Genomic DNA, 72,089 nt, shown 5'->3' with positions numbered 1-72,089 from the left:
CATTCACATATTACAGCTTTCCTTACTCAAATACCCTTGTAACGTTCCCTTCGTTCCGATTCGTTAACCGTTGGATCGACTTGAAAATTTTACTGGAGGTTCCTAGTACATAAGTCTACATTTTGACCGTTGGGATTCGCTAGAAAATGTCCAGAACCCAATATGTACTACCTTTCCCATAACCAGCAATGCACAAGCATTTTTCTGCACATTTAGAAAATTCTGCTGCACAAATTTGACAGCTTTTTGCTGCACAATTTGGCAGATTTCGAAATCCATCTTACCCACATCCAATTTTTCTCAAATTGGATCCTACAAGTCCTAAATCATGTATAAATCATATTTAAACCAAAAGCAAGCTTCAAACCAAGGCAATTCAAAATCTAGGTATCTAAAACCCCTCAATCTGGTGGATTTTCAAGGTTTGAGAAGTGAAAATGAGAATGGGGTAATTTTGGAGTAAACTCTCATCTCAAACAAGTCTATAACATTAATTTAAACTTGCTCAAACTGGTTTTACGGCGAAAACTCCACCGATTCAAAATTTGACCTCTCAACACCCAATTTACCCTAGAAATGGCTCTTGCTTTCACCTTTGTCACTCATTTTTTCTCATTTGCTCTGTCCAAGCTTACCTACAAGTCCTAATTGACATTATAAACTAGAATCAACTCACTTTAGACTCCAATTTACACTAACTCCAAGTTTAGCTTCTCTAACCCTCAAAATCTCACACTTTTCTACCTACAACATTGTCATTCTCACATTTAACCCTAAGTTAACTTTCCCCTTCATCTCTACCAGTTTTCTATCAGCAATTTCAGCACACAAACATCACAAAGCATCATCATAAAACCCTAAAACAGAATGGGTAAATTTGGCTCACATCAAACATGTCAAGTTTAGCATGCTTTCAACAAATTCCTTCACAAATAACTACCATAAGGCATAAACCTAGTAGAACTACCTATCATATCTCCCAAAAACCCAATACCCACGAAATTCTTGTGAGAAAAAGTCTACCCAAACCTGAAATTCGAAGTCCCACAACGTAGAGTTGCGCTTCACGACTCCGAAAATGGCTTCCTTTTGCAATTTGGAGTAGAAATGGTGAGCAAAGTTTGGAGCTATAATGGAGGCTTCAATGGAGAGGAAGAAGAAGAGAAAAGCAGCGTGGGAGTGAGGAGAAGAGCTTCTGAATTTTTTTTGCTGAGTGAAGAGAGAGAGAACGTGGCTTTTTATTTTAAAAAGACTTCCTCTTTCCTTTTCCTAAAAGCTATGCCACATGTCTCCTTTTGAGTGGAGCAAAAAGGGTCCCACTTTTTCTCTTGATGTAACTCATACTCAGCCATAAGAAGAGAAAATTTTTGACCTTTTGAATGCTAAAATTCTGCCTCGGTTTGCGTGTCGCTTCTCTGGTTCCAGTCCCTCGCGTTTCTCTGCACCTGTCGGGGCCTGTTTTCGAAAGTAAGCAGTATATATATCAAAACGCTCAGAATGAAACCCTGAGCGTGGTTCAGAGGTTGGTTTTTGTTAAACTTTTTTGTTGCACGCAAAACGATAATTTTAGACTAATTAATTGAGAATTAACCTATACTGTCCAGTTATGGATTACTCTTCGTTAATTAGCCAAACCCGCGTATCTTTCCCCAATGTACATACTTCTACCAGGAGTATATATATATATATATATATATATATATATATATATATATATATATATATATATATATATATACGCTGAATAATACTTATATATATAATTATTCAAAATGTATCATTTACAAAATTCCAGGTAGAAATTTCCAGGATGTCACATTCACAACATGCGAGATGAACTACTCGTTACTAGAAAGGACATATTGTGCTTTGGCATGGGTAGCTCACCGTTTGAGGTAGTATATGTTGAATTACACTACTTGGTTGGTGTCCAAAATGGATCCTACCAAGTACATCTTCGGAAAGCCCACTTTTACTAGGAGAATAGCTCGGTGGCAGGTTCTATTGTCAGAATTTGATATTGTCTACGTCACTCAGAAGGTAATAAAAGGGAGCGCCTTAGCAGACTATCTAGCTCAACAACCCATAAACGATTATCAGCCTATGCATCCAAAATTCCCTGACGATGATATTATGGCCATTTTTTAGGAGGAGGTTGAAGATGAAGATAGAGATAAGTAGGTTGTGTGGTTTGATGGTGTATCTAATGCGCTAGGTCATGGAATTAGGGCAGTGTTGGTATTGTCAAACAAACAATGTTTGTCTTTCACGGCTGGGTTTTGTTTCGACTGTACAAACAATATGGAAGAGTACGAGGCATGCGCCCTAGGGATCCAAGCGGCGATCGACTTTAGGGTCAAGTTACTCAAAGTATATAGGGACTCGGCGTTGGTAATTCATCAGTTGAATGGTGAATGGGAGACCAGAGACCACAAGTTGGTGTCTTACTAGGCTTACGTCAGGGAATTGATGGAACTCTTTGATGCCATATCATTTCATCACATTCCTAGAGAGGAAAACCAGATGGTCGACGCCCTTTCCACTCTATCGTCCATGTTCCAAGTAAGCCCTCACGGAGATTTGTCGTGCATCGACATCAGATGTCATGTTGAGCCTGCACACTGCTATTTGGTAGAAGAAGAGGAGGAGGGTAAACTTTGGTACTTCGATATCAAATGATACATTAAGGACAAGGAATACCCACCTGAGGCCTCTAACAATGACAAAAGGATATTACGGAAGTTGGCAGCCAGTTTCCTCCTAAGCGGGAATGTCTTGTATAAAAGAAACCATGACATGGTGCTACTTTGATGTATGAATGCAAAAAAGGCTTAACAGATACTAGTGGAGGTGCATAAGGGATCCTTCGATACCCATGCCAATGGACACGTCATGGCCAAAAAGATTTTGAGGGCAGGATATTACTAGCTCACTATGGAGAATGATTGTTGTGTTCATGTAAGGAAATGCCATAAATGCCAGACCTTCGCTGATAATGTTAATGCTCTACCCGTACCATTAAACGTGTTGGCAACACCGTGGTCGTTCTCAATGTGGGGCACAGACGTGATTGGGGCAATCGAACCCAGGGCTTTGAATGGGCATCGCTTCATCTTAGTCGACATTGACTACTTCACCAAATGGGTGGAAGCAGCCTTATATCAAGAAGATCGTTCAGTAGATGATCGTATCATACAAGGATTGGCACGACATGCTACCCTTCGCATTGCATGGTTATCAGACTTCTGTATGCACATCTATTGGGGCAACCCCATTCTCTTTGGTGTATGGGATGGAAGTTATGCCCCCATTTGAGGTGGAGATTCCTTCTTTGAGAATCCTAGCGGAGTTGGGATTGGAAGAAGCAGAATGGGTCCAGGCACATTTTGACCAATTAAATCTTATTGAGGGAAAGAGATTGGCTGCCATGAGCCATAGGCGACTATACCAGAGTAGAGTGAAAAATGCATTTGACAAAAGAGTGCGCCCGTGTAAGTTCAATGAGGGGGACCTTGTTCTGAAGAAAGTATCGCAGGTTCAAAAGGATCACCGAGGGAAATGGGCCCCAAACTATGAAGGACCATTAGTGGTGAAGAAGGCTTTCTCAGGAGGAGCATTATTGCTCACGAATATGGATGATGAAGAGATGCCTTCCCCTGTGAATTTCAATGTTGTCAAGCGATATTATGCGTAATACTTGGGGCAATTCAAAGGCTCAATGTTTGGACCTCCTCAAGGACTCATTAGGATCTCCACGTCTTAGGCTATCCTTGGAAACAATAATCGCAATGTTAATAAATATGGATTAATGATTTGTATCTCACCCTCTAGTGTTTTGTCCATTGCACCTTTTTATTGTCGTTGAGCATGAATGTACACTCTCGTTTTTTGCTCACTCACATGACCAGCACTCCGAAGCCAATGGTCAGATTCACCCGATCAAAAGTTGCTTGTTCAACATGTTCAGTAGGGGTGCCGTAAGCGTTGAGTAAAATTGAACACAAAAATGAAAAAAAAAAATCACAACACTTGTTTAATTGTTGCATTTAAATGAATGTTTGATAATAAACATGCATGTGTCTACATCTTATCATCTAAGTATTTTGCAAAGGGGAGAATGAAGGATAATGAATGAAGAGTCATTTTGGTTTATGGTCGGTGCCACACCAAATGGAAAGGCGATATGAGCATATTATTTTAAACAATTACATGTTAATATTTTCTTTGTCAAAGGCATTGAAGTAGGTGCCAACAAGTGCTAACTCCATAATTAGATTTGCTCACAATCAAGGGAAAGAATTAGGAAGAATGAGATGGCAAAACCTCGACTACAACCACATATCCGGCTAAAGACATTAAAGAAGTGCTTCTAGGAGGCAACCAAGTATCTCTAAACTTTGCTCTTTAATTTCATGTTTATGCTTTCCGTTGCAAGTTAGGCTTGCTCTTTCTCTTGAATTATCTTTTAAATTTGCCTAGAATTTATACATAATTATAAGGCTTAGAAGGGAAATATATATATATATATATATATATATATATATATATATGACACAAAAATATAAAAAAAATAATTAACTCGTCTGGGCAAGTGTATGCTGACGAAAAAATAAAAGCAAGGGGTAAGGGGGATGAAATCAAATTTCACCCTGTTTTCCCCAAAATCACAAAAGCTTCATCACTCACCCACGAGGCTCCATCATTTGCAGCAACTTCAAGCCCTTTTGTGCATTCCTTTCATCCCATTCAAGTAAGTATCACATCTCCATCTAATTTTACTTTTTCCTTGTGATATTTGGTGTTTTGGTTGTTGCTTTCTTTGCAATGGTTATGAAATGAATTATATATGAACCAATGATCAAATGCTCAATTTGATGGCTGTACTGGATGGCTCTAGGCCTATCCTTGGTTCTTTTACGAATTTGCATGTCATGTTTGCTCTTTATCCCTCATTTTTGCATGCTTCACCATGTTCACACCAAGTGTTTGATGAAATGCCATAAGGCATAGACTATGTTCTCTTTTAAGTTTTGAAATGTTGAACATGTTTAGTCACTTAGCTAGGTATGATGTCAACTCAAATTGATAATTTACATAGGGCTATGGATTGAATTGAGAAAATCATTTGAGTTGTTGATAGGCAAGTAACTTGTTAGGTTTAAATCACCATCATTTATTGTTAAATTTGAAGCAAATAGGCAGATTAAATTTGTGTTTAATGTTGTTTTGGATTCATGCTAAGGCTATTCTAGAGTGATTTTATGCACAAATTAGCTTCTTGATTGCTAAAAATAAATGTACGGATATATATATATATATATATATATATATATATATATATATATATATATAGACACACACACACACACACACACACACATACACATATGTGTGTGTGAAAAAAAAAGAGGAGAAAAAGAGAAAAATTTCAATGACTAGCTATGAAAAATAAAATTTGGCTAAGATACTAGTGTCTTTTGCCTTTGTTTCTTGTTGTCGTATATGGCTTCAAAGAAGTTTTCTGCTAAGAGAGCTAGGAAGGCCATTGCAGGGGAAGGATCCAATGTATCCCTGCAAGCAGAAATTGAGTTTGATGGGCACCACTTCTGAAGCGAGGAGCATCAGCACTGCTTTGAGGTGATTAAGGATTGGTCTTTCCTCAAAGAAAGATGGGTCCAGCTAGCAAAGGGAGAATATGCGAAATTCCAAGCCAAAGTTGCCAGGAGGCGTTGGACACAGCTGACTCAGCCTTTGGTGAAATATGATCCGGAAGTAGTCATGGAGTTTTACGCAAACCCCTGGCTCACTGTTGAAGGGGTCATGGACAAGCGCTCCTGGGTGCGGGGCCAATGAATCCTATATGACACAGATGCCATCAACCAATTCTTGGGGCATCCATTATTCTTAAAAGAGGGACAATGATGTGAATACGCTAAAAGAAGAAGCCAATTCTCAAGTTTTGATGAAGAGGCCACAGGTCAACTACTTTGCTCCCCAGGACATGATTTTGCACGGAGCGTAGCAGGGAGGCGAGTGCGGATCATACGCACTAGCATGACCACTCTGACTCAGATCTGGATGACACTCCTTCTTAGTAACATCCTTCCCAGTGACCATAACTTTGATCTCCCGCTACCTAAAGGTCAGTTGGTATACAACATCATGACCAGATCAGTGTTCATGTGGCGCAGCTTATCTCGGATTCCATCCACTAGTTTGTAAGTATTGCACCTCTGAGACACCCAGCGGACCCAGAGAAGTTCAACAGGGCACTAGGATTTCTGACATTGATCACGGGTCTCTGCCAATTCTATGGGATACCGATCGTGCCGACAATGCTTATCTAGCCTCCCATTAACATGCCTTTCATTGAGAAATATTGCATTCCAAGGCAGGCACAACAGTTGAGGCAAGACCAGCAGCAGTAGTTGGCCGCAGATGTGTTGCAGATGCACCACAGCCACCTCCACATCAGCCACCATCTCTAAAGTCCATCTCAGCTCACATGCAGAGGATGGAGCTCCAGATGCACGCATACATGCAGCATGTGGCTGACCAGCAGACAGCCAATCATAGGGGCCAGATGCAGCTGAATGATAGCTTCTATCAGTATACACTACACCAGCATTGCCAGGACCCTAACCATTATCCGTGGCTTACTCCCGAGAAGCTCAAAGCCATTGTCGCATGGCCCGGGGATAGGCCCAATTTTCAGGAGAATGCACGTCCTACGGGAGCTCAAGGAGCTGCCCAAGAGGACGAAGATGGAGCTGAGGAGGACGAAGACATGGAAGATTTGCTTGATTTCTTCATTGGAGGAGACTGAACTCCCTGACCGTGATCTTCTAAATTTGTGAACTTGTCTTTATCTTATTTATTGTTTTTAGTATTTTGTTATGTTATTTTGTTGTGGTGATTGTTGAAAAAAAAGAGGGAAAAACTTACGTATGGATTTTTTTTTTCGCGCGCACTTTGATTTTTTATGTGTAGTCTCGGATTATAACTTTGTACAGGATTCAAACCTTTTTTCTAAAACTAACATGCTTTTAAAAGGGACAACCACCAGTACTCCTCGGAAATTTTATAGATCAAAACACAACAAAAGGTTTTTTTGAAAAAGGAAAAAGAATGTGTATCTTGAGGATGAAAATAATGAAGGACTCTCCCAAATACCAAAATGGACTTGGATGTTTTCAAATGGACTTGATAAAAGAACAATTGTTGAAACATTGATTTAATCTGAATATGGAAACATGCCCTAAGCTTTAGTGATTGTGTGGACCACAAACTTTATATTGAGTGTCCACATGGATATGTTCTACGATTGGTTTTGCATGAATTTCTAATTGTCATAATATATGATTCATGGAAGTGATCTGGGCATTCTTTCTTTCTAAGCCATTGGCCAAACAGTCGTTCCAATATACATTATTTTTTCCATTTGCAAGCCCTTTGAGCCAGACACTTGATTCTTTATTAGAACCCTAACCTAGGGTGAAAGTTTCCCACCTTACCCTAGGATAGGAGAGTAGGGGTGTTTTCAAGGGAGATATCTATCATTTTTTTGGCAAGTTATGGATTTTTGAAGGAAGTTAAATATTCATCAAAAAGAAAAAAAAAAGGAAAGAAAAAAATCAATCAAAAATGGGAAAGAGCAAAAGGCAAATGGAAAGGAAAAAATGAATTCTTTGGAATAAACAAGTATCTGAACCATGTACGAAGTTGTTACAAGGAGTAAAAAGAAAGAGAAATAACAACTTGGACAAAACATGAGGGGATAGGAAATGGTTGCCCATTTAAGTTGCTAGCCAAATCTTTATGCCCACTCTCCTATTCACACCAAAAAAAAAAGATAGACCAAAGCAATCGAAGCCAAAATTTCTTGCGAGTCTAACCTTAAAAAGACCTATTGATCCATGATGATTATGCACATTATCCTTGATTTGATGGGAAATGACTTGCAAAATCGATTTAGGACATATCTGTGATTTGAAATTGAGATGAAACACGTGCCTGTGTAAAGTTGTATACACCTTTGAATGGTTTTCCTCTATTTGATTGAATCCAGTGTTTCTTCTAATGCTTTTTTAGAAACAAAATGCAAAATTCCTTAATCTCATTTTGGGGTATGAGAAACTCTATCTTTGTGCTTTCATTCCTCATTCGTCGCATTATTTCTGAAAAATAATGTGTGTGGTTCTGATCGGTTTGGGGTTTCATTTCTTTACCAAGCATGTTCGCATTTTAGTGAAAGATTTCAAGACTTCAATGTATTTAGTCTTTCACATTTACAAAGACTTCAATGTCTTTAGTCTTTTGTATTTACCAAGACTTCAATGTCTTTGGTCCTTTACATTTACAAGACTTTAATGTCTTCAGTCTTTACATTTAAAAAACTTCAATGTCTTCAGTCTTTACATTTACAAGACTTCAATGTCTTATGTCTTTTACATTTCAAAGACTTCAATGTCTTCAGTCTTTTACGTTTCAAAGACTTCAATGTCTTCTATCTTTACATTTACAAGACTTCAATATCTTCAGTCTTTACATTTACAAGACTTCAATATCTTCAGTCTTTACATTTACAAGACTTCAATGTCTTTTGTCTTTTACATTTCAAAGACTTGAATGTCTTCTGTCTTTTACGTTTCAAAGACTTTTATGTCTCCAATCTTTTACATTTCAAAGACTTCAATGTCTTTTGTCTTTTATGTTTCAAAGACTTCAATGTCTTCAGTCTTTTACATTTCAAATGTTGGATCAAGTGGCCTCGAAATAATTAAGAAGGGGGGGGGTTGAATTAATTATTAATGTGTGTTTAATTAAAATTTATCCTTCTTAATATTACTAGATTCAATTAGGTTTTACTACTAAGTTATGAGAAAGTAAAGAACAAAAACCATAACTTAGACAACAGTGAAGCGGAAATAAAAAGTACACAGCGGAAAAGTAAAAAGTGCAGGGAAGAAGAAAGCAGACACAAGATTTATACTGGTTCGGTCACAACCCGTGCCTACGTCCAGTCCCCAAGCAACCCACGGTTCTTGAGATTTCTAATAACCTTGTAAAATCCTTTACAAGCAAAGATCCACAAAGGATGTACCCTCCTTTGTTCTCTTTGAACAACCAAGTAGATGTACCCTCTACTTGAAGCAAACCACAAAGGATGTACCCTCCCTTGTGTTCACTATTACAACCAAGAAGCTACCCGCTTCTTACATAGAATTCTCATACTGTTAGTTCTTTGAATTCAGTGTTTGGGCAAAGAATTCTCATATGGTTAGTTCTTTGAATTCATTGTTTGGGGAATCAAAAGAATTCTCAGACGGTTAGTTCTTTGAATTCTTTTGGCAAGAGGGAGAAGGAATGAATCAAAAGAATTCTCAGACGGTTAGTTCTTTGAATTCTTTTGGCAAGAGGAAGAAGGAATGAAGAAGAAGAATAGCACAAGTTTTTGACCAATGAACTTTTATTGACAAAGAAAGTATTGAACAAAAACTCTTAGAAAGATGTTGAGAATAATTGAATGAAAATCAGTTTTTTTGAATGAAAGGAATCTGAAAGTTCTCTACTAAAATTCATGCCATGGTCACATATTTATAGCCATTTGATGGCTCTTGAAAAACCAAGTTAAAAGTTGTGACTCTTGGCAATTTCTTCAAAACTAGTCACTTTAAAAGTTGTGACTCTTTTTGAAAACTAGCCACTTTAAAAGTTATGACTCTTTTAGAAAATCTTCAGAAACTAGTCACTTTAAGAATTGTGACTTTTGGTAATTTAATTTTCAAAATAAGTTACAGTATAATCGATTACACATCAACAGATGTGACTCTTCATGTTTAAATTTAAAAATCAAAATGTTTAGAAACACTGGTAATCGATTACATATATTGTGTAATCGATTACACAAGTTTGAAATTTTTTTATCACAAGTTGTGACTCTTGAAATTTCAAATCCAACATTTAAAAACATTGGTAATTGATTACATGCTCATGGTGATCGATTACTGCTTTGTAAATCAGTTTAAAAAGAATGTTGGCTACTGGTAATTGATTACTGCCTTCAGGTAATCGATTATCGGAGAGTAAAACTATTGGTAAAAGATTTTTCTTTGAAAAATTCTTTTGGACAAATTGTGCTATTCAATATTTTGAAAAACTCTTTTAATACTTATCTTAATTGAGTCTTCTCTTGATTCTTTACCTGAATCTTGATTCTTGATTGAACGACTCTTTGATTCTTGAAAATTGCTTGGCTCTTGATTCTTGACTTGAGTCTTTGGCATCATCAAAATAAACTTGGAAAGCATTGCTTCCACATCAAAGACTTCAATGTCTTCAGTCTTTTACATGTATCAAGACTTCAATGTCTTCAGTCTTTTACATTTTACCAATACTTTAACATCTTCAGTCTTTTACATTGACCAAGACTTCAATGTCTTTAGTCTTTTACATTTTTACAAGACTTCAATGTCTTCAGTCTTTTACATTTACGAAGAGCAAGATTGCTCAAATAAAATTAGTGTCCTTATCTATACTTACCTTTTCATTTTCAATAAAAGATAAGTAAAAAGGGGCAACTGTCAGACCCTAATTTCGTCTGGGGACTATCATTCACTGATATTGTGATTCTCGCTAATCGAATTAGGGTGTTCGACACCAATTACCGCACGAAGCTAGGGATCACTCAATGTTTTGATCAAGAATACAAAAGGATACCAAAGAAGGGGGCAAAAGGGTCTTTTATGGATTTTCCTAGACCCTAGCTCACCCAGGCTAGCATCTAGCTTGCCTGGGCCATGAAATGGCTTCATGGCTAAGCAATCAGCTCGCCTGGGTGAGCTCATTACTTCAGGGTTAAGGTTGAGCTCACCTGGGTGATCTTCAACCGCCCCAACATGCATTTTTCTCTATAAATAGCCATAATAGGGGGGTTTTAAGGGGTTAGAAGGTTCATCACTTGAGGAAATTGAGAGAATTGAGAGAGAAGAAGAAGAAAGAGAGAAAGAAGAAGAAGAAAGAAGAGGAAACAAAGTCAAGGCACTACCAAATTGAGACCGTGATCATTCCCTATGTCGTTTCTTGTTTTTTGTTCTTCATGTGACAGTCGGTTAGTTTTATTTTTAAGGATTGAATGTGATCTATGTACCTTAGGGGTCTCCCTTGTTATTATGTGCACACTCATCTTCTCCATCTATCATTGGTAATCTCATTTTTTTTTGTAAAGTTTAATCTTAACAGATCACTAGTGCTGTAAAGTTGTTTTTTTTTAAAAGAAATTGAAAGTTAATAAACAAAACCAAATTAAAACCAACTCATAACTGAATTCCTCTCCATCAAAAAGTAACTTAAGGTCGTTTCAAGGTCCAACGCCTTAACGACCTTTTTCATTTGTTAATAAAAATGAATCTATCAAAAGCATAAAACCAACTCAACACACAAACTTTCATACTTTTAAAGAACTACGTAGGTCTGAATTCCTCATCGCACCTAAGGATACGTAGGAGCAAGGGCACCCCCTTTGTAGACCCCAAAAATAAAAAAATATAAAAAGGGAAAATATGTAATTCTGAAGTCATATTTTGCACACTCGATTAAAGGCTACTGTCCCTTGAGAAGGGGGGGGGTGTGGGGTGCTAATACCTTCCCTATGCGTTAAAAACTCTCGAACCCTTATTTTAAAAATTCACAGACCCTTTCTTTTTGGTTTTTCTAAAGTTTTCCTAGAATAAACGTTGGTGGTGACTCCCACGCGTTTTCCTTCTTGGAAGATGCATTCTTTCTTTTCGCTTTTCGCACGCCTGTCGTAGGGTTGATTGTGACACACAACATCATCTATATGTTTTGGCTTGATCTCTGAAAGTAAAGTTGTATGCTTAAGAGAGTTCCTTGTCTGGACTTTGTCCTTAGGATCACCAATTATCTGGGACTCTAAATGATGTTTCCTCAGCAAGCATTCAGTTAGTTCTCTAACTTCTTTAGGTTGATTGTCCACTGGTGAGTTGGACACATGTTTGTTTTGACCAGACAAAGCATCAAATTTCACGATATAAATTTGTTTTGTTAATAATAGGCAATGTTTACTACTTCAACCCAGAAGAGTTTCAGACTTGAGTGATCGTTAAGCATTGTTCTTTCCATTTCTTGAAGATATCTATTTTTCCTTTCAGCAACTCCATTCTATTATGGTGTTCTTGGAGTGGGAAAATTACGGTGAATACGATTCTCTTCACGGAATTTTTGAGAAAGATCATTTTCAAACTCTCCCCCATGATCACTTCTGATTGAAGAGATTCAAATTCCTTTTTCATTTTGAATCTTTTTACAGAATTTATAAAAGGTGTCAAAAGACTGTGGATTAGGAACCTGACCCATGTTCATCTGGTGTAATCGTCAATTATGACCAGACCGTATCCACATCTAGAGAGGGATGCAGTCCTAGTTGGTCCAAACTTTCCTAAGATAGTCATCTTGATATGAAAGCTTTGGAAGTCCTCTTATGAGACTATGTTTTTGAAGCTTTGAGATTAACCTCAAGCAAGCATGATCAAGCTTCTTATGCCATACCCAGTGATGCTTTCTGACTAAGAGTAAGCATTACACCTTTTGACTTGAGAGATCACAAATTTTAATCTTATAGAGATTTCATCATCTCTTAGCAGAGAAGAGTGAAGAGTTGTTTTTGTTATAGACAATACATATATCCTTGCTAAAGGTAATATTGTCTCCACTGTCACATGATTAACTTATGCTCAACATATTATGCTTCAACCCTTTAACAAGTAAAATATTATCTATAAGAGGGTAGGGAGGAATACATACTTTACCTACACCAGTTATCAGACCTTTCTTATTCCCTCAGAAAGTGACCATCCCACCAAACATAGGGCTTAAGGATTGGAACATAGACTTTTCGCCTGTCATATGTTGTGAGCAACCATTGTCCAAGGACAATGACTGGTGTTTCTTTCCTACTATCAAGGAGATATGTAATAGGAATTTTTTGGCTTTTAGGTACCCAAATATTTTTAGGTCCTCTTTTCGGGTTAGCATGTAGGTGTCTGGTAAGCACTGGATGGACCCCTTGATGGGTTGCCCTTTTCAGGGAGGTCCTTGCACTTATGAGTTTCATGACCCACTTTTCCATAGATATAACAAACGGTGACTTCTTCACCATGTACAATCTTTTTGCCTTTGAAACCATGACCATATTTGTCTTTGAGCCTCACTTGGCATTCTTGACTAGAGTGGAGCCGTATCTATGGTTGGTGAGAGCACCATGTCCGATACCAACATGAGACCACTAAGGCCTAGGAGGCTTAGTGGTAGTGTTGGGCCTAAGACAAGAATTGTGTGAGAGTATAATTGCATAATAGGATGTCATAAGTGATGTATGCTAGAATACCACATGTGGTGGTTGTTTAGGTCATGTGTGAGAGTTAACACCCATGTTTATGGCTTCTAAAGGGATAAAGTACTCACTCCCTTGTTACCATTTTCAGAATCTGATGTCGAGCATGCCACCAGACCCCTAGTTCTTCATTGATGCCATCGAGACGTGTTGGGAGCATGATGATATGCTTCATGTGGATCGTTTAAATGGTTTTCTCTGTTGTTGTAGTGTGTTGGGGGATGCACTAGATTATAGGTCCCATATAGTTGATTTCTACGTTTGGTGGACCCAAAATAGAGTTATTGAAATAAAAAATAGAGTTATTGAAAAACTTTTGCTTCCAAGGATCATACCCCAAATTTTTTGTTTAAAACCAATATTGAATCAATCATTCATAAACAATATCCTTTTACTAAGGCACTTCAAAAATAAACTATATTTAAACTCAACAAGCTGATAAAGAATGATATAGAGAGATAAGATTCAGGAGAATATGGACAACAAGATTTATATTGGTTCACTCTCAATTTCTAGAGAAGCTACTCTAGTTATCTAATTCAACCTGAATTAGATTTCCACTAGGCATAATGAGTTCTTACAAGCAATCACAATCAATTTCAAATTCTACCCTGAAAATGAAACTAAGGCACCCAACCCTATGGTTCTTTGTGAATATAAGCCTAAGAGACACCTACCCTTAGCTTCAAACTAGAAACACCTATTCAAGCATGTTGTAAAGACTCATGCATATGCTGGAACAATATGTAAAAACATATGAAAATAGAGTCAAGGAGAGATGCAACCTTTTCATTCAAATGCAAGAACCAAAGCTTGATTGAATGGATCTCTTCTGATCTCACAAGATTTTAACAACTCACTTTAACCTTTGAAAGCTTCAAGATACAAAAACTAGAGTTTGTGAGTCATAAAAGCTCATTCTTTTTCACTTATGAAAGTGAGAACACAAGGTGGCTATTTATAGAGAAAATAGTTATAACCATTTGTAATTGATTAAATTGGTAATGTAATCGATTATCTCGAAGAAGTAATCGATTAAATTCTCACTTTAATTGATTGAAGTGTTCTTCCCAACACCTGGAAAGCTTTCAAGAATAATGTAATCAATTAGATTCTTGATTTAATCAATTTAAGTGTTCTTAATCACTTCTAGAAACACTTTCAAGAATGATGTAATAGATTACTATAACCTTATACTCGATTAAAGTAAAGACCCAAGAAAACAGACATGGTCTCAAAAGAACAGAGTAGTCGATTACGGATATTGGGTAATCGATTAAACCAGAACGAAAATCTCTCAGCAAGCTTCGAAAAAGACTTGTGTAATCAATTACAGATAGAAGGTAATGAATTAAAACATAGATTTATGCACTGAAGATGTTTCTTACCTTAGAAACAATCTTCCTACTTCTACAGGATGATGCATGATGTACACATAAACAGATTAAAACTAAAAAGCAACAATCAATACAAATGTCACTCAATAAGGAGTTGGACATGTAAAAAGACAAAACTCTTCAAAGCTTGATCTTCATGTTGCTCCCCTTATCTCTAACAATTTAGAGGAGGATACATCTATTGAGGAGGATCTGTGTATCAATGAGGAGGATCTCATCATGGATTCTTCTGATGAGTTTTCTTCTGACTATACTTCTTTTTGGGTATAGGTTTTCCCCTTATATGTATTTTTGGATGACTAGACTTAGGTTCAGACCTTTTGTATCTATTCAGTCATTATCTACTTTATATTACTTTACTTGTTACTTTGGGGTTATATATGCTACTTACTGGTTTCACAAAGAGGCTTTTGTTTTGCTACTCATTATGATGCATGAAACTTATTTATTTATTATTGGTGATCAAGGAGGTTCACCTATTTATCATTACTTGTTACTTGAGCATGTAACATTTATTTATGTTGCGGATGTTTCTATTTTACTCATGACATGAAGTTTTAACATGATAACCAATTACTATGATCTACTATGCATGTTTAAAAAAAATGAGTTCTAAGAAATTGGAATAGAAGGTTTGTATTATTTGAAAAAATTTAATCTATCTTTTCCAATCTTTTGAGTTAATAATAACAAAAACTAAAGACTATCTTTTCTTTAAGGAAATCAATGTGTTATTTTGAAAGTCTATATTTAAGGTTGTTACAAAAAATCCCTACACTTAGAATTGTGTCTAAGACATGTATCAATTGTAAGCATTCTTATTTGATGCCCAAGAACATAAGCAAGGACCAAGGCTTAAAGATTCAATGTTTAACCTTTAAGATTGATCCCTAATTCATTATTTATAATTAGTTAAAACTCCGAAAATAAAAAAATACAATTGTTTCACCTTAATAAATTTAATAGGTATTGATTTTGCAATTTACAAATACATAGATAATTAATAAAAGAAAAATAGAAAAAGATTGTTAAAAAATAAGGCTAAAATAAAGTAGTCTAGACATAAAATTCATAAATAAATCCAAAAAATGGATATTCATGTAATTTTATATTTTGAAAAATTATCAAATATTATTTTCATATTATACTCAATAAAAATCTAATTTTTAGGTTCAATTTAGTATTTTTAATAAATTTAAAACCAAAATATTCAAATTTTGACTATATTTGTAAGGAGGAGAAAATTATCTTTTACCATTAAAAAGTATTTATATCATGAAAATAATGCATTTTAATTATGTTTAATTAAAATTTTCAAATTTAAGAAATTTTTGAATAATTTTTAATTTGTATGTATTTTAGTAACTTATTTACTAATTGGAGGTAAAAAAAAAACTTATCTTTGTAACACCCTAAGTTTTGAGTACTAGGAATATACCATAAGGAGAATTCTTATTACGACCCTTCTGTTATATTTTTTTGTAAATATTTGTTATTATTATTTGTATATTATTGGTTTTGTCTTAAGCATATACTTGTGTTGTGATAGTGTGTGTTCTTGTACACGTGTGTATTTTGTGTATATTATTATTATTATTATTATTATTGTTGTTGTTGTTGTTGTTGTTTCCATCGTCGTCTTTATTATATTATATTATATTTGATGTTAGAAGAGTATTAGATTAACTTCTTATAGTTAAAAATGCTTGAGGTATAGTTGTCTGGTTGAGGTATTTTTTGTGTCGTTGGAAAGCTTGTTGAAAAAGCTACAACTCTTTTATACACCTTAGAAATCAAAATCAGCTTTTATGTTTGAGAAGATTATCTCCAAAGTTGGTCACTCGATCATGAAAAATACTCTAAGTCCCACATTGGACAAAATAACCTCATGAACCCCTTTCTTCCCTTATATATAGAGTTAGGCGCCAAAGAATTAAGTGGGCTTATAGTTAGGCGCAGAGCCCCTCAGCTAATATTTTTATATTTTGCTTTGAATTTTCAAACTCGAGGAATTTAGATGGCTTGAGATTATGTTTTAAATCGCAAGAAATTTTTTGTCATAGTAACAGTTGTCATGGGGATCATGGTGGGCGAAGCCATTGGGTCAATGCATTCTTGGAAGTGGTCATGAGATTGTCTTCCTTTTCCTTGTCGAGGAATTGTTTCATTTGAGGTTAGGGGGAGTGGGTTCTCTCTTTTTCTTTTGTTGTATGAGTGGTAACGAGTCACGGTATATTGTATGATCTTAGGTTTATGATTACAACAAGTTTATTTTCTTGAATGGGTTATGAATACCCTTAATCACTTTTTTTTGTTATTATTTGGGTGAATTTGATTGTTGTATGACTTGATGTTTCATCATTTTGATGTTCTTGCAATTGAATTTGATAATTGATGTTGGACAAATGTGTTGATTTTTTGATAGAAAATATTGAATTAGAACACCAAAACATGTACTTAAATGACAAAATTAGATTTTGTGTTATGCGTAATAGTTATAGCCCTAGATGTTATCTAGTTAAGGGATTTGATTTCAATCAAAAATGATTTATATAACTCCAGATATTGCAATTTTAGTGAGTAAAGGTTAAACTGTCAGAATTATGCAATCAGTTTGTATATTTCATAATTTTAGGTTTCTAAACGATTGAAAGGGATTTTAAGATCAACATATAAGTTGTAGATAACTATCTTATATTTCTAACGAGATAAGAACCAACTTAATATGGTTATTGCAAATCTAGACATGATTATTATACTATTGAAGGTCAAAGTAACGTAAGAAAAAAAATGAGTGTGTAATATTGATATCATAAAGAGTGGTAGTATGATGCATAATGTTTATACTTATGATTTGAGAAATGAAATGATGTAATGATATGTTGTGTAAATGAGTGAATGTGTTCATGATTTATATTGTGACTGAATGCATAATGTCCACGAGTATAAGTGAAAGTAATAATATGCCATTGTATGCGTATGTGTTCCGAAAAAAATGTTAGGAGAACCTATCCCCACGGGATAGGAATCTCCAAGGGAATTCGAAAATAAACCATGTGCATATTGTCTATGAACCATGAATCATGTTGTGCGTATGTATTTGGAAGTGAAGGACGTTTATGAACCTAACCATGGAGGTCATGAATGAGTTGACGTATGACTCTGACCTTCGGGGTGCAACGATTTAGAATCTCCTTTAAGCTCATGTTGATCAGATGTGTTAGAGTATCCGGGCAAGGCCAGAACACCCTAAGGAGCTGCTGGCAGTGCCATCTCGGTGAGAGTGATAGTGTCGGGTTGCCCATTGTGTGGCAATTCATCGACTACATGGCCTCCCGGGCTACATTCATAGTTGTCGCAACCTACCCTTCGATGGGAGGGCGACGCGAGACTCACAGGTGCATCTTCCAAGGAAGGAAAATGCGCGGAGTCGCCACCAGCATTTATTCGAGGAAAACATCGAAAAAATCAGAACGTGCGGTCTACGAACTTTAAGCGAAAGGTTCAGGAGTTTGTTTTTACGCGCGGGGAAGGTATTAGCACCCTACGCGTCCGTCACAAGGGACAAAAGCCTTTAATTAAATGTGCAATATCATGACTTCAAACTGTTTTTATTTTCCCTTTTTATGTTTTTTTGTATTTTTATGCTTTTTACGTTTTTTATCTTTTTGTGGTCAACAAGGGTGTTTCCCTTGCTCCTACGTATTTCTCAATTGCGATAAGGAACTCAGACCTACGTAGTTCTTGCAAAAGCAATAAAGTTATGTGTTGATTTTATACTTTGAATGGTCCATTTTAACTAATAAAAGCAAAGAGGACCATTTTAAGGCGTTGGACCTCAAAACGGTTTTGAGTGACTTTTGCGGACAAAGCTTGGTTTGTGAGTTGATTTTAGTCTTAGTTTCACTTTGATTATTAGTCAATTCATTTAAGGAAACTTTCAAAGAAAAACGTCCGATTGATTTTTTTATTATTTAATTCAAAGATATTTTGATTATTTTATTATTATTTTTCCAAGATATTTTGATTATTTTATTATTATTTTGCCTTTTTTATTTAATCGAGGCTACAGCGTGAACGATCAGTTGGATTTTATTTTAACAGTGATTAAACGAGATTACAACACAAATGATCGGTTGAAATTCATTTTATCATTTATTAGGCGAGATAACGGCTTAATCGATCGGCTAAAGCTCGTTAAAAATGGAAGAAAAGAAAACCGAAAGCGAACGAAATGAAGATGAAAACAAACAAAACAAGAAATGAATTGAAAGTTTCGGATTTGAAAAAACTTACTGGTAGAAGACCAAAGAACGCACGAAGAACGGACGAAGAACGGTGAAGAATGACAGAAAATTTTCACAAAATTGCTCACGGAAACGTCTCAGAAGCGTTACGGAAGTACCTCGGCATGGATTTCTCTCCTTCTCTCTCTTCTCTCACTAATTTTAAGTGAACTACAGTGCATAAAAAATGTCGAACGAAATTCCTCAGCCCCCATACTCCTATTTTTTGGTGAAAAGGGGGAGGTGGTTGCCGCCCAGCTCGCCCAGGCAAGCTGGGTTGCTTCCACCTGAAGCAATCCCCTTTTCTCTAGAAGAATCAAGAAGGGCCCTAGTGGGCCAGATTGCTATTTACACCCCCAGTTTACTAAATAACCCCATTTTTGTGTTTTTGGGCTGATTTCTTTTCGAAATGTTGCAAAACTTTACAGATTACGCAACAATACTTGCTTTCCTTCCGAAACATTGTGAAACTTCACGAATTACTCAATGATGCTTGCTTTACCCTTCCGAAATGTTGCGAAACTTTACTGATTATGCAACAAAGCTTGATTTGACTTCCAGAGTGTTGCGAAACTTCACAAAGCTTGTTTTGACTTCTGGAGTGTTGTGAAACTTTGCAGATTATGCAACAATGCTTGCTTTGACTCCCGAAGAGACCACACAAAGTTCGCAAGCCGACTGCCAGTGTCCTCAGATAAAATTAGGGTATGAAAATAGTGTTTTTGAAAATGGTACCACATGCATACGAGTCTAAGACTGTCTAATCTGCATCGCATTTCATGTGTGAATTTGTGTATGGAATGTTTGATTTGGATGAGACATGTTTGTGCTGTGCAATGAAATTATTTATAAATGTATCTTATATCTTTATGACTTTCTTAATGTTTTAAATTTTTTGTGAGATGTATCTCTCTCCCCATCTGTTTGTCTTGTTTGTGTTTAGGTTGAATGCCACCCTTAGAGGTGAGTCTCTGTAAGGTTATGATGATGATGTTACATGAGAGGTTTAGGCCTCCACTTTATATTACTATTAATTTTAGGGTTATGGATGCTTTGAAACAATGTAACATTAGGACACAAGTTTTATTCATTTATCTAAGGATTAAATTGATGAGTAGTTTTTCACCATATTTTATTTAATATGGTTTGAATGGACTTTGGAGTGTCGAGGTTTGTTTAATATGGAGTTATGTTATTTATTTATTTATTTTCTTTAAGTTTATAAATATTTGACATGTAATACTCTTGTCGTTAAATAAGTGTTTTTTTTAAGTCGATACATCTATTTAATTAAATTCTGCTATAAACATATTTAGAAAATATTACAAGTGTATGTATCTTGGGGTAAAAGGGTGTTACAACCTCAAAACAAATTTCTTAAATTTTTTAAAATTATCCAAAGGTAGAAAGTGGTTTGAATATGTTTCTATAAAATTTCTAAGTCAAAATATATTTATTTGTTTTTATTATGAATTTCAAAGATTAAAAGATTCTCTAAGTAAAAGATATTCTAGGAATCCCATGACTTATCATTTATATTTTAGATAACTATTCATGAGTGTTGAATGGAATTGAAACTAAAATAATTTAATTTACTTAAGCTTTAAAGTGGAATCTAATTAATTGTTTTCATATTCTTAATGATGTGTGCTATAGAATAAAATAAAAAGAGTATATTGAGAGAAAATATTGACAAAAAATTCAAGAGAATTTCCTAAAAATTTATCTAATCTTATAAGGTATTTTACTTTCTTTGCACATAGTGAAGGGAACAATCAAGATGAGGTGAGGGGGGGAACGATGTTGTTATGTCTTATCCCCAAGATAAAGGATTGAGTGGTGATAATGTAAAGCCCTATTGTTGAGATTTGGAAGAATGGTTGACCATTCATTTATGCATGTTATTCATGAACATCCCCATCTGATTGTGTGTCTAGGATGGGAAAGATACTTGATGTTTCTTGATGGGATACTGAGGATAGGTAGACATTGATTAGAAAAGGGACTCAGATTATCGTGAATCCTATAGGTTGTGATAGCAACAACACTATATGCTTGTTTTGATGATTGTTCATCTTCATATGATTCAATACAATCCATTCCAATGGTGTAAGCATATTGCTATTGGTCCATGTAAGGGAACAAGTTTGTTTCCTGCATGACTGTTAGCATAAATGCATCTTATTATGTGATTGTATTGGTTTTTGATAAATTTATGCAATCAAATGTGCTAATTTATTTGATATGTCCTAAATGATGAACCATAAATTAGTAACAAAATATATTTTACTATATTTTTATTTTAAAATACGTTGATCATGCATGTACTCCTATGCTTAATGCTTGATTAAGCTCATCCTAACTTATGCGCTTTTACGTGTTTGACCGCTATGATTGTGAAATTCGTGTTCATAGTGTTAGACTAAAAATTTTAACCTGTGATGTTACAAACTACAAAAAGAGACACATGTCATTAACAAAATTTGGAAAACAAAAATCAAATTATACCTCTAGCCATTGCCATGAAAGAGTTGTCTTGTTTTGGTTCTTCCAAGCTTTCACTCTCTCTCTCTCTCTCTCTCTAGATGGTGTATCAGATGAATTGGAAGAGATGAGCTCAAGGACCAAATACATGTTCTATATATAGGCATTCTACCATCAAGAATGCATTTAGTAGCCATTACCACTCATTAGTGGTCATTACCACCCATTAGTTGTCATTACCACCCATTAGTAGCCATTCAATTTGGCTTCTCAATTCCAAAACTGATGGAGCCTTTCATTTACCAAAATATTGAGACCAAAATGATTAAATTCTCCCACTTGTTCCAAACATTTTGACTCAATGCTCAATCTTCTTAAGAAATGAATATACAAATCACAGTGATAGTTCCTCTTATAACGAGTAATATCATCCATGTATTACAATATGCTCAATTTCCCAAGTAGTCTACTCAAAGTGGTAATAAAAGTTAATGAATAAACCCAATGTTTATTCTTGGCCCAAAACATAATTTTTCTCAAATAAATCAATGTGCACCTAAATATGTGAAAATGTCACAATATAAAAGTTTCAATTTTAACATGTAAGTATACAATCATAAAGTGGAACCAAGTCCCATTCTTTGTACATGATCCTTAAATTTAAATGGTGGCATGCCCTTAGTTAAAGGATCAGTGATCATCAACTCAGTGCTTATATGCTCAATGACCACTTTCTTGTCTTTTACTCTTTCTCTAATGGCTAAGTACTTAATGTCAATGTGCTTACTTCGACTTCCACTTTTGTTATTCTTAGCCATAAAGACAGCAGTTGAGTTATCGCAAAAAATTCTCAAAGGCCTTGAAATAGTGTCAACTATCTTCAGCCCAGAAATGAAACTCCTAAGTCATACACCATGTGATGTAGCCTCAAAACAAGAGATAAACTCAGCTTCCATGGTAGAAGTAGCAGTCAAAGTCTGCTTAACACTCCTCCATGAAATAGCTCCACCAGCCATCATGAAAATGTACTCAAATGTTGATTTGCGAGAGTCAACATAGCCAGCAAAGTCTGAGTCTGAATAACCAATCACATCTAAATTGTTTGTTTGTCTATACATAAGCATGTAATCTTTAGTCCCCTGAAGGTACCTCATCACTTTCTTAGTAGCTCTCCAGTGGTCAATACCTGGATTATTCAGATATCTTCCTAACATTCCAATTGCAAAAACAATGGCAGGCCTTATGCATACTTGAGCATACATGAGGCTTCCAACAACTGAAGCATAAGGAATGTTTTTCATATGTTCCCTCTCAAAGTCATTCTTTGGGCATTGGTTCAAATTAAACTTATCACCCTTCACAATAGGAGCAACACTTGATGAACAATCTTTCATCCAAAATCTCTCTAAAATTTTGTTAATATAGGTTTCCTGTGACAGACCCAAAATACCTCGAGATCTATCTCTATGAATCTTAATGTCGATGACATAAGATCCATCACCCATATCCTTCATGTCAAAATTCTTAGAGAGAAATTGTTTCACCTCATGTAGAAAACCCCGATCATTAGCTGCAAGTAAAATATCATATACATGTAAAACAAGAAAATATATTTTACTCCCACTAACCTTGTGGTATATGCATTTATCCATGGGATTTTCATCAAAACCAAATGAAGAAATTATCCCATGAAACTTAAGGTACCACTGACGGGAGGCTTGTTTTAAACCATATATAGATTTATTAAGCTTGCAAACCAAATGCTCACCACTACTAGAGGAGAAGCCTTCAGGTTGTTTCATATAAACCTCCTCCTCTAAATCACCATTAAGAAAAGTTGTTTTCACATCCATTTGTTGCAACTCAAGGTCAAAATGAGCAACTAATGCCAAGATAATACCAAGAGAATCTTTCTTAGGTACTGGAGAAAAAGTTTCTATGTAGTCGATTCCTTCTTTTTAAGTAAATCCCTTAGTAACAAGTCTTGCCTTGTATCTCTCAATGTTGCCTAATGAATCCCTTTTGGTCTTAAAGACCCATTTACATCCAATGGCCTTTACCCCATTAGGCAACTCTACAAGGTTCCAAACTCTGTTACTCTGCATGGAATTCATCTCATCCTTAATGGCATCATACCATAAATTTGACTCTTTACAACTCATGGCTTGATCAAAAGTTTCGAGATTATTTTCAGCTCCAATATTAAAGTCAGATTCTTGCAAATATACAATATAATCACTAGGAATAGTTGATTTTCTTACTCTAGTAGACCTCTTTAATGTTGCATCAACATTTTCTTGGGGATCATGTTGTTCAACTGGTTGTTTATCATTTTCATGAATTTGATGATCAACTTGATCTACTGGATTATCAATAACAATTTGTGGAATGTCAATCATGTGTTGTTCATCATCCCTTTGAACCTTGAGGGGTATGAATTACAACCAATCTTTCACTTGATGTGGAAGGTTGAAACTCTATATAATCAAGTTTAGAACCTAAGTCCCTCAATTGATCACTCCCACTGATCAAGTCATTTTCAAGAAACTTGGCATTTCTTGATTCCACAATCCTAGTAATATGATATGGACAATAAAACCTATAACCTTTAGACCTTTCAGGTCAAGTTTCTTCTCTTGTGGGTTATATATTCTAACCTTAGACGGACAACCCCAAACGTGCATATGTTTCAAACTCGGTTTCCAACCTTTAAACAACTCAAAAGGTGTCTTTGGGACAGCCTTGGTTGGAACACGATTTAATATATACACTGCCATCTATAGTGCTTCAGCCCACAAGGATTTAGGAAGATTGGAGTTGCTAAGCATACTCCGCACCATGTCCAATAATATTTGGTTCCTTCTTTCTACGACACAATTCTGATTTGGAGAACTAGGCATAGTATATTGGGCAACAATCCCATGTTCTTGAAGAAACTTTGCAAAGGGACCAGGTGCTTGTCCAGTCTCAGTATATCTGTCATAGTATTCTCCACCTCTATCTGATCTCACTATTTTTATTTGCTTTCCACACTGGTTCTCAACTTCAACCTTAAAGATTTTGAAGGCATCCAATGCTTTATTTTTGTTATGAAGCAAATAAACATTCATATATTGTGAATAATCATCTATAAAGGTGATAAAATATTTCTGACCACGTGCATCCATATCTGGACAACAAATATCAGTATGAATTATTTCTAATATGCTTGAACTCTTGTTGGCACCTTTCTTAGACATGTTGGTCTGCTTACCCTTAATGCAGTCCACACAAGTCTTAAAGTCAGCAAAATCTAGAGTATTAAGTATCCCATCTTTCACTAACCTTTTAATTCTCTCAATGGAGATATGTCCTAATCTCCGGTGCCATAACATAGAGGAATTCTCATTAATATTAACCTTTTAATACCAGTTTGAACATGCATTGAACTATAAGTGGCACAATTTTGTAAACCAAGAAGATAAAGACCATCATACAAGACACCATTCCCAACACATTCAGAATTATAAAATAACTCAAATGATGTGTCTTTAAAATTAAAGGAATATCCAAAAGGTACAAGTCTAGAAACATAAATCAAGTTTCGAGAAAAACTTGGTACATAAAAGGTCCTTCCTAATTTTAAAATAAAGCCACTACTTAAAGTTAAAATGCAAGTTCCAATGGCCTCCACAGGTGAGCCTAGCTTATTGCCTGATAAAATGCTTTGCTCACTTCCCACTGGTTTCCTTAGGTTTTGAATACCCTATAAAGAATTTGCAATATGGATAGTAGATCCAGAATCAATCCACCAGGTGTTAATATTAACACTAACCATATCAGATTCATAACATACTAATGATATTGATTTACCTTTCTTCTCAAGCCATTTTTGGAATTCAGGGCAATTCTTCTTCATGTGTCCCTTCTTCTTGCAGAAGAAACACTTTGCCACCTTCTTAATATTAGCTTAAGGTGGCATTTTACCATTCCTCTTCTGATTAGCTTGAGACTTAGTTGTTTTATTCTTCCCATAAGCAGTTGTCAACAATGCACTCTCACCCATCTCCATTACAAGCCTTTCTTCTTCCTGAGCACACATGGCCATTAATTCATTGATAGACCATTTGTCCTTATGTGTGTTGTAGGATATCTTAAACGACCCATATTCATGCGGAAGGGTGTTCAAAATGAAGTGCACCAGGAAGGACTCAGACATATCAACCTCCAGTTTCTTAAGTTGAGCTGAAATATCTCGCATTTTCATTATGTACTCATGCACACCTTTCACACTGGTGAGCTGAAGAGAGGAAAACTTCATGATTAGGGTGCTTGCTAAATTCTTATCTGAACTGATGAACTAGTCATCAATGGCCTTAAGCAAGTCTCAGACCTTTTCATGCAGGTCAACTGTTAGTTGTCTTATACGACTAACTTTTGTATAGAAAACATTTTCCAAAACTTGTATAGTTCCCCAATTTATGGTTATTTGGTAGCAATTTTGTAAATAAATCTTGTTTCATTGTTAAAGCTGCCGCTAGAATATTTCCATTAGATTTCATGATGAAATCTGTGCAATTTCAAGTTAAAAAGAGGCTAAGTCATGAAGTGCTAAAAGTGACAGTTGAGCTCAGCTCAACAATTGGGCTAAGCGCGCATCCATTGCTAAGCGCTGCTAAAGTGCACTTAGCGCGATAGAAGAATCTGGCAGAGCATCAATATCAAGGCCGAGATCAGTGCACTAAGCACAGCAGTTATCTTCAGCCAGGCTCAGCACATGACCGGCGCTAAGCTCAAATCCACTTACTCGCGCTAAGCGCAACGTCGCGGGTTCAAAGCCTATTTAAAGCCTGTCTTGTGCAGAATTAGGGTACACATTACAAAGACAACTTTTGCAGAGAATTCCAGAGCACACCACAGTGCCTATTTTGGGAAAAGAGCTCTGGAGGCAGTAAAAGGAGCAGCTTTTGCAGAGAAACCTAGGTTTTGTAATTAGAGAGAGATTAGAGAGTTGTAGAGTGATTGTGAGATGCTGAGAAGAAGAGGAGGGATCCCCTTTCTTGTGTAAGGAGCAGTTATTCTCTACTCTTAATCTCATTATCGTTAGGGTTTTTCTGTAATGGCTGGCTAAATACTCTTGTTGGGGATTTCTAAAGAACAACTGATGTGATTACTTTAATATCTAATTGATTGTGTTTATTGTGTTCAATGCTTCTTTCAGTGCTTAAATTCTATATGCTCTTGGTCTGATCACCCATTTGTGTGCATAGTTAGGTGACTTTAGCATTGGAAAATGTATTGTTGCCTTAGAACTTGATTGAAGCAGGATTGAAACTTTGTCTTAAATGAGGGATCTACAGATTAAGTTTTGGTTTAAATATGTTGTTACAATAATGTTGTTTGGTCTAAGTCTAGTCCAACAAGAGGGATCTGAGGACGAAGCTTGGATTAAATTAGTCTAAACTTTCATAAGCTGATTAAGCTGAGCCTAGTTCAACAAGAGGGATCTGAGGATGAAGCGTAGTTTAATTTAGTCTAAACCTACGAGGGCTGTCTAAATTAAGCCTAGTCCAACAAGAGGGATCTGAGGATGAAGCTTGGATTGATTCAGCCTAACTAGGGATCGAGGTTTAGTAATTTAGGCTACAACATAGAACACAAAAGCATAATTGATTAGAGAAACATCTTTATATACATCAGCTTGTTTGTTAGAAAGACCCAACACTTTTACCTACTGTTGTCAATCTTACTTACTTGCATTTTACTATTTTTAGCCTAGACTTAGTTTAATTTTGTTCTAAACCCTCAATTATCAATGCTTCTTTCAACAATGCCTTATTTCTGAATTTAACCCTGTCTAATACTAGTTCCCTGAGCTCAATACTCGGATTCATCCATTTTAATTTTAAATACTTGACGATCCGATGCTCTTTCTAGCGAATTGGATTTCCCTTGAACATATTTGTATAAAGAAAAATTGGACCAAAAAGTAACTGCAGGGGAAATCTAGCATCAACAAAACCACGTATCCCAGCCGAAATTTTGGTCTTAATGAACATCACATTGAGCCGGTTGGATCGCCCTCATCGCTCATATAGTGCAATGTCAGCTGAGCTACTAGCATCAGTGATTGCAAGTGGTTCGTCTTTCCTTATAGCATAGTCTATGTCCATCCACCCCAATTGCAGAAGCATTCTCTCCTTCCATATCTTATAGTTATCTCCTTTGAATTCGGGAACATCACATTGAATATCAGAAAAACTAACGGCTTGAGAAGTTGCAAAATTTAAAGGCTTATGTCAAATTTTGAGGCATACTAATCTTAATTGTATCTTTTACCAATGTAAACATACCATAAAATTGAATCTTGTGACATAAAAATTGCTTGTGGGCTAAATTTTTTATTCAATAAGAAACAATTAAACCTTATGATAGAATAATCAAATTAAATACTCAAATTCATGCTTTACGAGTACAACATGAAAATAATTTAATTTCTATCGCAAATATTTACTTTATGATAAAATCGACAAATTATACATACCACATGATGCCTGTGGGTAAACCATGAAAAATAATATGTGATTTTATCCCAATTAATTATACAAATATAATAAAAATTCATGTGGGATAAAATTCATTATATAAGTAGAATTAATCACAATATTATGTCTAATTCCTTATATGATCTTTAAACAACTTAATATAAAATTTTAATCAAAATATAGATGTTGTGGCTAATCCATAATTAATCAAAATTATAAAGATCACTTAGACATAAAAGTTAATTATATAAGAATAAATCATATTATGCATTTCAAGATCAAGATATAATATAATTATGAATAAGATTCTCATATATAATTTCTTAATTGAAACATAATATTATGCATTTGATTTCATATATATATGCATAGAATAAAATTTTCCAAAATATATTCATACATAAAATAAATCAAAATTCCATTAATTGTAAAGGTAAACAGAACAAGGATATAACACACGAAGAACAATTACATATCAAAAAACCTTTAATGATTTAGTGGCTTGCACATATTATAACATCTCCATAGTCATGGGTTCAACACCTAGTTAATGCAAAACATGGGATTTTTTATTTTCGAGCAAAACACTATTCATCATCTTCAACCTCTAGCGGGTCAAACCCGACCCATATGCAGACCCCTTCTCACTCATTTGGGCACCAGCCATTGCCATGAAAGAGTCGCTTTGTTTTGATTCTTCCAAGCTCTCACTCTCACTCTCTCTCTCTCTCTCTCTCTCTCTCTCTCTCTCTCTAGATGGTGTATCAAATGAATGGAAGAGATGAGCTCAAGGATCAAATACATGTTTTATATATAGGCATTTTACCATCAAGAATGCATTTAGTAGCCATTGTGAATGTATGAATACATGATTTAGATGATGCCAAAGAAGAATCAAACAAGGTTGCTTCAAAGGTTAAGCATTGCTTCAAGATTAACTCAAGATCAAGCCTTGCCTCAAAACAAAGTATTTCCAAGACATCCAAGGCTCTGGTAATTGATTACCAGGTAGTGTAATCAATTACCAGAAGACAGTTTTGAAAAAAAAAGCTTTTAAAAAGGGTTTTGAATTTGAATTTTGAACCTGAAATCGATTACCTGATGTTTGTAATCGATTACTAGCAATGGAACTCTTGAAATTCAAATTCAAAAGTCATGACCCTTCAAAATATAACTGTGTAATCGATTACCAAAAACCTGTAATCGATTACCAGTGAAAAAATTCAGAAAAAGTTTTTTGAAAAGACACATCTCTTCAAACCATTTTGAAAATGCACGAATGGCCTATATATATGTGTGTCTGATTTCAAAAAGCAAGAGAGACATATTCCAATAGAACTTCATTGTCAAATGCTCTCTCAACAAATCTTGGGCAAACACTTGCAAATCTATTGAGAGTTCATCCAGGAACTTCAAATTCTATTATCCACTCTAAAGGAAACAAATATTTCTGTTCTTTTCAGAAAGTTAATTGTAATCAAGAGATTGGTTGTCTCTTGAATTGTGAGTTTCCTGAACACAAGAGAAAGGGATTCCTTGGGTGTTCACAAGTTGTAAAAAGGATTTTTACAAAGTTAGTGAAAATCTCAAGTGGGTTGCTTGAGGACTGGACGTAGGCACAGGAAGTGGCCAAACTAGTATAAATCAAGTTTGCATTTCTCTCTTCCCTTATCTCATTTATTTTATTGCAATCAATTTTGTCTTGCATGTTTAAAGAACATTATTAAATTGATTGTTGCTTCTTCTTCTGCAATCTAAGCCTATCATTTAAAAGGGGGGTTAAAGTTTGTTAGTGGGAAAATTGTGAAACTTAATTCACCCTCTTCTTAAGTTATTAAGGCCACTTGTCCCACAGCCATTACCATTCATTAGTGGTAATTACCACCCATTAGTAGCCATTCAATTTGACTTCTCAATTCCAAAACTGATGGAGTCTTTCATTCTCTAAAATGTTGAAACCAAAATTATTACACATAGGATTAAAAATTATTCAACATTCAAGCATTCTGTACATTAAATTTCATAATAAAGGATTTGGTTACGATTGTGAGTGAAATGTGAGACCACTTTCTCAAGTGACCAAATATACATGTAAGATTATTATTACATACATCCTTGACATAAGCCATGTTCTCTCTTCTCAAGTGACTTTTATTATTTAATATGTAGATAACTTTTCTATGTACTCTAAAACTTTGATAGACAACCTCATCTACACATCATTTGATTAAAGGAATATCACAAATTTAATTTCTTGTTGTCTATGCCTTCGATACTGAGGAAGATGATAATCTTTCTAAGGACTCCTTGTAGCATAGTAGGATAGATATGCCTTAGTAATGACCACCTTAGGAAATGATGAATTCAGTATTAGCTTTACTGCTCCTTTATATATATATATATATATATATATATATATATATATATATATATATATATATATATATATATATATATATATATATATATATATATATTACTCTTTGGGTATATTATTTTTCTTCACACATGTCCACCTTTTTAGATACTCAAATGTATATTATTGAGTAATTAGATGTATTGTATGAAAGTTGATCGTGTCTTTTGGGGAAAAAAAACCTATGTGAAATAGGTTTGTTGTGCCTTTTGTTGTATGACATGGAGTTATTTTTGTAAAGAAATGATAATTGTTTACTAAGTTGAATAACATCCAGTGTAGTTATCTCTATAAAGATAATGTTGTTGGTTGGTTTGCGTGAAAACGTATGTGTTGTTATTTCCATGAGGAAAGAAGCATTGTTGATTATCAATGTTACACTTGTTTCTCTTCACAAGTTTTGATCATTTTTCACTTTTATAGATTTATAGTTCGACGTAGTGCTTAATCTGAATGGAACACATTGTCAAGCATGGTGTGAGTTCTTCACAATCTAATTGCAACTAATCTAGAATCTCAATTCTAATATTACAAAAATACATTACTTCACAAACTTGAATAGATATTTTAGAACTGAAGTAAATTAATTGATATAAAAAATATTTTTCATAATAGTAATGCCACTATAAAAAGAAGACAATGAAGAATTAAAGAAATATTCAAAAGATGCTATAATTGTGATATATAAACACCCAAGAAAGGGTCAAGGGGGTCTAACTCAGTTGGTTGAGTCAAGTGTGTGAGTTGTTATAAACCTCTTGACACTGTCATTGATTCTGATGGATAAGAAAAACACCCAAGAAGGAGGAAAGTATTTGCTTTTAAAACCTTACTTTTTAAGACGAGTCCATTTTTAATGTAATAAATATTACTTGTAGTTAGAATCTATGTAACACCCTTCGGTGTTACTTAAGATAATCCACTATTAACTCTTATTATTTGTTCATGAAAATGTGACAAATTTTTTGCAATCACCGTAAATAACATGCATTAAAAGCACAAGGCGTTATACATCAAATAACCATACATCTAGAGAAATATCAAGTCCTACATCAAACAAACATCAAACACAAAGTAATATTTTATATAAATACCACAATTTAGTGTACTAGATGAATAAGCATCTACCTTATGTCTGTAAAAAAATTATACAAGCCAAATAATTGAAAGTATATTAAAATTTGAAATTTATGAATAAGGTGTGTGAAATTGATCATTGTAAACTTGCTACAAATATAATACAACAGAAAAGAGAGGAATAGAATACATCGGTTACTCCCTAAAGCTACTCTTATCTAACAAAGCACATAAAAGACTCCCTCAATGCCCCTAAGGACAATAAGTGAAGTACATGAAACACATTAGAAGAGGGGTTGAATAATGTGATAGATAAAACTTTGTCTTTCAAAAACATTGAAAGCTTTTCTAAAACAGATATCAATGGACAATGGGTTTCGTCCAAAGGGTTTAAAATCACTTTGTGTTTAAAAACTAGTGCACAAAACTTGGATACAATAGTGTACAAGTAAACTATAGAAAGGAACTAGTTATATAGTAGCAGTGAAGAAAACACAGAAGTTTTATACTAGTTGACCCCAGCTCTTAGGCTATGTTCACATCTCCTTCAAAACTTGAAAGGTTCCACTAATCAATACTTTGATTACAACCAAGTATTCTATATGCCATTTTTGGCTACAACAAGTACTCTCTAGGCCTCTTCTAGCACTATCCTTAATCTCCCCCTAAGATTAAGAACCAAGTATTTTATGTCACGAAAACATGCATAGCTTTCACAAACAATAGATGTTTGATAGAATATGTATTCTAATAACTCAAAGAGTGTTTACACAATAAGCTTGAATACAATAAAAGTTGCTAACTTAGCATAGCTAAATTTCACTTGATTCGTTCAAGTTTCTTTCATCCAACTAAATTGACAACATTACAACACTTTGTTCATTTTGACTCAAAAGATTCTCTAGTGATTCAATAACTTCATCACTAACATCTTCAAGCTTCATATAAACTTCATAGCTTCAATCCTTTGAGAGACCCTAGCTAGCCATTGTCTAATAGCATGGGTGCTTTACATGTGGCACGTTACTGTGTAGAGACCACAAACATCTTATGTAGCATATCTTCAAAGAAGTACAACTTATCAGTGCCGCCTTTTGCTTGGAACTGACTTTTAGTGTACAATTCAAATACAACATTAATAGCACAGGACAAAAGGAATAAAAAATGTCAAGACAAGATAATTTAAAACTTCCCTTTTGTGCACAATGGTACTATGATTGACTAAACCATAGACATTACTTTCTAGTGATAATTTCTCAATTCTTGAGGATCGACTAATTGTTCCATTACCTTTGAACTATGAGTCAAGTGCCAAAGCACTTGTCTTCTTTGTACTAGACGCTGAGGTAGTATCGCCTATTGACTGATAATTCAACCATCATCCATAACCTTTCTCCTCATGCTTTCTGCTTGTATCTCATAGAGATAGATAAATTTGTAGCTTAAACATGAAAGGTTAACACATAAAATTTATACTTTTTCAACATCATAACCTTCAAGACTTAATTGTTTGGTACAATCCAATGTAACTTGGACACAACCAAACTTAACAATAAGGTGAGGTAAAGTGATCTTTTATGTGAGTTTTTGTGTCATTTTCATGCATTTTCTTGGCATAACTCACATTTGAATGATAGTTTTGTCTTGCATAAGCATATCCGCTCAATTGAGTGAAAAGAGTTGAAATTTACATTTTTATTTGAAGATTTCACTTAGTCACAATCGTGGTACATTCAACATGATTGTGGTAAGCAATATGACCATGATAATATGATGACTCCCTTTTTGAATAGCATCCACCTTTCGACAATGGTTGTGGTGAATTCACTACAGGTGTAGTCCACACCATGATGGTCGTACTCATTCCACAACATACCAGAGTTTCAGCATCACAATTTTCAATCACGCCCATGGTGGATTCTAGCACAACCGTAGTGCGCCTAATTTTAGTAATTATCCTTAGGAAGCTATAAATAGGGTGTTCGTGTCTCTAACAAGGAACTTTTGACATTTTTACAAATTAGAAAGCATTTTTAAGGGTTATGAAGCGTAAGCAACATCATGAGGACAAATCATGATCATCATTTTTCCCTCATTGGTATGTGTATGCTAATTTCATATAGGCTTTCTAGTTGTGCTTTGATCATGAGCAACTAGTCACCCTCGTTCGGAGGTTACGATGTAATTGTCCAATTGTATCCATTTCTATGTTCTTAATGAAATTCCTCAGTTTTATGTTAATTGATTATCTTCCTTATTTTTATTGTTTATTTTGGAATTGATCATTTTTATGCTCAACTGAATGTATTGTGGTAATCATATGCATATGTTTGATAGATCTAGTAGAGAATGTTTTACACCAAATTGTATAATCAAACTATTGGGCTAATCTCTAATAGATTAATTAATCCTTAGTTAATCATCCCTTGATTTGATTGTATCCTTTGACTTAAATTATTATATCTATGATCATTGGAGTATTGGTTTAAGAAAAAAAGCATCATTAGACCTTGATCATAGGCTTTTGGTTGATTTTGGAAATTGGTAATTAATTGTGAAAGGAATTTCATTAGAACTTGGTTTGGGAAAAAATTGTTACTAGTGAATCATAATCCCTAGTTGCTTTAGTTATCACATAAATCTTTTTTTGTGATAGTTAATTTATTTTCTCTTAAAATAAAAAACCACAAAAATACTTCAATCTTCTTTCAATTATCTCGACTGTTTAGTTAGATAATTTTGTACTATTTTAATAATACAACTGGTTTCTAAGGGATGATATGTGAACATAGGTCAACGATACTACTGTGTAAGGTACATTTATCCTTATGTGAGTACTATTTGTATACATCATGGAGGGTCCATTATCAATAAGGGTTAAAAATCCTCACTTATAGTCTTGTCCATCCCATTTATTGCCTCCCATGCACTACTCATCTAAATTGATTGTGATAACTCCTAACATTACCCACCTTTCAAGAAATTTGAAAAAGTGTGTAATGTATAGGCTATACGGGCTTGGTGCCTAGTATTGAAACCAAAGACATGTAAAATTTCAAACTCCTAAAAGTCACATAGTTTTGTTAATAACAAGAATTAAACTTGGATAGCCTAATTCAGTTGTTTGAGCTATGCAGATTGAACTTGCATCCAAAGAAAAAATAGGTATAAACGTTCTAACTTAGATGTGCTCAAAAAACTACTTGTAAACATAGCATTGAATGTTATATTGAAACTCTATGTCCAAAGGCTTTTATAAAACTCAAAGTCTAATGTGTTGTTAAAAAGTTTCATCCAAATGATTTTATAGAAAACTAGCAACCAACGATTTTAACACATAATTTAAGTTTTCTATTGTCCAACTTGAACAATTGTTTAAGCTCATCATTCAATATGTTTTTGTTAAGGTTTTGTAGTTAGATATTCTATCCTCGTATAACCTTAGTTGCTATTTATTTTTTTTGCTTTGAAAATGCTCTAACATTTAAATAAATTTAGCATTTAATGAAAAGTAGGATCACTACTACAAAAAAGACATTTAACATCGGTTAAAAAAGCCTTTAACAATGATTTTGAACTAATTTTGTATTGAGTGATGTTGAAAGTCAAACACTTTCAAAATTGATGTGGAAAACACATTTCTACATCGGTTGTGCCTAAAACCAATGTAGGATGTGTGTAAAATGTTTAAAAAATAAATGTTAACAAAGCCCTTTTATTTAAAAAATGTCACTGTGTTTTTGTTGATATCAGTTTTCATAATATTGATGTTTAACTAACAATGTTAAAAGAATATTTTCTAATAGTGAATATTCTAAGTATAACATTTGATCAAAAGCAAAACACATGTTGAGGCATAGTAGTAGGAAAAGCAACTCTACTCGTCAGAAGTTGGTAGTGCATTTTTGCGAAAGAAAGGACAACTACCTTCACCAGAAGAAGACATGTATGGAGAATTAACATGAAAGAGCTCCCCATTTTGGGTAACATAGACCGAAACAACTGCGGTAAAATTTTACCCATCACTGAATTCATGCAAAAAAAAAAAGTTGTGTAAATAGAATTTTACCTCTTCATTATAAGAAATGTCGTTACTACTATGGTCAACTTATCGGTAACTTCAAAAATTAGTTGGTGACAAAAAAGTTTTGACAGATTACAGATAAACAAAATTATGTCAGTAATATCATCGTCGGGAAAAAATTATCGACAAAAATTATCAGTAGATAAGTTCGTAGGTAATTGCCACAAAAATATTTGTTGATAATTCAAATTAAGTTACTGACGAACAATTTTCATGGAAATATAAATAGTCTACAAACTTATTTTTTACATTACCAATGAATAATTTCATTAATATAATAATATTTTTTAATCAATTAATGAATTTGATAATCATGCTTACGTCATACAAAATATACTAAAGATTTTTTGTAGATTAACAGTCATAAATACAAAGGCATAAACTTATACAAAGTAATATTAAATTTAAAACATCCCACAGGTTTTTATAATAATTAGAAGGCTAAAATATATTTTTTGTCCTCATAAATATGAAAATATTTAAAATTTGTTCTTGTAAAATTTTCAGTACGTTTTTTGTCTTCACAAGATTGAAATATGTCATTTTGTCTCGGAACAAGAGTCAAACATCCAAACCTACGTGCATTACTGTTTTACATTGGTTATATACACAAAAGATGTAAAAAAACATTACATTTTACATTGATCATATGGATAACCTATGTAAAAAGTCATCATCATAGGTTTAGATTTACCTGAACCTACATTCGAGACAAAAAATTACACATTTTAATTTCATGAGAACAAAAAATGTACTGAAAAATTGCAGGAAAGAATTCTGAACATTTCCATATTTATGAGAACGAAAAACATATTTTAGTCAAATTAGAATCCAAAATAAATTATTTTTTTTAGCTCAAACCATTCATAGTTTAATTAATATATCAAGTTTTAAAATGATATACATAAAAAGGATTAAATGATAAGTAATATGATATTTTTTTATACAATATAATAATTACAATAATTTGAAGAGCCTTGTTGATGTTGTTGCTAGTGGTCTTACTATTGTTTTGTTGTTGGGTTTGTTGAATAATGTTACATGCATCACGTGGTAGGAATTGTATGACAACACAAGCAAATGATTAAAATTGATGACTCAAATACTTATTGTCCTCCCTTGTTCGATGAATCTCCTCCTCACTTTGTGAAAGTCATTGTCCCAACTGGTTAATCTCTTCTAAACCACGAGTTACTACTGGTTGCTTTCCTTTTTTGTGCGAGATTCTTTTCCCCACCTCAATAACCACAAGCAAGCTCTCTAGCCTCATAGAGTCATCCCTTGTGCTCGCCACTTGTAGCTTTGCCCCAACATCAAGCCTTAAGGCACTGAAAATGGGAAAAAATTTAAGAGGGACTAAAAATAATGATGGTTAAACGTTAATAGATGAGTAAAATTTGTCAAACAATATTTTAAGGCACTAAAAATTGAAATCTATAAAAGTTGAGGGTCGGGGCTAAAAACTTATATATTTAACCCTAAAGCAAATTATAGTGAAACCAAATATTACCAATACAAAATCACACTTCCAATACAACTACATAGAGAAAGACCAAGGATTTACACATCTATAAATCAATCATGAAGTAAAAAGCAAATTTCAAAGGTCACAATGCTTTATCATACACCCAAACTAAGAGTCAAGCATAAAACATTACTCAAAACTTCAATTTTAGGCACCAGTATCAAACCACATATATTAAGTTACTAAGAAGAGCATTGATTAATTATCAATCCTGAAGACACTACATTGATTAAGAAGGCATCAAGAACTTACTAAGATGAGCAAGAAAATAAGCTAAAGCATCACACTAAGCTTAGCATAATCAATGGCAGCTGAGGCTCCAGTGAGTGCATTGATGATGACGTGCAACGGTGGTTCCTTGCGCTAACAACATTGGTTTTGTGTGTGGCTTCATGCGAGTGTGACGACAACAATCTGAGAGATAGACAAAGTCAACAACTTCAGTGATCCAAGGTTGATGACATCGATGGAGTTTGGAGGCCGATTAGAGTTCCTTCATGAATTTGAGAGACGGGGAAAGACTTTGAGTTTAAGAGCAAAGCTGAGTTGCCTCCTTTGTGTATTCACTCATCCCTTTCTTCTTTCTTTTTTCAGCTAGTAATCAAAATGATGTTGTTTCATAACATTAAAAAGGTGGCTCAGTCTGGATTGTAGTTCACTAGTCCAACTAGCAACCCGACTAGGTCACATCGAGTTTTACTAGGCTGAAAGCATAACCAACCTAAAAGATGGCTCGACCCAACTAGACCACCAATTCTCGATTGAACCAGTCGGGTCAGTTTCGTTTTTTAAACTATGATTTGAACAATTGAAAAACAATAAGGGCTAACTTTACATGTAGTTTATAATGAAAAAAATGTGATTATAGATAAAATAAAATATGGAGACTAAAATGCAAGCATTTTAATGTATACTAGTCTCTTGAATTTGGTCAATTTTTATATTTTTACAACTTTCAACATTATAGTTAGTTTTGAATTCTTTTATTCACTTTAAGATTTTAATCACTTTTAAGATGTATAATAACATTATTGCTCACATCTTATATCTTTAAAGATTTATTTAAATATAACACATTTCATTTTTGGGTTACTATGACATCGTTGCAAAGTATCCACTAGAATTTTGCTAATGATTTATCTCCTTCGGAGAACTTGGTTAACTACTTTTAATGGAATCTCTCTGTCAATTATATTTTTTTCATCTACAAGACTCGAACTCAAAACTTTACTTAAGGGACGAGTATAATTCCACTTAGACAAAGATTCATTGGTACACATTTAATTTTTTAGAAGAAAAAAATATGATTATTAAAATTTTTAAAAAAATGAATTATTTTTTTTAAAGTGTATTACCCATTATTTAATATGCTTCATGTTCACAATCGAATCACATCACATAAGGAACAACACTTATTTGTTGGCAAGTGGTTGACCACTAGGCTAAAGGGTTGCTTCAAAAAATCATTACCAGAAAATTAAAAATACTTTTAATTATATAACCATGTAATTAAATAAGTTAATTTTTTGATTAACCAGTATATTGGTCAACCGCATGGCATGTCAGTATATGGCATTGCAAAAACAATTTGTTCACAATGAATTAAAATCAAATTCAAATATAAAAAATCTATACATCAACTAATTAATTTTAATTTATTATCAATTTAAAAATTTATATACCATAACCTAATTATGTATAGCTAAAAGGAAAAATTAACCACGACAAGGCAATACGTGGATGATAATGAAAGTTTTACATCATAGTGACTGCAAATAAGAACTATATAGATATTAATTCAAATAATATTTAAATCCATTTAATTTGAAAATATCCCACTAATGTGGATGACATCTTGGACACAATTCATGCTCCACCAGGTCCATGTTGAGCTGCACCACATTCTCCATTGCGAATGATCACGTACCAGCTATCTTCTGCGAATTTTTACCTCTTTGCTAATGCATATCATTCTTGAATTGTTAGACCAACTCAAGTCTTCATAGGAATTATTTGCAGTAATATCTCCACCCACAATTTCAAACCCCTAATAAATAACCCTTGAATTGAAATATATAATATATGTTACGAATTCTGAACTTTTGATCACCCGGGAAATTAACTCACATGCTTGTTGGATGCGTGTTTAATTAATTAACATAAAGTTAAAAAATACTAATAAGGTTAATATTAAATAATAATAACAATATTAATTATAATGTAATGTCCCCACTAGTGTTGTTCCTCATTTTACCACTTGCTTATATTAATTGCTTTGGCTCATTTAAATTCTTGAACGAAGCAGAATAGGAATATATATATGTTCACACACATACAAAGAGATATATCACCATCCTTCTCCGTCTCTCTCTCTCTGACGAATGCTGATTTTGCCCCGTAGTTGGTGCTCATCCTTGCGCTTAACCCTCCTCCATTGAACACAAACACACACACACAAACACGAAACTCAGAATTTTTCTTTATTTTTATTTTCTTCTCCATTTTGCTCAACCGTGGCCGATAAGACCCTTCTCAATCCCCTCCAAAATTCAAGGAACTTGTTCACAATCCCAATCCTCCACAACACCAAATCACATCCCAAATCTTCAAAAACCAACTCTCAGAGCTTTCACTTTCACTTTTCGGTTTTGGTTAATCTTGCTCCCCAATTGTGTTGAAACATAGAATCCGCCTTGTTTTCCACCGAACTTGCTCAAAATATCTTCCTGGGGAGAGTCAGATACTGATCTCTTGAGGTACTGAGATCCATTTAAAGAATACATTCTGTATAATTAATTTGTTGCTCATATTCATTGCATTTTTGGATGGACTATTGCTTGAGAGAGCTAGAAGGAAAGCAAGCACATGACTCTCTATTCCTAGAGAAAATGAAGAATTCATTATCACAACGTACTACTACTAGTGAGAGATGTGTGTGGGTGCCAGGGCCAGTGATTGTGGGAGCAGGGCCTTCAGGGCTTGCAACAGCAGCATATCTCAAAGAGAAAGGAGTGCCAAGCCTAATCTTAGAAAGATCCAACTGCATAGCATCCTTGTGGCAACTCAAGACCTATGATAGGCTCCACCTTCACTTGCCAAAGAATTTTTGCGAACTTCCCTTGATGGGGTTTCCTTGTGACTTCCCCACATACCCTACAAAGCAGCAGTTCATAGAGTACTTGGAGAGCTATGCTGAGAGGTTTCACATTAGGCCAAGGTTTAATGAGACGGTCCAGCACGCGGAGTTTGACGCCACGCTCGGGTTTTGGAGGGTGAAGAGCTTGAACAAGAGGGAGGTGGCAACAGAGTTTGTGTGCAGGTGGCTGATTGTGGCCACTGGGGAGAATGCAGAGGCTGTGGTGCCTGGTATTGAAGGAATGGGGGAGTTTGGTGGGACCATAAAGCACACAAGTTTGTATAAGAGTGGGGAAGAGTTTAGAGGGAAGAGGGTGTTGGTTGTTGGGTGTGGGAATTCAGGGATGGAAGTCTGCTTGGATCTTTGCAACCATAATGCTACTCCTTCTCTTGTGGTCAGAGATACTGTAAGAACACTAACCCTTTCTTTCTAATTTCTTTCTACCTATGATGCCTTTTTTCTCTATTTTGGACAAAACTTTACTTCCTTCTGTTTTCCAATCAAAATTTAAATTTCATTTCATTAATCGACCCAATAAAAGTTTACATTGCATGTCAGCATACGATGAAATGAAATGAAAGTTTAATTCTATTTGGAGAATACTATAAAATATACTTAAAGAACTGTGTAAATTTTGTGTATCTTTTTCTTTTTTTTCTTTGAACAAAAATAATGTTAAGTTGTGGGTTTTGGTTAAAAGTTTGCACGTCGCTCCTGTTTTGGAATCGCTGATTTAACATGAACAAGGCTAAATGAAGCGTGGCAACAAGATACCCACTTTTGCTTTCTTTTTTTCTTTGTTGAATTTTGGAACATAGATTAATTGCTTGTTATGTAAACTCCAGATGGGAGTTTTTGTTTTTGTTTTATTTTTATTTTTTGCTGCCTCATAAAAGAATTTTGACTTTCAGATAGAGAAAATATGGCATACTGTTCAAAGTTCTTATATGAAATTCCATGTCACTAATCACTACATTAGGAAACACGGAAATTGCAAGGCTTGTTCTGTTCATTCTGAAAAAAGAAATTATATGAAAAGGCTGATATATATTGTGAGGCACATAATTTGCGAGTAAACTTCACCACCTTCATAATTTGGCTTTTCTAACAAAACTCGCAAAAACTTTGTTTCATGCTTGCATCTATAATATGGCCTTAAGTACCATTGGGTTGTTCATAAAATATGATTCAGAGTTGGCTATATAGCTTTTAAATATTATAAATATTAATCATGGTATTTTCACTTTTATTGGGATTCTCAAGCGTGCGCAGCGTGCGATAGAAGAAGCATAAGATGACCACTGATTTTCCATACCCAGTTGCTTTTTCCCTTCCTTTTTTCTTCCCATGATTTTCTTAGCAAAAGAGATACTCTTTTACCCATTACATATTTAGAGCATGGCCTGCAAACAATTAAGGCCTACCAAGGGCTAAAGTACTCCTCCCACATCAGCTTCTACCTTTTTCTCCTTTTTCTTCCACTCTTCTTATCTGAGTGAAGCTGTATCCCCTCACAAGATACTAAAACTCTGAAAATTCTGAGCTGTTATGATGGGGAAATACTGAGTTACTCTTGCCACACGGTTCATATGTCATATATCTAAATTTTATTATATAATATATATATATATATATATATATATATATAACTTTACTATCCTTATGTACCAATGCATGCATAGATTAAGGACGAATTTTGATTCCCTACATTCAAGCAATTAGGGAATCATGAATTTGGATAGTCTTATTGAGATGATAATATTAGTATTCTAAAGGTATTTTTAAGTCGAATTTACTTAGAAGTTCTATTCTAATATGATATAGGACATACAATAGAAAGGCTAGAGATAAAAAAGGTCTGAGTAATTTACACAAAAATTTGTAGTTCAAACATTGTTGATGTCATTATTCAAATAATATAATTAAGGACTCATAATGGAAAGACTATTATAATAACTTAATATTTAGTCATTTAATCTATGTATTAACTCGACATATAGACACCTCAAATCCCCAATAATACAAACACTCATTTGACATTCTTATTTTTCTTTTATTGACATATAGTGTTATCTATAATTATATTATGACTTTTTATTTTTTTCATTTCTTTTTTTCTCATTCCAACATTGGTTATCCACAAAACATTATTCTAGAAAAATTGAATATATAACACTATGTTGTGTACTTTTTCACATCACATTTCTTGTTGGAATAGTACAACTAATACACCGTATTCATGTAAGAATTTATCCATGTCATGAAGTTTTATTTTTATTTTTTTGGTGTTGAAGGTACATATCTTACCACGAGAGATGCTGGGAAAATCAACTTTTGGGTTGTCCATGTGGTTGCTCAAGTGGCTGCCCATTCGGTTTGTGGATCGGTTCCTTCTCATAGTGTCATGGCTCATGCTTGGTGACACGGCTCGGTTCGGATTGGACCGGCCGAAATTGGGTCCCCTTCAGCTCAAAAACCTGTCCGGAAAGACACCAGTGCTAGATGTGGGTACCCTTGCCAAGATCAAAAGTGGACATATAAAGGTACCTCCCCTTTTTATCAAATCAAATCAAATTCAACTTTTTCTTTTTTGGAACTCTTTAGTTTGAGTGAAACATTATTAGAAAAATAAGAATTTGGTGTAGTCTAAATTTAGTTAAATGTACGAGGTATTTTGAGTTTTAATAGTATATGAATTTTTTTCTCTTATTTTATACATTTTTTTTAATTGAGTTGGCAAATGTTAATGTTTTGGAGTCATAAAGATCTTAATTGGGTTACTTTGTAATTTGAACCTTCAAAATGACAATAACTTGTGGTGTTTTAATTTATAAATTAATGAATAAACATACAATTTGGTCATTGAAAGGAGTAGCAAGTTCTACTTTTATTCAAGTATTTTGACACTGATCGATCTTAGTAGGATAAATTTATTAGGACGTTAACACTTTTGAAGGTTCAATAAAACAAGTCATATTTAAGGACTAATTGTATATTAACTTCTTTTTTCATACATATTTATACAAATTGATCACTTAAATTATCAACTTGCTAACAAGTTTATGTAATTAATTTATGAATAGTTTTAACACTTTTGAAGGATTAATTTGCATAAATAATACTTTGGAAATCCAAAACAATACAAGTTATATTTAAGGAATAAATTATATATATATATATATATATATATATATATATATATATAGTTAACATTCTTTTTTCATTGATTGTGCATATGTTAATATAAATTGATCTATGAAGTTGCTACAACAAATTTATTTAATTAACTAGTGAATATTTTTATTACTTAAAAGACTAACTTTGTATAGACAAAAGTTTTAAGGACAGAAAAACACAAACTGTAACTTTGATAGAGACCAGGTTGTATATTAGAACGACCATTTTATTTTCTTTAGCGATAACAATCCAAATAATGACAAGAAAGTTAGTTTGCAATATATCATAAGATCATATTTCGGTGCCGTCATAACCGCAATCCGTGGTTTTTTCTTAATATTATTGTTAAGTGCCCCTTTTTTAATTACTTGTATATTTTGTTTTGCCTTTATAATTTGCTTTTCGTGAAGCACAAATTACAAATTCACTAGCACTCTTTTTTAATTTTTATGTTCAATGAAATGACCCCCTATTAATGTGTTTTCCGCCTTTCGTTTTTCATTCGCAACATTTTCGATCGTTGTGTGCTTTCAGTCAAATCACAAGGTCTTATAATATCTGAGATTTTACAAAAGCTAATGGACAAAAGAATGATCATTATTATTATTATTTTCAATCATGTTGTTGGGGGAGCGTAATTATTATTTTGCATTTAGATTGTTGTTTGTTTGAATTGAACGCCGCAGTCCACTCACACAAATTGCTGCAGGTACGGCCTGGCATCAAGCGCTTAAAACGTTATACTGTTGAATTTGTTGATGGAAGGACAGAGAATTTTGATGCCCTCATATTGGCAACTGGTTACAAAAGTAATGTGCCCTATTGGCTAAAGGTATATATCAATACGATAAATTCTTCTTCCTTTTCTTTATTTTGATTTGAATCATTAAAAACATAAAGGAATGTGATGTGTTTATTCTGAAATAAATTAGGTTTACTTTTTCCTTACAACATAAATTAGGTTTACTTTTCGTCTTGTTTTTTTTATAATTTTTTTACTAGTAGTTGTTAGAAAAGAAAATAAAAATAATGATTTTTTTCTTACAAACTAAAATTAACTTTATACACTTAGCTTTTATATAAATTTTTTCATCTAATTTCTTCAAAATATGAAGTGTATAAATAGATTTTAACTTATAGAAAAAATTCAATGCATACTAGCTACTTTTTTTAATTTTTTTTCCTCACAATAAGTACTCAAAGAGAGATTTTTCCAAACATATATCTAATAGATTTCCTAAATTATGAATTTAAGAATTTTTATCATTGAATTATGTAATATTACAACTTTTTTATTATGCAAATTAAATTTTAAATAAATAATATATTTTTAGTTATGAAAATTTATAATTAACATTAAATTGTATTTTAAATGGTAGTTGATTGTTGAAAATTAATTAGTTTTTGGGTATTTTAAAATTTGTAGATTTGATCAATTTAATGAACTTTTTTATTTTATTTTGCACAGTAAAGATAATTATATATTATATAATGAAAAAACAGTTAGCCACTTTCAATTTAATAAAATTCAACGGTTATGAATGAGGAAAACACAGGAGAATAAAGACCCTCTCTATCTGAGTTTTGAAAATGATATAAAGCAAGAAAAGAAGCTAATATAATCCGAATGGCATATGTGCAGGAAGAGGATATGTTCTCTAAGGAAGATGGGTTCCCTACGAAGCCATTTCCAAATGGATGGAAGGGTGAGAATGGGCTCTATGCAGTTGGTTTCACCAAGCGTGGACTACTTGGTGCATCAATGGATGCCAAGAGAATAGCTGAGGATATTGAAAGGTGTTGGAAAGCAAAGCATAGTACTTCTTTTTCTCTCTCACTTAATGTGCCACAATCCAATTCATGATAGGTTTGAGTTTAATTTGGTTTTGGCCCAATTAGAGATTATAGAGAAGAGATTGATTAAAGTTGATTTATACACATGAATATTTGAGATTGGGGAATTTTGTGGCGCCATCATACACGTGCACAATGCTATGCTAGCTAGTACCAAGAGTGGTGCTCCTCCAATCCATACAAGGATAAGTGGACCAAAAAAAGAAAGGAAATTGGTGGGGGGAAAATTTCCCATGTGGTGCCCTTCAGCTGAATTTTGATGCATATTCACTTGTCAACATATATGGATTTGAGAATGAGATGTTGAATTGAAATTGAAGAAGGATTCTAGCTTGGGGTGGGGTAGGGGCAATTTTTTCTACCTTAGTTCTCTATGCATTTTGTACAGTGCAATTTTTTTTTTCTAATATATGTAGGTTTGACTTTCTAGAGAACAAGGGAAGCAAAGTGACTAAGAAAAGAAGATGACAGATGAAGAAGATAGTCTTTGGTATGTGATTGTGGTTTAACCTATATTCCCATGGAATTTTTAAAATACAAAATAGAGTATGAAATTTTGATGCTTTTTTGCTGCCCCTTTGAGGCCCGAATGCTTCCGCGGTTTAGGTTTTTTCTTTTCTTTATTTTATTTTTGTAAACTTTAAAATCGAACAGAATAGTTCGGGAAGAAAATCTTTGTTGGTTTGGGATGGAGTGCTAGATCATGTTCCTTCGTTGTTACTACTTTCCATGCAATTTCGTTATGCAAATGATTTCGGTTCCAAGTGGGAGTTAGGAGTTAGGACCACCCTCTTGCATTTCCACGGACACTAATTTAAGAATGTGCATTTGAAAACTTCCAAAGTTGCAGGGAATAACAGTCGAATTGTTATTTTCATTTATTACGATTTCCGCCCTCACACCAACTTCATTAAATTAAGTGTTAACCCGTTTGAAATGAACTCACGCAAATAAAATGATTCCTATAAATGTTTGCTTTAAAATAAAAGTGGGATAATTTTGATACCAAAAAAAGAAGTGGGACTATTTATTGTTTTACCCAATTGAAATTTCTACCTCACCGGTTAAGAGAATATATTAAAGACATAGTTATAAGAAAAAAATATATAATTAATTATGAGGTAATTTTTTTAATTTAATTTAAATTTACTAACAATTTATACTATCATCTAATTATAAATTATCAAGTAAGTTAAACCGATTGTCGATTATAATAATTACTTCAAAAAGAAAAAATAATCTATAAATTGATAGAATAAATAAATTTTATATTAAATTTTAATCATAACTTATAATATATGATAAATTTATAAATTTTTATAATATTAATTTTTTAAATTCATATTAATAATAATTTTTAATTAAGCGATAATATAATTTTTTTATTATCAATACATAAAAAATCATTTTAAAAAAATTAGATTGAAAGTGATATCTAATTAATTGATACTATAATTTTTTTGGAACTTTTTTATGTTTAAATATGAATCATTTAATTATTCAAGTTATAACTTCCTTTAGCACACAGTAATTAAGCTTCAGCCATAAAGATAGCAGGTACAACGCAACACAACCCCACATGTTATGTGCAAGTTGAGAAAAAAAATGTACGGATTAATCTGTAGAGAATCAGTGTGGTGATCGACTGTTGGATATTGTTTGATTGAAAATGTTTGTAATCATAATAAGAAGAAAAAAGAAACTATTGATCCTGGCAAAGAAAAAGGCTAGCAGTATATGTTGTGTCAAACTGTCAATTCTTGCGGAATCGACGATGGATGATGGTGTCTATCCCTTTTATAGGAATTGTTGACACAACCCAAAATTGTGTTTCTGATATCAGCCAGCCACCGTTAATTTCCAGGGCCCAAGTTCGATTGTACCACAAATTTTGCATCACTGATCACTGATCATTGTCATTTCAATATGACCCACTCCTCCGAAAAAGCATTGTCATTTTTTTCCCCCAACTTTTTCTATTTCTTTCATCGTCTTCGAATTGGATTTAGGGTAACGATTCCAGAAAAGAGAGAGAGAGAGACAGAATTAAAGAATTTGTGGATTTAAAAACTTTCCTTCCCTTTTTTAGCCAGTTGTGGGGAGGAGGGATTCGAACCACCAACACCGTGGTTCGTAGCCTCATGCTCTAATCCTATGAGCTAGAGACCCCATTCCGTCATCTTCATTAGATATTTGTTCCTCGAAATATCTTAAAAAATGAAAACATTTTTTCTCGAAAGAAGATGTGAAAGCGTCACTCTTTATGGGAACAATGTATTCTGAGGTGTGAAGTGAGAGATAGGAAATTTCATAATTAGTTTGAGTTTTGAATAAGATGACCTTTAAGGAGAATATGAGAAAAGGAGGAAAAAAAAAGGAAAACCATCGATAATTAGGAAAATGCTAGATTTGTGAGGGATTTTTTCAGGTAACAAGATTTATGCGGTTGGTTATATGTAGAAGTAACAAAACTATACAATTTAAATCATTATTTATTTTATTTGTTTTATGGTTAAATATTTTTTTTTCTTTGGTAGCACACACACACACACATATTTGTTTTATGGTTAAATATTTTTTTTACTACACACACACACATACATGAATGAGGAAACAAATGATTTTGAATTAATATGAAACACACACACATGAATGAAGAAACAAATGATTTTGAATTAATATGAAATTTTACATATGTAACCTATGTGAAATGAACTTTCAATCCAACTATGAGTTTTAAGAAAATATTATTCAATTGAAAGTTAAAGAATTGTATAGCAGTTGTCAAAATTACACTCGTGTAATTTGATCAATCTTCTCTCTCTCTCTCTCTCTCTCTCTCTCTCTATATATATATATATATATATATATATATATATATATATATATATATATATATATATATATATATATATATATATATATATATAATTGAATAAACTATGTGTCTTATGGCACTCCATCATAATAAAAGCTTATCCAACATTTGAGCAACTAGAATATTCTCAAAACATGCATATAACATAAACATCTTTTCGAAGATAAACTATTTAGACTTTGAGTTAGTCAACACTAGATATGATATTAAAAAGGAAACAAAAAGACGGAAACCATGTCTTCATAGTCAAACACGCATATCCATAAGTTTCTAAAAGGAAAGGACCGCCTAGCCATCAGCTGCCACAAATATAAAGTTTGAGATCATCACAGACATGAATCACAGTGCAACAACACAAGGGTAAACTTACAAAAAACAAGCATACTAGAATAATATAAAACTTAACAATTAAAACATTATAGAATACCATCATATATAGAACATAACATGTGAAAATCATATATAAGCATAAATCTTAAAATTCACATAACAAATGTAAGGTCTCACCTTGTTGAAGTTAAAATTAAATCATTCAAAATTTTTCTTAAAGAATTTTGAATTACTTAAGGAAAATATCAGGAAAAATAGTGAGATATTTTTTGGATACGATAAGTCTATTACATATTAGTAAAACATAAAGTTCAAGGCTATAAAACTTCAAAACATTACTTTATCAAATAGCCACATGGCTACAAGGCCATAGAGAATGATATCACTTAAACATAGACAAACTTAATAGTTAATGAGCTCCTCCAGAGCAGAACAAACATCCTCTGAGACTAGCATACTCTTGCATCACTATACCACAACTCCTTGATCTTATCAACTCCTATTGTTCATCAAAAGGTATATACCATGCAACATAAAGAAAGAGGAGTGAGTTTTATGATAGCTTAAAGAGTTAGGCAAGAGAGAGGAACCACACACATAAAAATATGATATCATTATATATAATCAACCTTGCACACATACCAATATAAAGTCAAGCAACATAGATAAGAATTATACAATTAAGATTTCAATGTCATTTATACTTGTAACGACTCGTCTCGTTACTACGATATCACCACTCTAAACTGCGAGAATTTCAATTTTTAAATGAAAACTCTGTTAATTTGCTTTTGAAAAATGAACGTAATTTTTTTTTCGATATACATTCACCACACAATGCACCATTACTTAAGTGAATACATATATATATATATATATATATATATATATATATATATATATATATATATATATATATATATATATATATAGGTATAGGTATAGTAACTCAGTACACATCATTCACATAATGGAAAGCAAATTTGTTCATACATATAATTAAATTTGTGATTTAAATCCTCAATTCAACAAAAAGGAAGGATTGAGGGAGTTTTTTTCCACCGACTCCTTGAGGTGGGTTTTGAGGATTCCGCTCTGATTAAAATGTTACTCTTGGTGTGAGGGTTCGACGGCAAGCAACAGCGGCTCATGGTGGCCACCGGTGCTCATGGGTGGTGGAGAAGAAGGTGTTAGGGTTTGGGTGGGTGTTTGGAGAGGAGGAGAGTGAAAATCGTGTTTTTCACGTTGAAAAACGTATTTATAATCTGCAGATCTCGCTTAGCGAGCTCGTCTCACTAAGCAAGAGTCTACTTTTCACGCTTAGCGCAACTCCCTTTGCACTAAGTCTCGCTCAGCACACTAATTCTCCCTCAGCATAATTCCCTCTCGGGTTGGAATTGCGCTTAGACTGTGAAGAGTTGTCTTAGGAAGCTCCAGCCAAAATTTGAAGACAATCCAACGGTTAACAAGTCCAGAATCATGATTTTACTGAAATAGGTTTAGGTAAAATTTGAAATCTCATAATTTCAACTTAGCTCAACAAAACTACACATAACTCAACATCCACATCAAGAAATTCACACATGACTAATTCAAGTCATACCTCAACTCATTTAAGTCAACCATATAGTCAAATAACACGATAAATATAATTAAACATCGATTTATAATTAGCAATATTTCAGGGTGTTACAATACTCACTTACAGAAACATAAGGACAAAGTAATTTTACTTTACCATCAACAAATCACAACTCAAATATACGAATCCACAATTTCAAGCACTTATACTTATTCACCTACAACATGGATATATATGCCAAGGTATAACTTTAGGGAGAATTATTTTTTAGATTAATAGCTACTATCACCAAGATTAATACTAGTCCATGATATCAAAGGCTTACATATTGTCATCTCCTAATAATCACATTTCTGGTACAATACTCTAATTATAGTTGGGTCTCACAAGCCTCTTATCATATTACACACATGGTGTTCATCTTGCCTAAAAGATATTATGTGTACACAAGGCAAAATCCTTGTGCACATAAAGTGCTTTTCATGCATATCTAATGTTCATTGTATCTAATTGCATATACAATGTTTCCTCATGCATATATATTAAATGCTTTTCATGGATATAAGAGACTTTTTTTTACCAAACTAGGTGGTTTTGTAAAACTATACCAAACTAGGTGGTTTCAAAAACTATTTACTAAAGATGAGTGATTTTGACTTTTGACATTGATTATAACCATAACTGATGTAAAATGTTACTTTTCTACATTGATTATAATTACAGCTAATGTCATAAATCAAAATCACCTATCTATGGTAAATAGTTTTCATAATCACCTAGTTTGGTATATAGTTTTATGAAACCACTTAGTTTGGTAAAAAAAAAAGTCGATATAAGATTCTCATCGTGCACTTACAATGCTCTTCATGCATATAAAATCCTCATTGTGCACTTATAGTGCTCATCATGGACATAGAGTGCTTCCTCGTGCATATTAAATGCTCGTCGTGCACTTACAATACTCATCATGCATATAGAATGTCCATTGTGCACTTATAGTGTTCTTCATGCATATAAAATGTCCATCATGCACTTATAGTGTCCATCATACATATACTTAGACTATATGGTGCCATGAAATGGGTCTTAACTTAAGCAAACAAGACATGCATTACAGGTGACATTAACTCATGATTTTATTCAATGTAGCTTATCCCTTTACTCATGAATTATTCTCTATTTTAAGAGGGCTCACACCAAAGGTACATGTATATAAATTTGGGTGAAACATACTGATTGAACTCTATTTTAAGAGGACTCAAATAATGTGCTAAGAAAGCAAGCATATAAGGAAGCCTAAGATACTAATTAATCATGAATAGCTAAGATAAAGTAATCCACTTAGTTAAATAACTTATAATTCCAATTACACAGTTTAGTTTAAGTGAGAAAATTATCAAACAAAAAATGGAAACCTCATTCGTTGAAGCTATAAATTGAGAAGATATCTCTCAATATACTAAGAGATAAGTGAGAATTTTCCCAAAAATTTTACTACAAGCACTAAGGCTTCATTTAAAGCTCATTTCTTATAGTTCAAATAGATTTCTCGGCATCCATGTTCACTAATTTCATATTTCAAAATTCACAAGAAATTCTATAAAATTTTAAATTAGGTAATTCTAGCTCTCAGAATTGTTAGACTATTGACAAGTGTACCAATGTCGTTGCAGGTTATAGATTTTATAAAAGAAATCATCTTCACAGGGACTTGAGTTACTCAATTTCTCCAGATAAAAGTCAACAAATCAATAGTTATGTGTACAACAAATTTAATAGAAATCTCATGGGTTTAACAAAAATATCGAAAATGTAAAATTACGAAAACAAGTAAAATGAATTTAATTAATTCAAGAGAAATGTAGGATTGAATCTCATCGTTCATACCCTAAATATCCAAATAATATTAATACATATCAATCATTTTCTAACATCACTAATACACATATTAAATCACCCTGAATCGAACCCTCGCATTCGAGAACCCTTGGATTATTTATCGAATATTGATTCCTCACATATGAAATAAATATCCTAGCATTATAATCATAATCTCGTGTTATTCGCAATCAAAATGTTATGGTCTATTCCTAGCAACGTAATGTAAAGAGTAAAATCATTCAGTTAAAATTCTAAGAATACTTTACCGTCAAACTTAAAATCCAATTCCATGAAACTAGTGATCAAACAGAATCAAGCATTATCAACATAATGAATAACTATTAATGAGTAGAAAAGATTCTTATATATATAAAATATAAAAATAGATACATAAGGGTACAAAGATTACATCCAATCCTTTGAAGAAACTAGCAGATTATTATTGTTTGTGTTGTTATTCCTCTAGTTTTTGCACTACATAGCTTTGGTTTCTCCTTTTGTATGGCTTTTAAACGAAATGGTTCAAGAGGTGCCAGACCAACTCACCAAGGCGAGTGATACTTGCCCAGGTGAATTGGTTCCTTCAAGTTGAAGTAATCTCACTAGTCCAGGCGAGTTGATTGCTAGCATAGGTAAGTGGCACTCTGAAATTCTTCAAAAATGTCCCTTTTGCTCTTCATCTTGGCTTGGTTTTTGGATCCAACAAATAACCATCAAAACATGAGAAATGTATGGATGAATCTTCCATATTTAAACAAAAATATTTATAAAAATGTACAATATATAAAACAACTAGAATTAAGGGGAGTTTATAAGAAAACTATTAAAATCAAAAGATAAGTGTTAGCATTCTACTCCCATAAATAACTCAAATGTGGCACTTACCAACTCTTAGCAACCTAGAATCTTGTTTGTCCTCAAGCAAAGTATAGAGAAACAACTACAAATAACAATAATATGAGTATAAAAATGCTTCAATATTTCTACACCAAAAACTATGAACATGACTTGTAAAGAATCAACCTCCAAAGTGATCAGAACAACATTTTTCAAATACTCAATAGTGAGAAATGAAAGCACAAAGATGAAATTCACAGAACCAAATGAGATTAAGATCAATTTGCATTTTGTTTCTAAAGAACATAAGAGAAAACACCTGATTCACTCAAACAGAGGAAAATCTCTCAAAGGTGTATAATTCTTACACAGACAAGTGTTTCATCTCAATTCCAACACTGATATGTCATGAATTAATTTTGCAATTCATTTCCCATCAAATCAAAGATAAAGTACGTAATCATCATGGATCATTAGGACTTTTAGGATAGGGCCTGGCTTGAAAGAAATCTTGGTTTTGCTAGATATTCAAAAATACCTTGAGAATATGAGAGCAAACATAAAAACAAGTCAACAACTCAAATGAATCATCACTTCCAATACCAAGATCCCAACTTATAAAATTTACAATAACTCTATATAGTTTATAACATAATGTACATAATTCAGAACATCTATTTATTCACAAAAAACTTGTTTCCCATTACTTTTTCTTTTCTATACAATATTTAATTTACATGAATAACCACATTTAAAAACAAAGTATTTACATGACATTAGCCACCAAATGATAGAAATACCCAACAAAACATCTTTGCTCTCCTACCCTAAGGTAGGAAAATTTTATCCAAGGTTAGTGTTCAAACAAAACATCAAGTGTTTGAATCAAAGGGCTTGCAAATAGTAAAACAATATATATTGGGATAGCTTTTTGGCTAGTGGCTTAAAATGTACAAGAAAGAAAGAAAGAATGCCTAAATCATATTCATGCATCATATGTTATTACAATTAGAAATTCATGCAAAATCAACTATAGAACATATTGGTGAGGACACTCAATGTAAAATTTGTGGTTGCACACAGTCACTAAAGTTTAAGGCATGTTTCCATGTTGAAATCAAATTAGTGTTTTGAAAGTTGTTCTTTATCAAGTCCATGCAAAAACATTTGAATTCATTTGGTAAAAGGGAAACCCATTCATTGTTTTTCATTCTCAATGTTTCAAAAAATCACTTTGTTGTGTTCTGATCCAATTTAAAAGCAAGTTTCAAAAACATCGGCTACTAATTCTTTCCAAAACATGTTATGTCCAAGAATTTGTTTTTATTTAAGTCCCAAAAGGAGTTATATATGTTCTTCAACTACGCTAACAAAACAAAATTATCCACTAATGTGTATTACCAAAAAGAGGGAAACCTCTGTGTACACATATCAAAGTGCACACATAAACTAGTCAAAATCACAAACACATTCAAAAATAGATAACATGTAAAAACATGACACAAACACTAGGATATTTAAAATACAGTTTCACACCAAACATAGACATATTTAAAACTACAACTCAACATGCAAATTGAAACATATACATTATAAAGCATAATTTTCCATAAAGACTCAAAAGTAAAGTTCAAAAATATAATTCAAACACATAAGACATAAAATTCAGATAACACAAATTAAGACAAAGTTTAGAATCACTAGGTTGCCTACCAAGAACACTTCTTTAACATCTTTTTAGTTGGACGCCCTTGTTATGGCTTAGGCTTCTTGCAATCGGACAACAGTGGTGAACCAATGGCTTCTATGTTTTCCTTAAAAAATTTCACCAATATCTTTTCTTCTTCTTCTTCTTCTTCGAAAAGACATGAATTAGTGATAACTGGTTTTTGTGAATCACTTGCAAGAAAAACATATTTCAAATGTGGAGGTAATGCTTTCAGCTCCATCTTTGATTCTTCATTTTGCTTCTCTTCTTTTAATTCTTCAAAGAGAGATTGGTGGTAAGGAGTTTCCTGGAAAGCATCTAGATGTTGGAGACAATCTAAACTCTCATTTTGTTCACATTCACTCATCTCCTCAAATGCTTTAGTCAATGTTTTCTCTAAACCTAAACCATATTTTCTTTGAATCAACCTCTTGGAGTCAGAAATTACTTCATCAAAGACATCCACTCTAAAACACTCCCTTTTATCTTTAGGGTTCTTCATGGCTTCAAATACAATAAACTACACTTCATCATCTTGCACCCCAACAATGAGTTTTCCATCATCAACATCAATCATAACTTTAGCAGTCTTAATGAAAGGTTTGCCAAGAATCAATGGAACTTCACTATCCCCTTCCATATCCATCACTACAAAGTTGATTGGAAAGACAAATTTGTCAACTTTTACCAATACATCTTCAACAATGCCATAAGGATTCTTGATAATTTTGTCAACAAACTGCAAAGCCTTCCTTGTTGGTCTGATTTCAACTTCTATCTGCTTGATCATGGACAAGGGTATTAGGTTGATACTTGCACCTAAATCCAGAAGTGCCTTTCCCACTATAATCTCCCAATAGTCACGAGAATTATGAAACTACCAGGATCTCTAGATTTCTATGGAATGGATTTCTAAATAATTACACTACAACCTAACTCTAGCTCCACTGTTTCATCATCCATAATTCTTCTCTTCTTTGTAAGCAAATCCTTCATGAATTTATCATGTGTTGGTATTTTCTCCAATGCCTTAGGAAAAGGAATGTTAATCTGTAGCCATTTGAAAATGTCTAAGAAACGCTTGTTCTTCTTTTCCTTATCTTTCTTTGATGGAGCATGCAGATAAGGAAGATTCTGAACTGGTGGATGATTTAGTACAACTTTGGCTTTTTCAGTTGCCTATTTCTTTGATTTATGTTTCTCCTCTTCACTTATTACTTTCTCTTCAACTTCTTCATTAGTCACCACTTCATCATTTTTCTCTTTTTCTTTTTCAACTCCTTCCTTTTCATCATTATTTTCTCCAACTCCTTCATTTTTCTTTTTTTCCCCATCATCCTTCAAAGCAACCACAGTCCCCCTCCTTGTTGTAATTGGTTTACATTGTTCCTTTGGGTTTACCCGTGTGTTTGCTGAAAAAGATCCACTTCCATGCTCAGACAGTTGTTTTGTAAGCTGTCTAACCTGAACTTGAAGATTTTTAATGGAAGAATAATTGTTCTTCTGGTTTGTGATGGACACTTGCATAAACTAAGTTAGAGTATCTTCCATTTTTGACATTTTATCAGACTGAGCTTGTTGTTGTTGTGGTGGTTGACCCCTATTTGAAGGACCTGCATAAGAGTTGTTAGAAGGACTTGCAAAAGTGTTGCTTGAAGGACCTGCATAAGAAGAGTTAGTGGGACTAGAATATGCATTATTATTTTGCTGCCTCGAGTCATAAGGCTAATTTGAACCTGAGCCACCTCTATAGCCTTGGTAATTTCCTTGAAAGTTTTGTTTAGGTCTGCCTTGATTCTGCAAATAATGGGCCTCCTCTTTCTGTTGGCAATCACCAGGTGTTGAACAGTGGCCATTTTGATGGTCACTGTAGAGGCAAGCTTCATGATTGAATCAAGTTTGAGTCATGAATCAAGATTGATTCAAGGAGTTTTGATGATAATAAAGATGATGACAAAAAGCCCAAGAGAATGAGTTCAAGATTGAGTCAAGAACACTTCAAGAATCAAGAGAAATTTGGTTTCAAGATTCAAGTTTCAAGAATCAAGAATCAAGAATAATCAAGTTGAAGATTCAAGAATCAAGAAAAGACTCAATCAAGATAAGTACTAAAAAGTTTTTTCAAAACATTGAGTAGCACATGAATTTTTCACAAAACCTTTTACCAAAGAGTTTTTACTCTCTGGTAATCGATTACCAGTTTATTGTAATCGATTACTAGTGGCAAAGTTTGTTTTCAAAAGCTTTCAACTGAATTTACAACGTTCCAATTAATTTCAAAATGGTGTAATCGATTACAAGATTTTGGTAATCGATTACCAGTGTGTTTGAACATTGAAATTCAAATTCAATTGTGAAGAGTCACATCCTTTCACAAAAATGCTTTGTGTAATTGATTACAATGATTTGGTAATCGATTACCAGTGATAAGTTTTGAATAAAAATCAAAAGATGTTACTCTTCCAATGGTTTTCAAGTTTTTCTAAAGGTTATAACTCTTCTAATGGTTTTCTTGACCAGACATGAAGAGTCTATAAAAGCAAGACCTTAACTTGCATTTTAACAAAAAAAATTATTCATCACAATTATTACAATCCTTTATGTTAGTGTTTAGCTCTACTGAGCTTTAAAAGATTGGCTAAGATTTTGTTAAAACATAAGCACTTAGACAATGAAGGAAAGCTGGAGTTGCTGCACGTGATGTCCAACGTGATGTCAAGGAATAAGATCGGGCTGCACAATGCACAAGGCAAGATAAAATGTCAAATGAAGAATTGAAGTTGCAGGATCCACGATGTCAGATACAATGTCCTGACATCCTGCCCGAGAATACTGGAGTTGCTGTACAATGCAAGATAAAAGTCAAGTGCAGAAGTGAAGTTGCAGGATCCACGATGTCGGATACAATGTCCTGACATCCTGCTCGAAAATACTGGAGTTGCTGTACAATGCAAGATAAAAGTCAAGTGCAGAAGTGAAGCTGCAGGATCCACGATGTCGGACACGATGTCCTGACATCCGGCCCGAAAATACTGGACATATAAATCTGTTATATCTTTAACAGATTATTGTGCAGTTAGCAAGAGATTAGATGATCTATCTTTAGGAACGAATTAAAAGATCATTAAAGTTTGAATTTCAAAGTAGAAGAGTTCGTTCAGGGATTAAAGATTAAAGATTAAAGATTCAAACTAAAAGATCAAAAGTTATCTTTTAGTTCTTTAACTGCAGATTTTTCAGAAGAAGATAGATCTCCTCCAGCATCAAGGAGTTGCAGCCCAGAATCGTACACGGCTATATAATCATGGAGGCTGCACGAGTTCTGTACCAAGTCCGGGATTGAAGAGTTATTTTGTGAGTTTTGGGACTTGAGTCTTTTGTGAGCCACCTTGATGGTACCCTAGCATCAAGTGTTGGACCTATGTGTGTAGAGTTGATCTCTTGTGTCTAGAGTTGATCTCTAGTGTGTAGAGTTGATCTCTTTTGTTCAGAGTTGATCTCTGGTGTGTCTTTGACTTAATTGTAAACACGGGAGTGTGAGTGAGAGGGAGTGAGCAGAGGTTCTCATATCTAAGAGTGGCTCTTAGGTAGAGATCGCACGGGTAGTGGTTAGGTGAGAAGGTTGTAAACAGGGGCTGTTAGACCTTGAACTAACACTATTGAGAGTGGATTTCCTCCCTGGCTTGGTAGCCCCCAGATGTAGGTGAGGTTGCACCGAACTGGGTAAACAATTCTCTTGTGTTATTTACTGGTTTAATCTGTTCATACGGACACATATAATCTGCATGTTCTGAAGCGTGATGTCGTGACATCCGGTACGACATCTGTCCCCTGGTATCAGAATTTCAATTGGTATCAGAGCCAACACTCGAAATCACAGAGTGAGATCTAGGGAGATAAATTCTGATGAACATGGAGAAAGAAGGAGGACCAGTGAACAGACCACCAATCCTAGATGGAACCAACTATGAATACTGGAAAGCAAGGATGGTGGCCTTCCTCAAATCACTGGATAGCAGGACCTGGAAAGCTGTCATCAAAGGCTGGGAACATCCCAAGATGCTGGACACAGAAGGAAAGCCCACTGATGAATTGAAGCCAGAAGAAGACTGGACTAAAGAAGAAGACGAATTGGCACTTGGAAACTCCAAAGCCTTGAATGCTCTATTCAATGGAGTTGACAAGAATATCTTCAGACTGATCAACACATGTACAGTGGCCAAGGATGCTTGGGAGATCCTAAAAACCACTCATGAAGGAACCTCCAAAGTGAAGATGTCCAGATTGCAACTATTGGCCACAAAATTCGAAAATCTGAAGATGAAGGAGGAAGAATGCATTCATGACTTCCACATGAACATTCTTGAAATTGCCAATGCTTGCACTGCCTTGGGAGAGAAGATGACAGATGAAAAGCTGGTGAGAAAGATCCTCAGATCCTTGCCTAAGAGATTTGACATGAAAGTCACTGCAATAGAGGAGGCCCAAGACATTTGCAACATGAGAGTGGATGAACTCATTGGTTCCCTTCAAACCTTTGAGCTAGGACTCTCGGATAGGGCTGAAAAGAAGAGCAAGAATCTGGCATTCGTGTCAAATGATGAAGGAGAAGAAGGTGAGTATGACCTGGATACTGATGAAGGTCTGACTAATGCAGTTGTGCTCCTTGGAAAACAGTTCAACAAAGTGATGAACAGAATGGACAGGAGGCAGAAGCCACATGTCCAGAACATCCCTTTCGACATCAGGAAAGGCAGCAAATACCAGAAAAGGTCAGATGTAAAGCCCAGTCACAGCAAAGGAATTCAATGTCATGGGTGTGAAGGCTATGGACACATCATAGCTGAATGTCCCACTCAGCTCAAGAAGCAGAGGAAAGGACTTTCTGTATGTCGTTCTGATACAGAGAGTGAACAAGAAAGTGACTCTGACAGAGATGTGAATGCACTCACTGGGAGATTTGAATCTGCTGAAGATTCAAGTGATACAGACAGTGAAATCACTTTTGATGAGCTTGCTACATCCTATAGAGAACTATGCTTCAAAAGTGAGAAGATTCTTCAGCAGGAAGCACAACTGAAGAAGGTCATTGCAGATCTGGAGGCTGAAAAGGAGGCACATAAAGAGGAGATCTCTGAGCTCAAAGGAAAAGTCGGTTTTCTGAACTCTAAGCTGGAAAACATGACAAATTCAATAAAGATGCTGAATAAAGGCTCAGATACGCTTGATGAGGTGCTGCTGCTTGGAAAAAATGCTGGAAACCAGAGAGGACTTGGATTTAATCCTAAGTCTGCTGGCAGAACAACCATGACAGAATTTGTTCCTGCTAAAAACAGGACTGGAGCCACGATGTCACAACATCGGTCTCGACATCATGGAACGCAGCAGAAAAAGAACAAAAGAAAGAAGTGGAGGTGTCACTACTGTGGCAGGTATGGTCACATAAAGCCCTTTTGCTATCATCTACATGGCCATCCACATCATGGAACTCAAAGTAGCAACAGCAGAAAGAAGATGATGTGGGTTCCAAAACACAAGGCTGTCAGTCTTGTTGTTCATACTTCACTTAGAGCATCAGCTAAGGAAGATTGGTACCTAGATAGCGGCTGTTCCAGACACATGACAGGAGTTAAAGAATTCCTGGTGAACATTGAGCCCTGCTCCACTAGCTATGTGACATTTGGAGATGGCTCTAAAGGAAAGATCATTGGAATGGGAAGGCTAGTTCATGATGGACTTCCTAGTCTGGACAAAGTACTGCTGGTGAAGGGACTGACTGCAAACTTGATCAGCATCAGTCAGCTGTGTGATGAAGGATTCAATGTAAACTTCACAAAGTCAGAATGCTTGGTGACAAATGAGAAGAGTGAAGTTCTAATGAAGGGCAGCAGATCAAAGGACAACTGTTACCTATGGACACCTCAAGAAACAAGCTACTCCTCCACATGTCTATCCTCCAAAGAAGATGAAGTCAGAATATGGCATCAAAGATTTGGACATCTGCACTTAAGAGGCATGAAGAAAATCATTGACAAAGGTGCTGTTAGAGGCATCCCCAATCTGAAAATAGAAGAAGGCAGAATCTGTGGTGAATGTCAGATTGGAAAGCAAGTCAAGATGTCCCACCAGAAGCTTCAACATCAGACCACTTCCAGGGTGCTGGAACTACTTCACATGGATTTGATGGGGCCTATGCAGGTTGAAAGCCTTGGAGGAAAGAGGTATGCCTATGTTGTTGTGGATGATTTCTCCAGATTTACCTGGGTCAACTTTATCAGAGAGAAATCAGAAACCTTTGAAGTATTCAAGGAGTTGAGTCTAAGACTTCAAAGAGAAAAGGACTGTGTCATCAAGAGAATCAGGAGTGACCATGGCAGAGAGTTTGAAAATAGCAGGTTCACTGAATTCTGCACATCTGAAGGCATCACTCATGAGTTCTCTGCAGCCATTACACCACAACAGAATGGCATAGTTGAGAGGAAAAACAGGACTTTGCAAGAGGCTGCTAGGGTCATGCTTCATGCCAAAGAACTTCCCTATAATCTCTGGGCTGAAGCCATGAACACAGCATGCTACATCCACAACAGAGTCACACTTAAAAGAGGCACTCCAACCACACTGTATGAAATCTGGAAAGGGAGGAAGCCAACTGTCAAGCACTTCCACATCTTTGGAAGTCCATGTTACATTTTGGCAGATAGAGAGCAAAGGAGAAAGATGGATCCCAAGAGTGATGCAGGAATATTCCTGGGATACTCTACAAACAGCAGAGCATATAGAGTATTCAACTCCAGAACCAGAACTGTGATGGAATCCATCAATGTGGTTGTTGATGATCTAACTCCAGCAAGAAAGAAGGATGTCGAAGAAGATGTCAGAACATCTGGAGACAATGTAGCAGATGCAGCTAAACGTGGAGAAAATGCAGAAAACTCTGATTCTGCTACAGATGATTCAAACATCAACCAACCTGACAAGAGACCCTCCATTAGAATCCAGAAGATGCACCCCAAGGAGCTGATTATAGGAGATCCAAACAGAGGGGTCACTACAAGATCAAGGGAGGTTGAGATCGTCTCAAACTCATGTTTTGTCTCCAAAATTGAGCCCAAGAATGTGAAAGAGGCACTGACAGATGAGTTCTGGATCAATGCTATGCAAGAAGAATTGGAGCAATTCAAAAGGAATGAAGTCTGGGAGCTAGTTCCTAGGCCCGAGGGAACTAATGTGATTGGCACCAAGTGGATCTTCAAGAACAAAACCAATGAAGAAGGTGTCATAACCAGAAACAAGGCCAGACTGGTTGCTCAAGGCTACACTCAGATTGAAGGTGTAGACTTTGATGAGACTTTTGCCCCAGTTGCTAGACTTGAGTCCATCAGATTATTACTTGGTGTAGCTTGCATCCTCAAATTCAAGCTGTACCAGATGGATGTGAAGAGCGCATTTCTGAATGGATACCTGAATGAAGAAGTCTATGTGGAGCAGCCAAAGGGATTTGTAGACCCGACTCATCCAGATCATGTATACAGGCTCAAGAAGGCTCTCTATGGATTGAAGCAAGCTCCAAGAGCTTGGTATGAAAGGCTAACAGAATTCCTTACTCAGCAAGGGTATAGGAAGGGAGGAATTGACAAGACTCTCTTTGTCAAACAAGATGCTGAAAACTTGATGATTGCACAGATATATGTTGATGACATTGTGTTTGGAGGGATGTCGAATGAGATGCTTCGACATTTTGTCCAACAGATGCAATCTGAATTTGAGATGAGTCTTGTTGGAGAGCTGACTTATTTTCTGGGACTCCAAGTGAAGCAGATGGAAGACTCCATATTCCTCTCACAGAGCAAGTATGCAAAGAACATTGTCAAGAAGTTTGGGATGGAGAATGCCAGCCATAAAAGAACACCTGCACCTACTCACTTGAAGCTGTCAAAAGATGAAGCAGGGACCAGTGTTGATCAAAGCCTGTACAGAAGCATGATAGGGAGCTTACTATATTTAACAGCTAGCAGACCCGACATCACCTATGCAGTGGGTGTTTGTGCAAGATATCAAGCCAATCCCAAGATAAGTCACTTGAATCAAGTAAAGAGAATTCTGAAATATGTAAATGGCACTAGTGACTATGGGATTATGTACTGTCATTGTTCAAATTCAATGCTGGTTGGGTATTGTGATGCTGATTGGGCTGGAAGTGCAGATGACAGAAAAAGCACTTCTGGTGGATGCTTCTATTTGGGAAACAATCTTATTTCATGGTTCAGCAAGAAGCAGAACTGTGTGTCCCTATCTACAGCAGAAGCCGAGTATATTGCAGCAGGAAGCAGCTGTTCACAGCTAGTTTGGATGAAGCAGATGCTGAAGGAGTACAATGTCGAACAAGATGTCATGACATTGTACTGTGACAACATGAGTGCTATTAATATTTCCAAAAATCCTGTTCAACACAGCAGAACCAAGCACATTGACATTAGACATCACTATATCAGAGATCTTGTTGATGATAAAGTGATCACACTGAAGCATGTTGACACTGAGGAACAAATAGCAGATATTTTCACAAAGGCTTTGGATGCAAATCAGTTTGAAAAACTGAGGGGCAAGCTGGGCATTTGTCTGCTAGAGGAATTATAGCAGCTACTGCAATCTGAACGTGCCCAAACGAATCACTTAACATTAATAGCACGTTCACCACAAAGCAAATTCGACCGTTGCCTCACACGCCCCTCTACATTCTTCATTCAAATTTATATCTGCTTGGCATTCGTGTTTTCACCAGCATTTCCCAATAGCTTTCTGAGATTTACGAAATCATTCCAAACGCTCTGTTTTTCCATGGCTACCTCACCAAAAGAAACTGCAGCTTCTGGTTCACCCGCAGTACCATCATCTCCGCACCAGGAACAACCTGAATTCAACATCCAACCCATCCAAATAATTCCTGGTCAAGCTTCTGTCCCTGAGAAACTGGTTCCCAGAAGACAACAGGGAGTGAAGATTGCTGAAAACCCTAGCCTTGCAACAAGTCCTAGGGAAGTAGACACGGAGATGGACAAGAAAATCCGCGGTATTGTGAGTAGCATTCTGAAAGATGCTTCTGTGCCTGATGCTGAGAAAGATGTTCCAACATCTTCCACCCCAGATGTTTCTGTGCCTGATGTCAATAAAGATGTTCCAACATCTTCCGGCGCAAATGCTGAAGTACTCTCTTCCCCCAGCAAAGAGAGATCAACAGAGGAAGATGATCAAGCCGAAGAGGAGACTCCTACACCACGGGCACCAGAACCTGCTCCAGGTGACCTCATTGACCTGGAAGAAGTCGAATCTGATGAAGAACCCATTGCCAATAGGTTGGCACCTGGCATTGCGGAAAGACTTCAAAACAGAAAGGGAAAAACCCCCCTTAAGAGGTCTGGACGAATCAAGACTATGGCACAGAAGAAGAGTACTCCAATCACTCCTGCCACATCCAGAAGAAGCAAGGTTGCTATCCCCTCCAAGAAGAGGAAAGAAGTTTCCTCATCTGATTCTGATGATGATGTCGAACTAGATGTCTCGACATCAAAGAGGGCCAAGAAATCTGGAAGAAAGGTGCTTGGAAATGTTCCTGATGCACCATTGGACAACATCTCTTTCCACTCCATTGGCAATGTTGAAAAGTGGAAATATGTGTATCAACGCAGGCTTGCGGTTGAAAGAGAACTGGGAAGAGATGCCTTGGATTGCAAGGAGACCATGGACCTCATCAAGGCTGCTGGACTACTGAAGACAGTCACCAAGTTGGGAGACTGTTATGAAGGCCTAGTCAGGGAATTCATTGTCAACATTCCCTCTGACATATCAAACAGAAAAAGTGATGATTATCAAAGAGTGTTTGTCAGAGGAAAGTGTGTTAGATTCTCCCCTGCTGTGATTAACAAATATCTGGGCAGACCTACTGATGGAGTGATAGATATTGATGTTTCTGAGCATCAAATTGCCAAGGAAATCACTGCCAAACGAGTCCAGCATTGACCAAAGAAAGGGAAGCTTTCAGCAGGGAAGCTAAGTGTGAAGTATGCAATTCTGCACAGGATTGGAGCTGCAAACTGGGTTCCCACCAATCATACTTCCACTGTTGCCACAGGTTTGGGTAAATTTCTGTATGCTGTTGGAACCAAGTCCAAATTTAATTTTGGAAACTATATTTTTGATCAAACTGTTAAGCATTCAGAATCATTTGCCGTCAAATTACCCATTGCCTTCCCTACTGTATTGTGTGGCATTATGTTGAGTCAACATCCCAATATGTTAAACTACACTGACTCTGTGATGAAGAGAGAATCGCCTCTATCCCTGCATTACAAATTGTTTGAGGGGACACATGTCCCAGACATTGTCTCGACATCAGGGAAAGCTGCTGCTTCAGGTGCTGTGTCCAAGGATGCCTTGATTGCTGAACTCAAGGACACATGCAAGGTGCTGGAAGCAACCATCAAAGCCACCACAGAAAAGAAGATGGAGCTAGAACGGCTGATCACAAGGCTCTCAGAAAGTGGCATTGATGATGAAGAAGCAGCTGAAGAAGAGGAAGAGGCAGCTGAGGAAGACAAAGAAGCAGCTGAAGAAGAAGAAGAAGCTGCTGAGGAAGAGGAAGATGCAGCAGAAGAGACAGAATCAGATGATGATTCTGACGCCACCCCATGATCATCAGACCCTTATGTTTGCTTTTCACTTTTATTAGCTAAAGGGGCATGTCCCTTTGAACAGTTGATTACTATTGGTCTGTAATATTTGCACTTTAATTTCATGCATCCTACTTTTGCCAAATTTATGTCTAAAAAGGGGGAGTAATAGTATTATGCTTGCTATTATGCATGATTTTGAGTAGTAGAATACTATGTATGCAATAGTAGATGTATGGCAGTAGGATACGATGTATGCATGATTCATGACCTTGAGGGGGAGTTGTATGAATATGATTTTGAGGGGGAGACTGCTGCTGATGATGACTGATGTAAGCTACTAGAAGATGCTGCAGTAAGAGCATGAAGACAGGGGGAGCAGATAGCGGATGTCACATGAGATGTCTCGACATCCTGGAAAAGACTAGTAGCTGATAGAAGATGCTGCAGTAAGCATGGAGACAGGGGGAGCAGGAGCAGAAAGCTGATGTCACGTGAGATGTCTTGACATCCTGGAGAAGACTTGTAGATTTGCAACTTGAAGAATTTCCGTTGTGCTTGATTACTCTGATAATGAAAGTTGCTGATCCCACTTGCATAACTGCTCGTACCTGCTCAGGAAGTGTCTAAGTATGTTTTAGACAAAATTTGCCAAAGGGGGAGATTGTTAGTGTTTAGCTCTACTGAGCTTTAAAAGATTGGCTAAGATTTTGTTAAAACATAAGCACTTAGACAATGAAGGAAAGCTGGAGTTGCTGCACGTGATGTCCAACGTGATGTCAAGGAATAAGATCGGGCTGCACAATGCACAAGGCAAGATAAAATGTCAAATGAAGAATTGAAGTTGCAGGATCCACGATGTCAGATACAATGTCCTGACATCCTGCCCGAGAATACTGGAGTTGCTGTACAATGCAAGATAAAAGTCAAGTGCAGAAGTGAAGTTGCAGGATCCACGATGTCGGATACAATGTCCTGACATCCTGCTCGAAAATACTGGAGTTGCTGTACAATGCAAGATAAAAGTCAAGTGCAGAAGTGAAGCTGCAGGATCCACGATGTCGGACACGATGTCCTGACATCCGGCCCGAAAATACTGGACATATAAATCTGTTATATCTTTAACAGATTATTGTGCAGTTAGCAAGAGATTAGATGATCTATCTTTAGGAACGAATTAAAAGATCATTAAAGTTCGAATTTCAAAGTAGAAGAGTTCGTTCAGGGATTAAAGATTAAAGATTAAAGATTCAAACTAAAAGATCAAAAGTTATCTTTTAGTTCTTTAACTGCAGATTTTTCAGAAGAAGATAGATCTCCTCCAGCATCAAGGAGTTGCAGCCCAGAATCGTACACGGCTATATAATCATGGAGGCTGCACGAGTTCTGTACCAAGTCCGGGATTGAAGAGTTATTTTGTGAGTTTTGGGACTTGAGTTTTTTGTGAGCCACCTTGATGGTACCCTAGCATCAAGTGTTGGACCTATGTGTGTAGAGTTGATCTCTTGTGTCTAGAGTTGATCTCTAGTGTGTAGAGTTGATCTCTTTTGTTCAGAGTTGATCTCTGGTGTGTCTTTGACTTAATTGTAAACACGGGAGTGTGAGTGAGAGGGAGTGAGCAGAGGTTCTCATATCTAAGAGTGGCTCTTAGGTAGAGATCGCACGGGTAGTGGTTAGGTGAGAAGGTTGTAAACAGGGGCTGTTAGACCTTGAACTAACACTATTGAGAGTGGATTTCCTCCCTGGCTTGGTAGCCCCCAGATGTAGGTGAGGTTGCACCGAACTGGGTAAACAATTCTCTTGTGTTATTTACTGGTTTAATCTGTTCATACGGACACATATAATCTGCATGTTCTGAAGCGTGATGTCGTGACATCCGGTACGACATCTGTCCCCTGGTATCAGAATTTCACTTTACAATCTTTGAATCTCTTTTAACATCTTCTTCTTCTTCTTCCTTTGTCAAAAGCTTTCCAAAGTTTTCTGGTTTTCTAGACCTTGAAAACAAAAGTGTGCTATTCATCTTTTTCATTCTCTTCTCCCTTTGCCAAAAAGAATTCGACAAGGACTAACCGCTTGGATTCTTTTTGTGTCTCTCTTCTCCCTTTTCCAAAATAACAAAGGACTAACCGCCTGAATTCTTTTGTATCTCCCTTCTCCCTTGTCAAAGAATTCAAAACGACACAGTCTGAGAATTCTTTTGATTATTCCCTTTCCTATAAACAAAAGATTTTAAAGGACTAACCGCCTAGGAATTCTTTTGTTTCCCCATTCACAAAGTTTCAAAGGACTAACCGCTTGAGAACTTTGTCTTAACACATTGGAGGGTACATCCTTTGTGGTACAAGTAGAGGGTACATCTACTTGGGTTGTTGTGATTGAGAATAAGAGAGGGTACATCTCTTGTAGATCAGTTCTAGTGGAGGGTACATCCACTAGGTTGTTCAAAGAGAACAAGGGAGGGTACATCCCTTGTGGATCTTTGCTTATAAAGGACTTTACAAGGTTGAAAAGAAATCTCAAGGACCGTAGGTCGCTTGGGGACTGGATGTAGGCGCGGGTTATTGCCGAACCAGTATAAAACTCTTGTGTTTGGCTTCTTCTTCCCTACACTCTTTAATTTCCACTGTGCACTTTAATTATCGCTTTTAATTTTTGTTAAGTTTATATTCATGTTCTTTACTTTCTTAACATTATAGTAAAAGCCTAAGAAAGGTATATTTTTAATTAGTAAAGGTTCAGTAATAATTAATTCAACCCCCTCTTCTTAATTATTCCGAGGCCACTTGATCCAACAAGTGGTATCAGAGCAGGTATCTTGTAGAAAGTCTAACCACTTCAAGATTCATGGCCTCTTCAAATCCTTTGTTTCCTGAAGGAAATTTTATTCATAGACCACCCATTTTCAATGGTGAGGGTTACCATTATTGGAAAACCCGTATGCAGATTTTCATTGAAGCCATAGATTTAAACATTTGGGAAGCAATAGAAATAGGACCTTACATATCCACTGTAGTAGATGTAAGCACAAGTACCACAACACAAAAACCTAGAGATAAGTGGACAGAAGAAGATAGAAGAAGAATCTAGTATGATCTTAAAGCCAAAAACATTATTACTTCAGCCCTAAGAATAGATGAGTATTTTAGAGTGTCAAACTGCACAAATGCCAAGGAGATGTGGGATACTCTCCAACTTACACATGAAGTAACCACTGATGTAAAAAGATCTAGAGTCAATATCCTTACACATGAGTATGAATTGTTTAGGATGAACCCTAATGAAAACATCCATAGCATGCAGAAAAGATTTACACATACAGTCAACCATCTTGTCTCTTTAGGAAAAATCTTTCCTAATGAAGATCTAATTAATAAAGTTTTAAGATGCTTAAGTAGGGAATGGCAGCCCAAGGTAACTGCTATTTCTGAAAGTAAAGATCTTTCCTCTATGTCTCTTGCTACTTTGTTTGGAAAATTGTAGGAACATGAGATGGAACTCCAACGTCTTAATCAAAATGAAGAAACTAACAAAAAGAAAAGAAGTATAGCACTTAAAGCCTCTTCATCAATGCAAGAAGAAAATGAAGAAGATGAATCAAAAGATGAAGAAGACTTCTCACTCTTTGTGAAGAAGTTTCAAAAATTTGTCAAGAAGAGAAGAATCGAGAGGCGTCAAAACTTCAACAATGGAAGAAGATCACAAGAAGACTCTCAAGTTCTTAGATGTTACAAATGCAACCAAATTGGTCACATCAAAGCTAATTGTCCTTCAAATGAAGAATGGCCTGAGAAAAGTGATAAGAAAAGGTATGATGAAAGAAGGACCAAGAAGGTCTACATTGCATGGGATGACAATGATTCATCCAACGGTTCAAAAAAGGAGATCAACCTTCTTACCAAGGATTATGAGAGTGATGAGAACATTTCTCAAGAAGGTTAAACAAAGATCAAAAGGATGACTTTCATCTTTGAAGATCTAGACACCTTTAATCATGAAAAAGGTAACATCAAAACCATTCTCTTGATTAAAATTTATTTTTGGTTGAAATTTTCCTTTCAATTAATTTGATTATGATGACTAACAAATTTTTATTCTGTTTGTTCTGATTGATTGAAACTGTGAGTATGTGTTTATATGTTCTTGATTGAGTTCATTTTTAAACATGAAGTCTCCTTTAAAATTTTGATGATATTTATGATCTTTATTCTTCATTACTTGAGTTGAGTTGATTATTGTGATATAATTGAATATACAAATATACATATTTCCTTTAAATGATTATGCATGATTTTTAATATGATATGTAAATTATTTGATTAAGATTCATTCATAAAGTATTTTTTTAATATATATTTTTCTCTCTAAGAAAGTATTTTGATACTCATTCAAATCCCTTTTCCCCTAAAAGTCAATCAGCTTTTATTTTTTGGCTAAAATGCTCTCTGGTAATCGATTATCATATTAGTGTAATCGATTACAACGTGTTCTTGCACCTATATATTCAAATTTCAAAATCAGAAATCTGCATCTTCTTACTTCTTCGAAAACCCTCGTTCCCAATTCTCCCTTCTGCCATATCTCACTCATTCCTTGACAAAATCACTCCCCACAAAGCCCAAACTTCATCTTTTTTTCATTCTCTTTCATTTGAATCGATTGAAATTTCAAATAATCCCTTCTAATGGCGGAACCATCAAAGAAGCGAAAAGGTTCTTCGAGTCAGAGTCAACGACATTCTAAGACTCAAGAAATGCCGATTCCTGATGCAATCCTACCCCCCCCCCCCCAAGGGCATTGGATAGAAGACTCCAAGAAGATTGGGCCAAAGATGCAAGAGAAGGTCATAGGGTTCTCATGAGCCTTAGGGTAGATTTCGGGCCCATGGGCTAAGTATGAGCCCACTTATCTTTGTGCATATTAGATTAAGGTTTCATTAATTTTGGGCCTTGTATTTAGGGCTCCATAATGTAGGTAGGGTACCCTAGAAATATAGGATTTTTCAGCCCTTGTATTTTAGGGCACTAGACAAGTTTTTGTATTAGGGGTAGTTTTGTAATTTCACATGCACTAAGTGAATTTTAATTGAATTGGTAGAAGCCCAATCCAATTAAATTTTAGAGGGGGAGGTGAGCATTTGCTTACTACACCCCATTGCCACATCATATAGTCACACTTTGTGCATGTCCTTCATGCTTTATATGCCTCATGACACCTAAGCACACTTAGTGGAGAATCTTGGAATTGATCTTGGATTAATGGGCTGAACCATAACTAAAATTCACTAATCATAATTAGTGAAATTTTGGCTCCAAAGTTTGGCTCCACAAATTCAATTTCAAATTCAAGTGAAATTTGAATTGAAATTCAAATTTCCCTCCAATTTTGTGTGACACTTAGACTATAAATAGAGGTCATGTGTGTGCATTTTTTTCAACTTTGATCATTTGAATATTAAACTTCAGATTTCAGAGCTTATTTAGAGAACAAAATTTCGTGCTCTTCTCTCCTTCTCCCTTCATTCATCTCATTCTTCCTCCAAGCTCTTATCCATGGGCTCCTATGGTGGTGAGCTTCTTCTAGACTCATCTTCTCCTTGAAGTGGCGTCTCCTCTCTCTCTTCCTTCTCCATTCCGCTGCCATTCATCTTCCAAGAAGCAAAGGAATCCATTGATGAAGAAGATCCTATGCCTACAAGAGCATCTTCATCTAGGTGATGTTCTTTTGCTTCCTCTATCTTTTTGTTCGGTGAATTCTCTTCAATTCCTTGTTCTTCATATTATTCTCCATGTATATCCTCCATTGTCTTGTGGTTTGATGCTGTTTAGAGTAGATTAAAAAAAAATAAACCGATTAAATCTTAGATCTACACTTGTTCTTGCATTTCTATGGTTCAAATTTTGTAGATATACTCTTGAATCATGTTTTTGTGTTGATTTTAGGTTCTATCATTTTTCATTCATAATATTCTTGTGCTGAACCTTAGATCTAAATTTTCTTCCAAAATATTGATTAGAAAAAAAAACACAAAATCTAAGTGTAAATCACTCAATCCATGTTGTCTTAGAGTCATGTTTAGTCATAGTAATTGTCACATTATGTTCTAAGTTTGTGTTGAATTTTTATTTTGTTTATTGAATTCTAGATACATTTTTTCATGTATTCTTGTCATTATTAGCCTATCTTTTGAATTTTGAGTCTAATTCATGCATGTTATTTAGTTCATAACATGTTCTAAATCAATTCCTAGAAGTAGTCTTGTTGAACTCTTTTTTGTTTTCTAAGATTCCTACATGATGCCTATGATGAAGTTGAGTTGTGGTTGGATTTGTGAATCAAATAAGTCTTAAGCTCTCTTGAATTGTTTTATTCAAGATAATTGAGCATAAGCAAACAAAAATTGTAACTATCCAAGCCTTAAGCAACATAAACACTACTCTTGATTTCTAGGTTGAAATCGCTGGTGCTGGCTGCTTGAACATACGAACTTGTATAAATTACTGGGAATTGGTCACTACGTTTTTTGAGCTGAAAGTTTTACTGAATTTTCTAGACATCTGGACCAAAATTATAAAAAAAAGAACCAAGCGATTTGGATTAAATGAAAAAAATAAGAAAAATCGCACAATTTGGCAAAAAAATCAGTGTCCAAGAAAAAAAAAGTGAAAGGAAAGTGTGCTTGTTGTTTTGGCTCAAAATTTGTTCTATAATTGGTGCCTATTTTATACCAATCCTAGTTCTGAAATTTCAGTTGAAAATTATAGTGAAAACAAGTCCCAAAACTAGAGGTTTCTTGAGTTTTTTTTTTAGTTTTTTTACTCTACTCTAGAGCCAT

The 72,089-nt window shown here is 34.8% G+C and overlaps 2 protein-coding genes across 2 annotated transcripts; one reads left to right on the top strand and one right to left on the bottom strand.

Moving 5' to 3' along the window:
* The first annotated feature begins 39,498 nt into the window (after window positions 1-39,498).
* Window positions 39,499-46,254, top strand: LOC100804746 (indole-3-pyruvate monooxygenase YUCCA6). The gene is made up of 4 exons (XM_003544616.5): window positions 39,499-40,746; window positions 42,635-42,883; window positions 44,227-44,349; window positions 45,160-46,254. The coding sequence occupies exons 1-4, from the start codon at window positions 40,030-40,032 to the stop codon at window positions 45,379-45,381; spliced, it is 1,311 nt and encodes a 436-aa protein (XP_003544664.1). The 5' UTR covers window positions 39,499-40,029; the 3' UTR covers window positions 45,382-46,254.
* Window positions 46,255-55,107: 8,853 nt separating this feature from the next.
* On the bottom strand, window positions 55,108-56,443 carry LOC102659378 (uncharacterized). Its single transcript, XM_006596677.1, has 3 exons — window positions 56,324-56,443; window positions 55,520-55,637; window positions 55,108-55,430 (listed from the first exon to the last, which is right to left on the bottom strand). Exons 1-3 carry the CDS (start codon window positions 56,441-56,443, stop codon window positions 55,108-55,110), a joined length of 561 nt encoding a protein of 186 aa, XP_006596740.1.
* Between the last annotated feature and the right edge of the window lie 15,646 nt (window positions 56,444-72,089).

This window comes from Glycine max, chromosome 14 (genome assembly GCF_000004515.6).
Source record: "Glycine max cultivar Williams 82 chromosome 14, Glycine_max_v4.0, whole genome shotgun sequence".
In the NCBI taxonomy this organism is placed as follows: domain Eukaryota; kingdom Viridiplantae; phylum Streptophyta; class Magnoliopsida; order Fabales; family Fabaceae; genus Glycine; species Glycine max.
This window is presented reverse-complemented; position numbering and strand designations above follow the sequence as displayed.

Coding starts and splice junctions, on each gene's coding strand:
- LOC102659378 (XM_006596677.1), bottom strand. CDS start 56,443: ATGGCCACTGTTCAACACCTGGTGATTGCCAACAGAAAGAGGAGGCCC. Junction 55,638..56,323: donor AGGCTATAGAGGTGGCTCAG/GTTCAAATTAGC, acceptor AAATGGCTACAG/ATTAACATTCCTTTTCCTAA. Junction 55,431..55,519: donor AACAGTGGAGCTAGAGTTAG/GTTGTAGTGTAA, acceptor GGGAGATTATAG/TGGGAAAGGCACTTCTGGAT.
- LOC100804746 (XM_003544616.5), top strand. CDS start 40,030: ATGGACTATTGCTTGAGAGAGCTAGAAGGAAAGCAAGCACATGACTCT. Junction 40,747..42,634: donor CTCTTGTGGTCAGAGATACT/GTAAGAACACTA, acceptor TTGGTGTTGAAG/GTACATATCTTACCACGAGA. Junction 42,884..44,226: donor TCAAAAGTGGACATATAAAG/GTACCTCCCCTT, acceptor AAATTGCTGCAG/GTACGGCCTGGCATCAAGCG.